Raw genomic sequence first — 72,089 nt, forward strand, 5'->3', positions numbered from 1 at the left:
AGAAAAATACTCAATAATAATTGAATTATTGAAATCATTGAATTTTAATTCTGACTATTACTTCTTTGCTGTTCCCTTGATTCTCTGTGCTGCAGCTTCTCAGAAAAGTATTAGCCTCTGAATGGATCTGTCTTCCACTTCCTTATTTTTTACACTTTAATCTTTTTTATCTTTGATGCTTAATTCTGTGTGATTTTTCTCAGTTTCATACTCCAGTTTATTATTTTTTATACTGCCTACAGTCTATTCTTTCTATGCATTTTTAAAGGCTACATTTTTCTTGTGGAAAATTTTTAATTCATTCACTTTCATATTTCAATTTCAATTTCATTTGTGTTTTTATTTCATCATTTCTTATCTTTTATGGTTATGATTTCTTCATTTATTTCTTTGGCAATAAATTTAAACTACTAGATTTTACAGTCCATGGGCAAACACATGTTAGTTCTCTGTTATAATTGCTTATCTTTCAAACAGTTGGATTTTTTTCCTACTTGCTTTTTCATGTTCATTTTAACTGGGAAGTATTTACTCTTTTGGTTCACTCTTATGTGATTTTACTCACTCTGTGCCCACCTGTTCTTCTATAAGGTTTATGGAGGCACCATGTCCAAGGACAACTACCTTCCTGGCACATTATGCCTTTCTAGCCTCATGGCAGTCATGTCTTGTAGGAGGACTTCTGTGACAGCTGATAATTATTATCTGTGTCTGTGTTATCTTTCCTCCCTGGGCTCAGAGTCAGTAGCCACAGGCAGCTTTCTGAGAAGTGATGCAAGCACAACCCAGTCTCACACCTTGAGGTAAATCTTACGGAGACTCCTTCTCCTTCTAGCGCTCTTCAACCTACTGTTTTCAAACCAACACCACTCTTTCTTGCTTTATGGCACAGGAAACTCAATACTCAGTCTCAAGCACCACATTATGTATTTCCTTTTTTCCTAATAATCAATGATGACATTTCTGAATATATGTGATATATATATACACACATATATATATAATTATCTTAACTAAAATTGATATATTTGAAGTAGGAGCTGTAATCAAAGCATTCATATATTATGCAATTATTCTGTAAAGTCTTGAAACAGATTATTTATAAAAGCTCAATCCCATACCAATTAATAGTTGCATTTACAGCACTTTCATTCACTCTAACATTTTCCTAGAAACAGAAGATAAAGAAAACCCTGAAAGTAATCAACAACAGAGATGACTTTCCAGCCACTCCTGCCATCTTCATTTTGCAAACTGGAGGCAAACATTAATCCTTTTCCCTCATTAAAATGACATGATTTTTCAAAATCCTTTTTCTCAAAGAGAAAACCATAAAGAAGGTCAACTATTTATAATGTGAAACATAAGAATTAGACTAAAATACCTTGGTTATGTACAGATGTCTGTTTTGAACGAATCACTTATAAAAGTACTTCTTCAAACTTCCAGCTTAGAAAGTGTGCATCCAATTAACCATTACCTTCAAGGCTTTTCTGCTTGCATCTCTTGAGGTAGGGGTCAAACAGAGGAGTTAATTGGAAATTTCAGAGTGGAATTTCAGGACAAATTAGAGTATTGCTCTCAGAAATCTGATTCGTTAGAGATACCTTGTAATTTGCCCGAAACTATATTCCGCCAATGGCTTTATGTAGAGTAGCTGTATATTGACTAACAACACACAGTGCTAAGAGATATATTAGTTTAATTACTTTGTTGAATATATTGGTCTCACTTTGGTCGGCCTGTTTAATGATGAATTAAAAGTAGAAAAATATATGGTGTTAAGAAAGATGGCATAATTGTTATTTAACCTTACCTACAGGATAATCTCAACCCCAAGCACAAAGTTAACTATATTCTGACATACAGCTCAGCTACAGGCTACTATTTAAAAAGATAACTTATGGATGCCTTAAGACTATTGTTATCTTGAATAATTTATTACCACTGACTTCCTCTATTCCATCAAATTTCACAAAAAAAATTGTTCTTTTCGAAGAAGGCATTGATATTAGCTCACTTCTGTAGTCTCTGGGATAATCACACAAACAAATAAAAAACAAAAATTGCATTAGCTTGTTAAGAATGTGCTTAGGTTAAATTGGAATAGGACCAATAAAAGATCCTGAAGTCCATTTAATGATTTCTTTGTTCTTTGGCAAACATCCTTATTTTATTGGAAGGGATGCAAAAAAAAAAAAAAAAATCCCTGGGAAAATGTTGCCCAGATGTTATGCTCAGGCAGTGCTGCCTAAGAAAGAAAACCTTACATATCAAACTCTTAGACAGACAGACAGACAGACACACACACACACACACATGTGCACATGTACATACAAATTTATTTTTAAATTCACATGGATATTTCTATCACTGTGGATTCAGTATTCATTGATGGTTCAGTGCAACTTGTAGATCTTCAGGACCATGAAAATGTCCCTCAAATCTTTTGCCCTTTGTCCTCAAAAAAAAAATTTACTATGTCCAAATGCCATGATCTTTGTTGGTTAATGTCTCTACCATTGTTAAAGAGAGAATCCAATTGGGTTTAGAGAGATTGAACCTCTAAGGAGCTAGAGTACCATCATCTTTATTCTGAATTCATGAAATAGATTCTCCTTAACAAAGTACCTTTTCTTGGGATCATCAAAAGTCCTTTTGTTTACCCATGTTTGTTCCAGTGTGTGACCCTGAGGGTATTCAGTAATTACCAAAGTATTCCACTCAACTAGAGTTGGCAGTTGAGGAAATTCTGTAAGTGGGGCAAATATTCTTTCCCCTTAGATGTTGCATTCCTGAGAGCTACCCCTGTTTTTGTGCGCCATGTTAGTTCATTTACTTTGCCATATTGTCTTGCCTTATTCCACAGTTCACTCATATGCTCATTTAGGTTTTGTCTTGTGAAGAATACTGCTGTAATCTTTCCTGTTCATGTCTTCTCTTTTATATGTGCAGGATTTCTTCTGGGTTATCTACCGGAGGTCGGCATTGCTGAAGTAACTTGCATGAAATGTGACACCAATTCTTAATCTCAGCAACCACCTCTACACTGAATGCTAGAATTGTGAGTAGCTTTACTTTGATTTAAAACCTCAGTGAGTTGAATTAAATTTCAAATCACTTACTTAAATTTTGCTGAATTCTAAGTATGTTAAAATTTCCATAGACAGTAATAGAGCAGAGAAAGGAAAGTATGAAGTTCTGGGGAATGGAGCTGATTGTTCCTACAAAGAGGTGATCAGTGTAGGTCCTAGGTAAGATCATACTTGATCTTGTACTTGAAGAAGGTGAGATAGTGACCATGAGGAATAAGTCATGAAGAATCTAGGGGAAGAGAGAATAAGACCGTAAGGTAATATTATGCCTGGATGTTTGGAGAAGAACAGAAAAGTTCATATGGCTACTGTAATATGAATGAAGGGGAAAGAATAGAGATGAAGTCTCCGAGTAACAAGAGAGGGATGCAGGCGGCTCATGTAGAGGCCATTGTGAGGTCTTCGGCTTTTACTCTGTATGAAAGGAGGTGCTATCATATGATGTTGATTAATCAAAGGAATGCTACGAACTGACACATTTTATTTTCTTTTATTTTAAAAATTTTTAACATTTATTTCTTTTTGAGAGAGAGACCCACAGAGCATGAGTGGGGGAGGGTCAGAAAGAGAGGGAGACACAGAATCAGAAGCAGCTTCCAGGCTCTGAGCTGTCAGCATAGAGCCTGATGCGGGGCTCGAACCCACGAACTGTGAGGAACTGTGAGATCGTGACCTGAGCCGAAGTTGGCTGCTTAACCAACTGAGCCACCCAGGGGCCCGATCTCACATGTTTTGAAAGACTGCTCTGGCATCATACTCGCAGAGGAAGTGTGACACAGAGGACGATGCATGTGAATCCAAAGCTAAAAACTGAGTCTTAGAACACATCTTTATAGTTGTTGTGGTGCATACTTCATCTGTCCTTCAAACAGTATTCCAGGCATGAAATGATTTCCCTGAAAGTGTAGCCCAGTCACAAAATTATTTTTTAATACCTGAAAGATGGATATTAAGAGTTAAGACAGGACTGCTATCTGACAGTTGACTGAAGATGTCATTGGTCATGCGAAAGTGAACGTTGAACTGGGGGAAGATCTTGGTCTAATCTTCAAGGCATCTGAATTTATTATTGTAGTGTAAAAGGATGTCTGCTCTGCTTTCAAATCTAGATGAGGTATTTCTTCAAGGTCTGAGGAGGAAACTTTCTTCTAGACTCTTATACTTTCCCTAAAGATTTTTTTTTTTTTTTGCAGAGGTCATTGAGAAAAGTTTTGTCCTTGAAAGGTTAGCTAAGTCAATAGATTTTTATTTGAAGTTGCAAGCACTCTCTAGAATTTCAGCTGGAAGTGCTTATTTCTGCAGTGATATGAGACATTGTTCTTGTAAAAATTTTAATCTATAGAGTAGAAAATCAAAAACAAGTATTGTAGAGTGTATTACTTTCTGTCAAAGGTTACTCAGATACTGTTGAAGAATGAAGTTAGTTCTTTGAACAGTTAATGCTTTTCTCAAGAATCTATTTGATACAAGCAACAATTACAATACATAAACTTTGAAAATCAGTTGAAGAAGCTGAGAAGTGTGACTTTGTTATTTTATGATTTCCTGGAAAGTGAAAAACATGCAAACATTTTTAAGCAGTTTCATGAAACCTCAGAAAACAGGAGATGATATTTTTATTTACAGAGAATCTATGAAGATAAATTACTTTAGCATATGTTAAAAAAGCTGGAAAATTAGTATTATTTCAATAAATATCAACTTGTTTTGATATATAAGATTTAAGATATAAATTTGAGTCTTCTGTCTATGTATCTATCTAATCTATCTATCTATCTATCTATCTATCTATCTATCTACCTATCTATCTATCTATCTACCTATCTATCTACCTATCTATCTACCTATCTATCTATCTATCCATCCATCCATCCATCCATCCATGTATCTTCCTTACATCTAGAATATAAAGTTTTGGGAAAAAGAGGAGAGTTAAGTAAAGAACTTCAGAATTAAAACATATAGAAGTGATCAAGACTTTGAAACTCCAAAAAGGAGTGATAATTAGAAGATGTGCTGACATAAGAAAAACATAAAAGCAGGGAACCTGGTTGCCTCAGTCTGCTAAGCAACTGACTTCTGCTCAGGTAATGATCTCATGATCATGAGTTCAAGCCCCACGTTGGACTCTCAGCTATCAGCAAAGAACCCACTTCAGGTCCTCTGTTTCCCTCTCTCTGCCCTCCTTGGCTCACTTAAAAAAAATAAAATAAAGTAAAATAAGCTCTTGCTCTAGAGAAGACATCATTTGTCAGCTTATGAGGATTATTTTCGTTTAGAGAAAGCAGCAGTGTAAGGCTTGGTTGGTGACAGGATCCCAGAAATCTTCAAAGCCAGGCACTTCCTCCCAACCAGGCAGTGTGCAAATGGCAGAGGCAGAGTGGATACAATGCGGTCCTTCCCAGGGATGGGAATCAGAAGGTAGGACACAAAGAGGCAAGGACGTTAGGTGTCTTCTGGCAGCTGTGCTGGAATTGAGGACAGGGGTGACAATGGCTGATGTCCAGGAGAGCCAGCAGCAGTGAAAACATCCTAACCCTACTCGTGCTGAGCTGCTCAGCCTCTGGTCCCTTGATACCTCTGATGCCAGTGAGGTTGCGGAATCTGCGTTTCCAGGCCTCTTATTCCATGAACTGCTTGCTTCCTACACCTACTTCTAAGGTGCTTTTCTGCATATGTGTCTGGGATGGATTTCTAATGCCTGTAGCCAGCAGCCAAACAAGCTTGTGCTAGTGTTCAGGCTCGCATTCTAGATATAGCGACAGCTTTGATTTATAATTTCCTGATTTTAGTGGCTTTTAGATTTTCACTAAAAAAAAAATTCTGGTGCTATGATAATTTATGCAGCACTTTCTCTCAGGATTTGTCACAGAAGTGGGTGAGAGCAGATTTTTGTGAGTAACTTTGTGTTAGTTTTCACCTTGGTGGGTTTTGGGTGACTCATCCTAAGTGGTTTCTTGCAGTCATTGAGCGCTTTTGTTCATTGTTTAATAGTAACACATAATTTCACTTATGTAACCTGGAAATATTTATTTTGATTTTGTGCATTCAGAAAGCAAAAATCATCTGTGTGTGTGTGTGTGTGTGTGTGTGTGTGTGTGTGTTAAATTTGTTTTGAAAGGATAAAAAGGAAAGAGCCATCTGACAAGAAAGAAGTAATATTTCCATCCTCTTTCCCTTCTTTGACTCTTAAACTCTTAAAGTGGAAACAAGTATCCCCAAACACTAGTGAGACCTGACCTTTCTGTGACTAGTTTAGAATAAGCAGGTGAGCCTCAGGGGGCATATTTGAAAGGAAAGATCCTAAAGGCAATTAAGTACATTTTTCAAACGAGGGGGGAAAAACACCTGTGTGGGGCATATTTTTAGTTGAAGCTCATTTTTTAACCTAAAAATATAGGGGAAAGATTATTGTTGCAGGTTTTCAATAGCAATTGCCTTGAGAATCCTTCTCTTTGAAGCATTTCCCTGAGTTGCGTAGAAAATTTGCAATAACAAAGTGATAATTCTCATTGCATTTTTTTCATACTTAACGTACCCTGTAAGTGAATCTCGACCAGACTAAGCACAGTCCCCCTTTAGCTAAGCCTGTACTTTCGCCTTTGCTTAAACCAGAACGGAGAATTTAAATTAATGGAATGGTGAGATCCGTATGGATAAAAGGAAAGGGTGAAAACGAGGGCATCCTGGATTTCTCAGTTCAAATCCCATCTGATCTCTTCTTTTGCCTTGGTACAAAAGTTGGCCTTCATATGACCAAGTATAAAACTGGCCCAAGTCTAAGTAGAATCTCATTTTCAAAATGAATGTGAAACTAAAGCTCTTGAGCATATGAATTATAAAGATGCCCTTATGACCACAGATTTCATAGATAGAAACAGCGCAAAGCGATTTGGAGTAGAAATAGTTACACATGATGTACTCTGTTCATCCCATGCACAGTCTGCTGGCAACTTCAATGTCAAGATGCTCTTTATACAATGTTGTAAGCACAGCTGTAAATATGTGCTATATATTTTACATCTTGATTTTTATTGCCATTATACATAGTCGAGATGTGAGAATTTCACTGGGGATTTGTGTCAAGTTTAAACAGTCCTTGAAAGATTTTAGTAGACTGGAGACATCCAAATCCATGATACTGAAGTGCTTCATCAAAATCTACATTAAACAAAAGCGCATTACAACATGACATATGATTCAGAAATGCAGTACAAGAAGGTAATAGAGAAAAATACAATCAGTGAGGTAGTTCTGTGGCACTAATTGTCAGAGTGATATCTTAAAAATGGAAATAGTTACCTCCAATAGCTATTCACTTCAGGCAAACAGAAACTCTTTTTTGAGCTCTTAGTTGACAAAAGAATACAAGTCCTGACATTTATTATCACCTTCCATACATTGGTTTATTCTACTTATATGTGTCAAGTTCCCGTTGTGTGCAAAGTGCAGGAATGGGTTGCAGAGATGAATGGAGCATGGACGCTGAAGCAAGGTGCAATTACCTTTTGGGTGAGAAGCCCATGTGACACAGTAGACTGAAAGTCAATTTTATGTTTAAGTGCCCCCTCTGTAGTTCAGATAGTCAATCAAAATATCGCAACTCTTAGTTAACAAATAACTGAGTTTCTAAAAGTTAAGTGATAGCTTTGGATAGAAAAATAAAACCTGAAAAATACTGCACTCTATAATAATTCACTATAAAATTTAAAATTCCCAGACTTGTAAACGATATGTTTCATTCGCTTTATGACACACAGAGGCCAATTCATTTGAATTAACATATGACTAAGTTAGTGTAAAAGTTTCAAAATAGTACTGTTTGTGTTGCCATGAACATAGAAACTTACCATCTTTTGAAAAACTGCTTATAGCTGAAGTTTATACAGAGGACACACAATGTGAGTTATTGTCTATAAACTTGGTCTCAAGGTTCTTTTGTTGATTTTGGTGTACTCTCAATAATTTGAACTTCTAAAGGAAAAATATAATAGGCAAAATAGTTCTGATTTTATGAATACGTATTTTCTCCTTCATTTTATTAATAAAAATACGCTTCCTTTTTTTACCACCCCTGTGAAGCAGGTTAGTATTATTATCTCCATAATTCAAGTGACAAATAGAGAAGTCCAGAGGTTATGGCCAAGGCTGCTGCTATAATCAGCAGCAGATTCACACCACAGAGAAGTATTCCTAAGCAACTTCATTCAAAAGCCGTAGGGCAAAAGTACGGATTCTCTCTTTTACCGTTGCATGAATTTTCCTACTCTGTTCTACTCCTTGCCAAAGCTTTGTAGAAGAGTTGTGCAATTATGCTTTAAAATAGCTCTTTAAACTTAGCAGTGCAAAATTTGAAAGGATAAAAATAACAAAGTATACTATGTGAAGTGGTTGAAGGGCCTTCACTGTGCTGGGTCAATCACAATACATATTTGCAAGCATTCACGTATAATGTTATCAGAGATCTCGGTTGAGAGTTCAATGAATAAAATATGATTCAAACGTTAATGCCTTAGGAAAATGTTTAAATAATCTGGAAAGAAAACTGTCATGAGGATCAAAAAATTTTATTTTGTTCAACTAGGACTACTAAAATTGATATATAAATGTCCTCATAAAGACACACACACACACAGACATACAAATATACGTATGTTTGAAGAACATAATGGAATATGTGAGAAAAATCTGAAATCTCTATAAATAAGTGAAGATATGAAAAAATTTCTGGTGGTAATGGATGTCTAGAATTTCTAAGTGTTCTAAGGAATTGAGACATGATGAGGTGCCTGGGTGGCTCAGTCAGTTAAGCGTCCAACTTTGACTCAGGTCATGATCTCGCGGTCTGTGAGTTCGAGCCCCACATTGCACTCTGTGCTGACAGCTCAGAGCCTGGAGTCTGTTTCAGATTCTGTGTCTCCCGCACTCTCTGCCTCTCCCAAGTTCGTGCTCTGTCTCTCTCTGTCTCTCAATAATAAATAAACGCTAAAAAATTGTTTTAATTAAAAAAAAGAAATTGACATGTTTTTCTTTTCGACAAAAAATAAATTAAATCACATTTTTATTTTTGACAAATGATTATCTTTTATATACTGTTAACAATACAGATTACATTATGTCAGACCTCACATCGGCTCTTCAAAGCTCATTTTTTAATTAAAATTCTTATGATCTAAAGGCCAAGTGAAAATTAGTCAGGTGGAAAATTGAGGTGAGAAACTTTCCCAGAAGTTTTTTTAAAAGACATCTTAGAAACAAACTATGAGAAAAACAATCAATACAAGGACTAGAATTCAGAGGATTAATTTCTAAGAGGAGCCTTTGAATAAAGAAAGGAAATGGAAAGGATAGGATGTGTTTATAGAAATAAATATCAAGCGCAGCATTTCAGAGGTATAGAAAAGCATAGTTTAGTAGACATGTCATAGTTTGTGTTCCCCATAAAACAGTGCTGGAAACCAGATGGACGCGTTGATCCCAGCAAGCAGAAGTACAGGAGAGAGCGAGCTGGGGCAAAGAGACACTGGTGTGCGGTTGAGCAGGTGAGGCCTCTTTTTGATGGGGAGTTTCAGACCTCCACAGACCGTGTTTCAGATTTGTCTTTCCTAAGGACACAAGTTGGGACTTTTATTCACTGACTCCCAGAGTGGCCTTTTGGGGGTTAACTCCTGAAACATGTAGATTGCCTACAAGCGGAATAAGCCCTTTCCCAAAGCAGAAAAGCAGAGATGGTAGGCTCCTGAGGTGAGTCGCTTCAAGGACAGGAAGTGACTGGCTCTGTGGCTCCTGGACCGGAGGGGTGGCTGTGGCCGTAAGGGACCCTAAAGTGTGTCTGATACATTCACACTGCGTCGGCTGGCCTGTAAAACCCAAATGGGAGAAGCAAGAAACAATTCGTGCTAGACACAGTCCAGGGGAATTTAGGAACATCAGTGCCAATCTCCCAGAAAGAAAACAGAAATAGATCACGTAAAAGGAAAAGATGTGAGATCAACATCAGGTTTCTCCACAACACTGAGGGAAGAATAGAATGAGGCACTCTCCCCAAATTGCTGTCAGTAAAGTACTTACACTATCGTTTAAATGCATAAGTGCCAAGTAAAGAGACTTGAGGCATTCAAGATCTCAGAAAACTTATTGTTCATAAAACATAACTGAAAGAGAGAAAAACCTTTATTTTATAAATAGGCAGTGACTTACAAATATAAACATCATATGAGTGTTTGGGAACACTAGAAAAATGTAAAAGATATGTAAAGTTTTTTAAGGTGGAGAGTGAACATAATGATAAATTTTAACATTGATAAGGAAAAAGAGTGGAAAAAGAGGTCAAAAAGCATTAGAAGAATGTGATGGTTGTAAATTTATCTTTAAATTAAAAAATTGCTAATAATGAGAAATTCGTCACATGTGAAAAGAATGTATGTTGCAAACACACATACAAATACACAGTTTAAAAAATACTAATAAAATGTTGTCCACATCCAGATTAAGGGATAAGACACGAGCAGGACCTTAATAATCCTTTAAACTTGATTCATACTTGTCTTCACTTTGAGACGTAATCATAACAATGAATTCTTAATCTTTGCTTGTTTTTAGGGTTCTAACACGTATGTCTTTATGTATTGATCTATTTATCCTGTCTTTCTGTCTCTCTGTCTCTCTCTATCTTCCATCAGTAATTTTGAGGCTTTTTTATAGTTTATGAATTTTATATGACTTGCTTACTTTCTAAAGTTATAGTACATTTTGAGAATCAATCTTGCTTATGCATACAGCTTTAGTTCACTCATTTTTACCGTTGCACAGTCCTGTGTGTTATGATTATACCATAATGTAATCCTTGTTCTATTCTTCCATCCATTCTATGATACTATTAATGGAAATTTAGACAGCTGCTTTCTTTTTTTTTCTTCCCTATTTTGATCAGCCAGATACAGGGCTTCTAGTGCCCACAAGCAAGATTTTTTGTAGGGATTTTACCATAGAGATCTGTTAAATGCATAAGGGAGACCAAACTTGAAAATTCCTTTAGAAGGGAAAACATTTTAAGCCACTCTGAATGAAGCTTACTTCATGAACACAGGAAAAACTTAGGTTATTTCTAATAGATGCCCTTGACAATCACAAAATAAACTAAAATTATCTTTCTTAGAATGATATAATTACTTTTAATCAATCCCTTGCCACCTGGAAAGCTCGATTGTTTTTTATTCTTTTTATTTTATTTTATTTTATTTTATTTTAGAGACAGTGCATGAGCAAGGGAGAAGGGCAGAGAGAGAGAGGGAGAGAGAGAGCAAGCATCTTACGCAGGCTCAGTGTGGAGTCTGATGCAGGGCTTGATCCCACAACCCTGGGATCATGACCTGAGACCAAATCATCAGTCAGATGCGCAAGCAGCTGAGCTCCTCAAGCGCCCTTGGAAAGCCCCGTTATAATAATCAGTCATCACAAAAGTTAAATAACTTCCTCATTTTCACTTTATAGGCTTCCCTGTGGTTTCATGCCTCTGAACTTCATAATCAGTTTTGCATTTGAAGACTGTTTTTCTCTGTAGGGAACACTCTTACTAAATACAATTTTACTGATTAGATTTCAATTTTACTGTTTTTGAAATTTTGACGGGACATATAGGTTCAACTTCTTTACGAGTTCTAAATTGTTTTTCAATGTTATTGTACAAGTTCACTTTCCGAAATCGGTGGTGTATAATGAGACTATTTGTTATGCCACATGCCTGCCCTTCTGTATCTGTTGGCATTTTTGTTTGTTTTGCTCTGTTTTTGATGAAAATAAGTTTGTAATTTTTGATGCTGATAAAGTAATCAGTATTTTCCATTATGGTTTGAACCATTTCCATTTGGTTAAAGAAATCCTTACCATCCAGGAAGAGAAAATACACTTTTATAATATATTCTAATCATCCTCTGTCTGTTTTCTCTTTCCACAGTACTGAATATTTTTACTACTGTCCATAACTCTTGTTCTGTATTTTTCCAGGAAAGGTTTAGCCCTTTCGTATAAATTTTAGAATTATCTCATTGAGTTTTAAAAAAAAAAAAAAACACTATTGAGGTTTTGATTATGATGGCATTCACACGTGGAGAGAACGGACAACTTCACAGCATTGAGCCTTACAATCAACATCATAGTAAATTTCTTCCTTTATTCATATCTGCCTCAATGTCTTTTATTAAAGTTTTATTCCCTTGAAGTAAATAGTCTAACAGTCGCTGTATCTTAGGTAATTGATAAAATAGTTATGTGGTTGCCACTTTTAGGTTATAGTAAAAATTGCTGTTCCTTGTGCAAAACACTGCAATTGACTTGTATATCAATAACCCCAAATGGTGGCATATTTATTTACTACTTCTAAAATTTCCATGTCATCTCCTTTGAGTTTTCTGAATGGGTAATCATCTGATCTGAAAAAATGATGTTTCATTTGTTCATTTTCAATCAGGTTTTTTTCCTGCCCTAGGACTGATGGTATCTACCACAGTGTTGACTAAAAATAGTGATGGTGTATCTAGTTCAAAGTAAATGCTTTTCATGACTTAATATTAAATATTGTATCTGATTTATTCTTTTGTGATGCCCTTCATCAGGACATTCTATTTAAAATGCTAGTGTTGTATTTTAATCACATATAGATATAAATTTTTACTGAAACCCTTTTTTGTCTATTGAGATAATTATATACTTCATCATTTTCTCCTTCTATCTGTTCATGGGAATCAATCCAATTGTGTCAAGTTTACCCTTTTTTTCATTACTGGTTTCATTTGGCTAAAACAGTACTGTGTACTAATGACCCGAATGGTTAAGTATTTGTTTCTCCTATTACTTTTGTTGTCAGCTTTTCATATCAAGGTTTTATTAGCCTCATAAAACAAGATGACAAATTATCCTTATTTTTCTGTTCTCTAGAACAGTCTATGTAAGAATGAGATTATTTATTTTTTCTAAATTTGGTAAAACTTCCTCCTAAAGCCCCTTGGATTTGGTCTTTCACTTGCATAAAGATTTTAAAATATTGGCTGAAATCCACCCCCCCCAGTATTATTGAGATATAATTGACATACAACGCTATATAAAGGATACAGCCTAAGGATTTGACTGCTGCACATTGTGAAATGACCACAATAAGTTTGGTGAACATCCATCATCTCATATAGACAAACAAGAAGATAAAAAAGTTTTTGTTGTGATAAGAACATTTAGCATTTATTCTTCTAACAATTTTCCTATGTACCATATAACAGTATTAACTATGGTGAGCATGATGTACATTACATTCTTATTACTTATTTATCTTATAAGTAGAAATTTGTACCATGTGACCCCTTTCCTCCAATTCCTTCACGCCTAACCCTCATGTCTTGTGACCACAAATCTGATCCCTTTTCTGTGAGTATTTGTTTGCTTTTTTAGATTTCACATATAAGAGGGATCATATAAAAGTTATGTTTCTCTGTCTGACTTATTTCACTTAGCGTAATGCCCTCAAGATTCATCTATACTGTCGCAAATAGCAGGATTTCCTCATTTTTATGGCTGAATAGTATTCCATTGTATATATACTACATTTTTTATGTTTCAAGTTTTTATTTAAATTCTTATTAGTTTATGGTTTATAGTGTAATATTTGTTTCAGGAGTAGAACGCAGTGATTCATCATTTATACACAACACCCAGTGTCCATCACAAGTGAGCTCCCGAATACCCATCACCATTTAACCCATCCCTTCTCCACCTCCCCTCCAGCAACCCTCAGTTTGTTCTCTGTAGTTAGGAGTCTCTTATGGTTTCCCTGCCTCTCTGGTTTCCCCTTTCCTCTATATTCATCTGATTTGTTCCTTAAATTCTCCATATGAATGAAATCATATATTTCTCTTTCCCTGATTGACTTATTTCACTTAGCATGATATACTTTAGCTCCATCCACATTGTTGCAAATGGTAAGATTTCTTTCTTTTGTTATGATTGAGTAATATTCCATTGTGTGTGTGCTTTGTGTATGTACGTGTTTATATATGTATATGTATATCAGTATAGATATAGATATCACATCTTTTTATCCACTCATCAGTCCATGGACATTTGAGCTCTTTTCATAATTTGGCTGCTGTGATAATACGGCTCTAAACATTGGGGTGTGTATGTCCCTTTGAATATTTTTGTATCCTTTGGTTAAATACCTAATGGTGAAATTTTTGGATCCTAGTGTAGTTCTATTTTTAACTTCTTGAACTCCCCTGACAATGAGTGATGTGGAGCACCTTTTGTCTGTTGGCCATCTGTATGTCTTTTTTGGGGAAAATGTCTATTTAGTCTTCTGCCCATTACTTAAAAATTTTTTTTTAATGTTTATTTTTGAGGGAGAGAGAGCATGAGTTGGAGAGGGGCAGACAGAGAGGGAGACACAGAATCCAAAGCAGACTCCAGGCTCTGAGTTGTCAGCACAGAGCCCAGTTCACAACTAAACTCACATACCGGGAGACAAAACCTGAGCCGAGGTCAGGCACCTTAACCGAGTGAGCCACCCAAGTACCCCTCTTCTGCCCATTTCTTTACTGGATTATTTGTATGTTGGGTGTTGAGTTTGATAAGTTCTTTATAGATTTTGGAAACTATACACTATGAATTCTTTATCCATTCATCCATTGGTGGGCACTTGGGTTGTTTCCATATTTTGGTCATTCTAAATGATGCCATCGTGAACATGAGGATGCATACATCTCTTTGACACAGTGTCTGTTTCTTCAGATATGTTCCCAAAAGTGGACTTCCTGCATCGTATGGTACTTCTATTTTTAATTTTCCGAGGAACTTCCATACTGTTTTTCACAGTGGCTGACCCAATTTACGTTCCAAGCAACAGTCCCCAAGGGTTCCCTTTCTTCCACGTCCCTGCTGACACTCGTCATTCCCGGTCTTTTTGACAGTAGTCATTCTAACAGGTATGCCATGATAGCTCATTGAGGTTTTGATTTGTCTTTCCCTGAGGATTAATGATATTGAGCATCTTTTCATATACCTACTGGCAACCTATGTGTCTTCTCTAGGAAAAAAAAATTGTCTGTTTAGATATTCTGCCCATTTTTTTTAATTAGATTTTTTTTGCTATTGAGTTTATGAGCTTTTTGAAATATATTTTGGATATTAGCCCCTTATCAAACATGGGATTTGCAAATATTTTTCCCATTCTGTAGGTTGCTTTTTCATTTTGTCAATGGTTCCCTTTGCTTTGCAGAAGTTTTTTACATTTTCTATACAAAACTAGATTCTTTAGAATCATTTAACATTGAAGGCACTTCTCTCTACATATGTAATTTTTGTCCATATCTATCCATGATTTTTAACCTCACATCATCATCATTATTCAACTAGTATTTGTTTTGTATTATTTGAGGAGTTTTTTTGTTTTTTATTTTTTGTTTTCTGTTTTGGTTTTTTAGTGGTTTTTTTTTTTTTTGCCTATGACTCTTTATTTCATGCATAGTTTCCATCTGGATCCCTTTTCTTTGTGACTGCAGCACATTCTTTTTTTTTTTTTAATTGAGTCACTTATTTTGTTAAATAAAGTTTCACAAGTGAAAGCTTTATATCATCTCTGAACTTTTTAAAGCATTTAAAAGTGCACAGTAAAATATCGCTTTGTGTCGGTCTCAGGCTGTCACTACTGGGGCTATCAGCTTGGGATTCTGCATGTATTGGAGCCAAGTATGGGGTGCCTAGGCTTTCACAGGCTCACCATTTTTTGGTGAATTTGCAATATAAGAGTGAGAATTCAAGCACAGAGAGAAAAAAGCAGAGTCAGTGAAGTGATCAGTGATCTAGGTCACCCAAGGTTTTCTAAAATGGGGACTTCACGGGTAAGGCCATCCGGCTGGCTGTCTAGTCGTGTATCTGCAATGTGTTTGTTCAAGATGGATGCCTTGGAAGTGGGTGTTTCCACAGTCAAAAGCTTAATGTCAGGCACTTACATTACATACATACATACATACACACACACACATATTATATAGTATGTATATATAGTTTTATATATATAGATACATAAAACTATTAAAAGTGTTCATCTGTACCACTACAGGCCAAATGACACTTGTGAAGGGAGTGACCAAGAAATATACTTTAGATCACAGAGTTACAGAAAATTGTGTAGCATCTTCTTTAAATATATTTTAAATGGGGGCACCTTGGTGGCTCAGTCAGTTGAGCATCTGACTTCGGTTCAGGTCATGATCTCAAGGTTCATGGGTTCCAGCCCTGTGTCAGGCTCTGTGCTGACAGCTTGGAGCCTGGAGCCTGCTTGGGATTCTGTGTCTCCTTCCCTGTTTGCCCGCCCAAAAAATAAACATTAAAAATTGTTTATATAAATAAATAAAGTTGTGTTGGCAATAAATGCAATCAGTTTCTTTGCTTGAATGACATTTATTTTCCCTTGAACTTGAGAAGTTGTTTTGCCTGGTGCAGAATTTTCGATTGACAGCTGTGTTTTGCTCAGCACATTCTTCATGGTATCCTGTTGATTTATGGCTTCCAAATGGTGCTGTTATGAATCAACTCTCAGATTAATTTTTTTCTAGGTGATCAGCACTTTTATTTAGTTGTCTTTAAGATTCTCTATTGTTTATGTTTTGCAGGAGTTTTTTTAATGTTTACTTATTTATGAGAGAGAGACAGAACATAAGCAGAGGAGGGTAGATAGAGATGTGGGGGGGACACAGAATCTGAAGTAGGCTCCAGGCCCTACCTGCATGGGCCTCGAACCTATGAAACATGAACTCATGTCCTGAGCCAAAGTCAGATGCCTAACCAACTGAGCCACCCAGGAACCCCTACATTTTGTAGTTTTGAAGGATAAATCTTTGGGTTGTTTTTTGTTCATTTGCCATTGGAGAGATTCCTCGGGGTTTTCTGAATCTGAAGATGGAATTGTTCAATAGTTCTAAAACATTTTTACTCACTTTATTATCAAATACTTTCTCTTCTCTGTCTATATTTTATTAATCTAGACATTCAAGTAGATATATATTACCCTTGTTCATTATATCCTACATATTTTTTACAGTTTTTATTTATTTATTTTGAGAGAGAGAGTGTGGGGGAGAGACAAAGAAAGAGAGGAGAGTGAGTCCCAAGCAGGCTCCATACTGCCACCGGGCTAGATCCCATGATCCATGAGATCATGACCTGAGCTGAAATCAGGAGTCAGACATTTAACAAACTGAGCCTTGTCGATGCTCCTCCTACATATTTCTTAATCTTTTAAAACTTTATCAATTTTTTCTTGTCTTTGGGATATGTTCTGAATACTTTTTTGCATCTGTCTTCCAGCCACTTATAGTTTCTTTAGTGATAACTCATCGGTTTGAAATTCTTTTATTGAATTCTATAGATAGATATAGATACATAGATTTCTCCTAGTAATATTTAGCCCTGTATCAAATCTATCTGGTCATTTTTTATTGGACTTTTGTCTCTTGATCATACTTCCAAACCTTTTATTTATGAAATCTATTGAATATAATTTTCTTACAGTTTAATGATTTCATTATGTAGTCTTTGAAGGCCTAATTCTGTTTGTATTAGTTTTGTCTTTCATATGTGCTGCCCATAAAAAAAAAAAAAAGCCCTATATTCCTCACAATCTGAGGCTGTTTGTGTTCCTCAGGAATGGGTTACAGTTCTGTCTATTCAGAAATTGTTTGCATATATTGAGGTAGGCCCTATCAATCTTGGAACACTTTGAATTAAATTTGCTTATACTTGGAAATCACACATATGGTTCCAATTTGGGCTTTCATTTTCTTGATATCCCAGTTTTTATCACCAAATTCTGAAGGGAATTTTCTTTTTCCTCTTATCTCTCAACACCAAATTAAGTCAAGACTCATTTTTGCGGATGGGATTAGTTCTCATTCATCTGCATGTAGTGTCAGCCTTACATGGAACATTCCTATTAGACTTTTCCCTTAGGCAGTCTATATACTGTCTCTCTTTGGAATGTGGATATGCTTTCAAAATGGAAGCTCATGCATCATTTAACTGGTATCTTCAAAATGAATACTTTGGAATTTCCTTTCATCCCAAGGTCTCTGTTTTCAATTTAATTTTGGCCTTTGTGTCTTGTCTATCTTATATTCTTGCCAGGATAGGTATTTATTTATGAAAGTTTTAAATACATTATCCAATTTATTTTTCTTTAGCTTTTGTCAGAACAATAATCAGTGTACCTAGACTAGACAGCAATGGTGTTAGAAAATATGGTGTAACATTTAAACCAAAATAGAAAAAAATCTCCATAAGTAAACAAATCATTGAAAAGACCCCCCCTCCAAAAAACTCAATATAGATAATAAGAAGCCAAACAGAAAAGCTTGATATTTTGAAGACCCATAAAAGATTGGGGTAGAACTAACTCAGAATATATCATTAATTTCAGTAAATTTAAAGGTCATCATTGAAAAATTAAGACTGAAATATTGCACAAAAAATTACTCGGTCACCTGAACAACAACACACATAATTCATCAAGGAGTTGCCCCAAAAATAAAAGTACTTAAACTGATGCCATGGACAAATTTATTTAAAAAAATAGAAATTAAGGCCCCTATGGGGCACCTGGGTGGCTCAGTCAGTTGAGCATCTGACTTCAGCTCAGGTCATGATCTCATGGTTCGTGAGTTCGAGCCCTGTGTTGGGCTCTGTGCTGACAACTCAGAGCCTGGAGCCTGCTTTGAGTTCTGTGTCTCCTTTCTGTCCCTCCCCTGCCCACACCCTGTCTCTCTTAAATAAAATAAGTAAACATTAACAAAATAAAAAAAAAAAGAATTCAAAGCCAAATAAAGCAAGGTTAGCATATTTTATCTTTTTTGTCTTATATGTAGATTTTATTGAAAAGTAGACAAATATTTAAAGAATTTAAGAAATATATTGAGTTTATACACAGATACTGCATCAAAGTTAATTCCACATAGTCACTGAATATTGAAAATATACAAAAAGAAAGAATAAAATGAGATATGTGTAAACATTAGGTTAACCTACAGTAGATGCTGTTTTTATTTATTTATTTATTTATTTATTTTTTTGTAACTTTATTTTTTATTTTTTATATTTTTAGAATATAACACTATTTTTTTAACATATGCAATTATTTTCCATCATTTACAATACAGTAATTACAATGACACTCCAAATGGATAAGCAAAGTAAAAACTCAGATAATTTTAATACCAGAAAAAATAATTTAATAAAATAGTAATTTAAATGGCTTAAAGAATATATGCCCAACAGACTAAGACAACAGGATATAATAACTGAATGAGCTATTGCTTTCATAAGCTTCTTTAATCAATATTCCTAAACTCTCAATGGCTAAAACAGCAAACATTTATTTTTCCTATTGATACATATCAAGTATGGCTCTGTGGAACTCAGCCCATATCAGCTGAGCTTGTGTACCTGTCCTTGTGTACAGGTCTGCTCTACATGGATCTCCGTTCCAGTATCAGGAACTACACATTAGACTGTTCTTGTGAAGGAATTCATGGTTATAAGACATCAATGCCAAACTGATCTAGCACATTTGAGCCTCCCCTCACATCCCGTCCACTAACATTTATTGATCAAAACAAGTCACATGGCTAAAAAGCCATTGGGTATGAATGCTTTTTTTTTACCCATTCTGCTGTGATGCACTCAACAGTTATTGGCAAAGGTGTAGAAGTATAAATGTGCAATAGGGAAGTAACAAATTGGAAAAAGAATTCAGTGTGCCACAAGAATCTTGAACATATTTGGGATCAAACTTTCTAAAACATATATACATAAGAAATATATATGCTATATGTAATACATAATATACATTATATATCTATATAATACAATTTCATCTGGCTACCATATTCTTTAAATATCAACTTTCAGAAATCAGTGGGACACCTTTTGTGTAACCCAGAAACTTTATGTCAAATGCATAATTAAAGCCAACACAAAAGAGATGTAATGCAACTCAAGACCTCATACTCTGTTTTTACACATATAGGCTTCAAATTACATGAGAACATAGTGATGTTCCTCTCTTTATATACAATAATTACTCATTAAGATATAAGAAATAACAAATCTAGAGAAATCTTTAAGAAATATATATAACATATATAGTGAAGGTTTTAACCATTGTATTGGGAAAATTTTTAAAATGTGAAAGGTAATACCTAAAAATCCTGAATGGAAAGACCTAGGCATTTTGGAGAAAAATCTCCAACTTAATCTATAGCTGTATAACATGTACATTATGGCAGCAATGGCTTCTATTGAATTCATGTTTTCTGTCTGTTGTGGACTGGTTATGGTCATACCGCGCAGATCTTCATTCAAGTGTGCAGGTGAATAAAGCTATTCCTGTCCCAGGATATCATGGTTCTTGTGGCCAAGGAAAAACATGGTGGAAACATGAGATGGTTCTTAACACTTCTCCTTGGAAGTAGCATGTCATTTCTGCTCATAATCATTAATTAAAGCAAGTCACATTGTCAAGAATGCTGTCAGTGTGGTAGGCAAGTATAATTTCTCACAGAGATGAGAACTGAAAGTCATTTATTTAGTTTCCTACTGCTGCTGTAACAGATTACCATAAGTTATTATTTTATAGATTTATTGTCTTATAAATTTAATTTACAGTTCTAAAAGTCAGAAGTCTTAAAATCAGGTTATTGACAGAACTATATGTCCTCTGGAGATTCGAGGGTGGAATCCTTCCCCACATTCTGGAAGCTGCCTGCATTTCTTGGTTAATGGCCTCTTCTGCTATCTTTAAAGTCCACAGCATAGCATCATCAGAGATCTTTTCTCTCTGTCTCTCCTCTGTACTTATCATCACACTTTCCTCTTTCACTCTGACCCTCCTGCTCCTCCCTGTAAGGATGCTTATGATTACATTGTGCCCACCTCGATAATTCAGGACCTTCTCTCCATCTCAAGATCCATAAACTAATCATACTTTCAAAACTCTTTTTGCTATGTAAATTAACACATTCATAGTTTCTTGGGATTAGGACATGAACATCTATGGCAGATCATTATTCATTCTGAAAAACCAAAAAGAGGAGATAGTTTGAAAATCAAACAATTTATACACTGTTCTCTTGGTTACAAAAATCTACTTACCTCGTTTTACATGCTCTTCACCCTTGTCCCAAAGTACATCCAAGAATTTAGTCTAGAATCAGAATCATCACAATTAGTGTCCTGTGTCTGTGTCAGATTTGCATATAACTTGTCTTGATCCAGAGATCAAAGAATTAAAAGAACACATCCAATAAATACAGGATAACTTCACACACACACACACACACACTCAGGAAAGGGAAGAATGTAAGTTACAGATCAGACCCTACTACATAACAATTCTGAAATCTCACTGGGGGAGACAATACTGTGGTTTACTCTTTTCACTGATCCTTGCCTCTGCCTTCTGGATGTTCTCTTTAAATGTCTTTCTTGGTTGCATCTGAAAAAGGCATTACAGAGAAGTCTATCCTTGGGTGCTTAAGTGGATTTTCCATAATCTGGGGGATTTGGGGCATACGGTCAGTCACTGGTGGATTTTTGGTGGCTTATATCTCTCAAAAACTTATCTTTTCCTCCAATCAGCTCCATGTGTTATAGCCATACCCAAAGTTTTTTGGTGAGCATCTCTCTCTAGTCATAATTATGGGTACTTCGAACTTAAAAGGATAATTATTCCTTTGACCTTTTCCTCTGAGCCACTTTAGAACAATTGCTAGTCTTTACTGGGTACCAACTTAAGCAGAGTAAGAAGTTGTAACAGAGGAAATTACCTTAATTCAGTCCTTACCACAGGTTTGATTTTCTATCCTGCTACCTGATAGCCTTTTTTGTTTTGTTTTCACAGTTAAATGAAGATCAGTTGCATTTATTTACCCTACAAGTCCAAGAATGTACACTCATTGAATTTTCTTTTAATTCTATTTGTAAAGGGTTTGCTTTTCTAACCTCATTTTATAGTACTCTGTGAAATGCAACCAGTGGTAACCAGTGGTCCATTTCCTGACCCAACTAAGTACATTCATCTGCCTTCTGAATTGCTACTAAAGTCACTCAGAAAATGCCCCTTTTCTACAATGCCAGATTCCTCAGATGTCTCCAAGATAATTTTGGATATGAATCACACAGATATAGCTTATAGGACAATTTCTAAGGAGAACGCCATGTGAATATAAAGATTCTGGGTTTGTTTTCCAAAAAGCAATCCTAAACTGCAGGCAGTCTGCTGAAACCATTCCGTAGATAAAGACTGTCCTCATGGAGATATAATTAGTCTATTTGCCAAGAGGTCCAATTATTAGCATGCTTCTAGGAGGATTAGCCTGGGTATCTGCCTTCCGTCTCAGAATGTCCTACAGGTAAGGAAAGAAAAATGGGTCATGGTCCATTTGCTTTAGCATAAGTTCATATAAGCAAAAGTAACAACAAAACTGTGAAATCGATACTAGTTTTCTTTAGCTTTACATCACTGTAAGTTAATGAAATGGCTTTTTAAGTCAATTGACCAGTTTGTTAAGGCACTAGAAACTAGGTGTACTTCTTGATTGAGGAAAGTATTGAGTATTAATTTATCTGGTGGGACAAATAATAAGCATAGGTAAAACTATAAGGTAAGATTATGCATATTATAATACTGATTATAAACAGGAAAACTCTAAATAGCCAAAATAAACTACAATGCAAGAACAAATAATTATATTAAAATGTGGCAACTCCATCTCAACATGATAACCTGATGATGATGGACACTCATAAGTAGAAAAATTCAGGTTTGCACCTTGAACCTTCTTTCTAATTGTCTGTATTTATTCTCTGCCCTTTACTGTAAAACATGAAAATTGATGAATCATTCAAGTTGCTTCTTGTGTATGATAAAAGCAACTTTAGGTTTTCTTTCAAATTTTGGACAATAGGTAATAAAATTACCTGTTAATTAAATACATTAAATAAATTAAATAAATAAATATCTGTTAAATAAGTAAATAAATAAAGCCATCTCAAATTTTAATGCAAAGAAATACCCAGAGTTAACATTCCTCAGAACTGTAAGTACACACTCTTTCTAGCACAATTAGTATATATAACTATATATAATATATAGTTAATAAAAATGTACTTTTTTTGAGTTAAAATTTTTTATCTTGGAGTACAAAGTGAGTTACAAATCAAAATTAATATAATCTTTAATGACAGAAATACACTTAGCCTCCAGAATTTGATATAAGCATCACTGCTTCACGATAGCCTATATTTATTTTATTACCTCCCAAACCTCTAAGTCCAGAGTAGACCCTAACTAAGGACCTCCATATTGTTTAATTGGTTTCAAGTTAATGTTAAAATTTAATGATAGCGATTATGATACTTGCTGTAAGATTTAACAGATGGAGGCAGAGATGGGAGGAAAGAAAGAGACCAGGTTATGGAGCCAAGAAAGCCCTTATTGGGATCTGCGATTCCAGGCGAGGTCCCATGACCCCGGGAGTGGGGAGTCGGGGGAGTCGCACCTGATAATCAATGGGCGGGGGGGGGGGGGGGTATGGGTAAGGGGGTTCCGGGTTTGATCTTGGGAGGGCAGATTATCAAATAAGGGCCTTTCAGGGGCTTGGCAGGATGGAATAGGTTGCCTCCTCTGTCAGGGTGATGGGAAGCTGGAGCTTCATGATTGGCTGTTTCCAAATGGGGCAGGACATCCCAGGTCTGCAGGTGAGGGGCAGGGGGGGTCGTCTGTGCACGTGTTCTCCTCCAGCCCCCAGAGAAATGGCCACTCAGTCGCCACCTTAAGTGTAAGTGACTCTTACACTTGCGATGCTTCCTTTTTGTGATAATTTGAGTTGAACAGTACTAGAATTTTGCTTAAATGATATTAAATTTTACCTTTCTACAGTATATTTTGTTCTAACATTTAAAAAGATCATTCACTTTTTTAAAAAGAATGAATAAATAAGTAAATAAATAATAAATAACTTTAAAGCCTTTCCTTCATGTTGACACAACTACATGCAAGGACAGCAAGTAGATATAAATATAATGTTTTATTGCCCGCCAGCTTTTCTCCTTTCATCAATACAAAGGAATCCCATGCACAGAGGTTTCAAATTTCAAATGCAAATACCTTTAGAAACTGTAAATATGAGGAAATTTCCATGCAAATAAAGGTTTTCAGAATATTTTAGTTCACATATAATTACTGTAACCCTTGGATATGATCCATTCTGCTTTTACTTTATTCCTCTCTTCATGTGCTGAGAAGGTGGAAAACTACAAATTGCCTTGCAGCTCTAGGAACAGAGCGCTGCCCCAGTTTACTTTGTTACAGCATCGTCAAAACCTGGAGATAACAGCCTCAGAATTTAAAGAAGCAACATAAAGCTTTGAGTGTATTTAAGATACTTAATTTAGAAACTATTTTAATAATTTTATTTTTAAAAGAATTATCCAAGAGTTGCTCATGGGACGCCCCCGTTTGGGGAGAGTTAGGAGATATTGACTTAACAATGATTTGCAAAATAAGTATGCAGAGTGGCAGAACGTAATTTTGCAGAGCTGAAATTGACGACTCATTTTCAAGTTGGCAGGAAGGCTTACTTCATGAGATTAGCCAAATGTTACTACCACAAATCTATAGTTTACTTTTGCCATATACAATGTTTCTTATCGCCCTCTTGGTGGCATTTCCTTAGCTTTTGTTTCAGCATTAAGGTTATTAAGTTTGCCTTTTTTGTTCTCATTACTGGAATATTTTATAGGTAAATCCACTCTAGGAACCTATTGTACTTTCTGATCAAAGCAGAAAGTGATGCCAGGCTATAATAAGCAATTTAATTTTTAATGAGCTTATTCATGCCCAAGGTCATAACAAAGGTAAAAAAAAAAGTTAAAATAAAACTACAGCAAAACACTAATGATAATGGCCCAAATATGACCAGGGCAAAATAATATTTGGCAGAGAGCACTTTCAAAGTATACCAGTGCTAATTTTAAAAATTTGCTTCAGAATAGTAACTTAGCTCAAGTAAGGGATAGCATATTAAATAGCATAGACATAGATAAAAGTATATGAGTCTTTGCTCCTAAAAGAAGTAAATTAAGCTGTTTATGGAATTTAAATTTCTAAGCTAAAAATGTTAAAATGTCTTCTAGTAAAACAGTTGTCCCTAAAAGGAGATAAAAACTGGACACATTCTTTTACTCTGTTTTCCTGTGTTATATAAAAAAATTAACTTACAGAAGCTATGTGGTGGTAGTACTTTAAATAGTTTCTTTTCTAGATAATCATTAGTAAATACTTGAGATGTTACAGGTAAAATCCCATAAATTAATAAACTTTGAACAAGCTACAAAAATATTTTTCAAATAATAGCATCTATTTTATATTTTAAATTATGATGTTTGAGTCTAAACTTTTTTATTTTTATCTGAATATATTACATGTTAAAGGAAACTAAAATTCTTGGTTAAAACCGCTTGTGAGAAAAACTGAGACCATTCCTGCTTATAGTTATGCTGAACCCTGTTTATGTATTTAATTTCTTCAAGAATGATTTTTATTCTTTCATGTGGTAATAGGGATTGAGCAATGGAAAAACTTTTAGGTACCTTTGGTTCAATAAAGATCTTACATACATTGGCCATACTGTCCACTGCTAAATAATGACAATTAACTAATGAAATAGGGACAATAGGACAAAATTGGGGAAAAATTCAATTAGCTGGTATTTCTTGATTTTTTTACCCATTATGATCCAGTAGTTTTATATGCTAATCTTTTATCTATTCACTATGTAGTAAAATCTAGTGATTTTAGTGGAAACAAAGACTTATTCTTTGTTCACCCATGGGGGGGAATAAGAGTATCACTGTGCTACTCCCTTGTTTTCCAGTCAACTTATATATTTGTGAGAAAAAGAAGGCGGAAGTCCATTGACTTAACAGAATTAGATCACTGCATGAAGTCCGAAAATATTCAGGGAGTGATTCTATTAACTAAGGTTAATAATTTTTTTGATTCTGTGTTAAAATTTAAAAGCTGATAACAGTCCTGTCCTCTTCTTTTATTGAAATGTCATTGGATTAGTCTCAGTTAAATATTATATTGCTGTAATGTCAGTAACACTGAAACAGATACCAAAACCAGTGTTGACAATCCTTAAAGACTCAGTTTCCTGCTCCCTTTACTGTTCATTCAGGTCCCCAAATTTTCCAAACAAAATTGGAACAGTAGAAATGTCTTAAAATATTGAGATATAGAAAATGTTGAAAAACATCTGGAAAATACATATCATCTCTTGAATATATCAATAGATGATAGCATTGTATAAAAATAACCCAGAAAAATATTAGGTGGTGTTCATGACTTTCTACCAAATCACTATTTTGATTTATGAAGTAAAACACTATCAAGACTAACCAACTTGACTTAGCACAGCATCTGGGGCAATTTTATACAATTTTTCAATTTTAGCAATTTTATAAAAAAAAATACAGTTTGTACTTCACATTCTGTTTTTTGTTTGTTTTGCTTTTGTGTTATTTTTCTTCTGCCGCAGGACACATTATTACAGACTTGGAAGCTGAAAACAACACCCATTTATTAGCTCACAAATCTGAATATCTGAACCTAGACACAGGTTTGCTGTGAACTCTACTCAGGGCCTCACAGGCTAAGGTGTCAGAGATACCCTATTTGTGTTCCTTTCTGGAGACTGTGAGGAAGAATTCCCTTCCAGGATCATTCAGGTTGTTGGCAGGTTCTGTCTCCTGGTGGTTGTGGGATCGATGTCCCGGTTACATGGTAGCTAGGACCGTTCTCACAACATGGCCGCCTCTGTATTCAAAGCCAGAAACGGAAATCCTCTCTCCTGCTTCTAATCTCCAGCTTCTTCCTATGTGACCACTTGGAGAAAAGTTTTATTTAAAGGGCTCGTCTGATGAAGTCAGTCATGCCCTAGAAAATCTCCCTTGCTTAAAGTCAACAGAGCCGAATAACATAACCTAATGATGGCAGGAAAATCCATCCTCTCATTCTCCAGGGATCAGGCAGGTTCAGTACCCCAGGGAGCAGAAATGCTGGGGGCTCTTTTAGAATTCTGTGTATTTCAGACTGTATTTTAGTTATTATTTTGTTGGTAATAATCTGAATTATAGAAAAATATATATCATAAAAAGTGGAATCTATTTCAGATATATTAATTAAAACAGCTCCTAAGTTTTCTGTTGGAATGTATAGATGAATGTTTTCCTGTGTAAATATTATACACACACACACACCACACACACACACACACACACACACCACACACACACATGCCCAAGTTTGATTCATGCTTTATATTCTGTTTGTGCGAAGACTAAAAGGCTTTAATACAATTAAGATTTAGAGAGCTTGAACTTACATTAAAGACTCCTAGGTATCTTTTGTCACCACTTACCAGAAATAATTAATGCTTTATCATAACACATGTAGAAATTTATTTTAACAGTTAGAACTGTATGTTCATGCCATATGTTCATTTTCAAAATCTTACAGTATCATTATTTAATGTTTATTAAATGCAATAAAACCTTGTAAGAAGACTCTTGAAATACATACTTTTAAAATGTAAGCCTAGGGGTGCCTGGGTGGCTCACTCTATTGAGCATCTGACTTCAGCTCAAGTCATGATCTCATGGTTCCTGAGTTTGAGCTCCGCATCAGGCTCTCTGCTTTCAGCCTATCAGCACAGAGCCCACTTCTGATCTTCCCTTCCCCTCACTCTGCCCCTCCCCAGCTTGTACTCTCCCAAAAATAAATAAATATTTTTAATAAAAATATAAATCTATAACTTAAAATCACAATATCCATTATATTAATATGTTGAGGTTGATATAAAATGGAATTCCCTACTTGTGTGATTAAGTGTAGTGTGACTGACAAATCAACATTGATATTCTTTCTCTACAAATAATTCAAAGGAGGTTAGAGAGTAGATGAAAATTTAATTATCAAACCCTTGCTCTTATTCATAATTTGAGAAAAACAAAATCCATGCAAAATAGCAGTCTGTTTTATATAATGTGTAATGTGTGTATAAGAAAAGACTAATAATATTCTCTCTCAGGCTTTACTGAATCTTTCTATAATTTCAGTGAGTTTTTTGACTTTATTCCTTAAAGTGTGTGTGTGTGTGTGTGTGTGTGTGTAAAGCAAGACAATATATAGACTCTTGAGTTGAAAATGATTTTAAATATCATGCTGTGCAACCTCATAATTTTGTCTAGTCTAACCATATAATTTCACAAGTCGATAAACACCATCTAGTCCAAACCCCAAGTTTCACAAATGAGAAACTAGAAATAGTCCTGCAGATTCGAATGACTTACAAAACACCATGTCTTCCCCAGACTATAATCCATGCTTCCATCTTCCCTATTTCTGCTCCTGTCCATTTTTCAGACATATTAAATGTATATGAGTATTTCCTAATATCCACAGTTTAATATATATCTATATCACTATGGATATTTATGGCATTCCATATATATTAGATAAGAAATCCCATGAAATAGTATTCTTGGCTCCCATATCATTCTTTATTAGTCCTTTTACCTATCTTTGGTCCTAGGCACACAGACTTCTTCCATGTGTCACACACACACACACACACACACACACACACACACACACACAAATGGACAGATTACAGTAAATAGTCAATAAATTTAGTTACTAATTTGTCATTTTTATTTGAATCCTTTAGTTTGAAACAATTTAGTGGGAAAAGAATCCAAATAAATTACATTCAAAAATATTTCAAGAAATAGACAATAAGGAGTGGGATAATTTAGGTTTTATTTGTTTCATATGCCGTTTAATAATTCTTATGACATCATTCTTTATTCTCTACTAGCATTCTCCTTAGTGGGGAAGGGATATGAATATTTTTATGTTTGTTTTTGATCAGGGCTTTCTGAGCAAAAATTACTAAAAAACCTGAATTAAATGACAAGCCTTAGAAACTAAAGGGTGATTGATTAAACAGAATTCCAGAGTTTTGGATTTTTTCCTGCAGAGTTATTGGTCTGTATTCCAAAGGATTGTAAACCAGTGACTTTTCCTTTCTCTCTCTGGAGAAAATTTTTTTAGAAAGATGAGGAAGAGAGGGTAGCAGGTAAGTGCTAGTTACTATCTAAGACTCCAGAGTCATGATTTTGAGATTTCTTTGGTATGGTACAAACCCCACCAGCATGCCATTTGGTTCTTTTCACATTGCCCTGAAGGAGATGAGCTTTAGGAGTTACTGCTTTTAACTCTGCCTCTCGTTCAGAAACCTTGTGTGTGTTTTCTGGACCAAACAAATATAACATTAAAACTATGTCACGTATGGGGCACCTAGGTGGCTCAGTTGGTTAAGCGTCCAGCTTCAGCTCAGGTCATGATCTCACGGTTCATGAGTTTGAGCCCCGCATCAGGCTCTGTGCTGACAGCTCAGAGCCTGGAGCCTACTTCAGATTCTGTGTCTTCCTGTCCCTCTGACCCTCCCCTGCTCATGCTGTCTCTCTCTGTCTCTCAAAAATAAATAAAAAGACATAAAAAAATTAACAATAGAAAATGAATCCCCTCTGTTTGAGAGGCCCCTATGACACAGATACAATGAAAACCTATTCATACCTGCAAGAACAATTTTTTAATGAGTTAAATAGGCATAATATGAAAGGAATAAATTTTCTATGACCCTGAAAGAACTTTATATCAGCTTTTTTTTTTTTTTGGATTCACTTTCATATTCATGTCAATACTCAAACCCACTTATGGTAGAGTTGTTTTCTTTCGATTTCCCATCTCACAGCCCTGATGCTTTTGTAGGGAAAGCACTCCGAGTGTTGTGCTTTAAGCCTCTGTGCTCCTGTCTCTTGCAGAAGAGCCCCACTCAGTTTGCTCATGTGTACACTTCCTTTTAAGTCAGGGCTTCTAATACGCTACAAGAGCTGTTTTCTTACTCGAATGTAACTCTGCCCTTCTGGGTCTATCATTTAAAGACATGTCTCTGGGTTTCTGGTTTTACTTAAGAAACGAGTAGTCAAGTCTGTGCCTATGCTATGTTACTTATATGTATAGAGTGGACTGAAGAGAGCTTTTTGAACTTCCTCCGATGAATAATTATTCCATTCCTCATATCACATGATTAAATATTTTAATTCCTTGTTTGTTTGTATTAGCCTTTCTTCATACCAAATAAAGATCTTAGTAAGATTATAGATGAAGTCAGGAAAATCATGGGAATATTGAAGTTTTAGCTTCAAAATGTAAGGATATATTCATGTTTTATTGCATCTTAAAGATCAGAGCAGAATAAATTGGATGATATAAAGGCTAACTGTGAAAATGGGAGTAGGTAAAACATACACATAAATCACTCAAATGGCATTTTCCAGTGCATAGTATAAGTACTCTTGATACATGGACAGTTTAAGTATGTACTTGTATATGGTTCCCCTAAACAAAACAAGATTGCTTTGTAAGAGTCGCATAATAATTACATAATATACTGAGATTAATGGATATAACACATGAAAATGCTTTATTAAAATACTAAAAGAACAGTTAAAAGTGAAAACTTCATCATTGGCCTGCCTGCATTTATATTCCAATCCAATCATTTATTAACTATGTTATGTAATGGCAAATTACTTAACTTCTTTAGTTTTTATTCAAGTTGAATGTAAACTTAATTGAAGAAACACCATTGGATTTCACACCACTAGGAAGGACAATAATGCTTTCCATTTCAATTTTAAGACTCACCTTACAATGGTCAGATGCCTTCCAAAGAGGGGGAAATAGTGATTCTCTTAGAAGAAAATCTTTCACAAACAATGAAAATTACTGGTTATGGAAAAGTGTAAGAGGGAGAAAGAATCCTAACACAAGCTAAATATCATTAAATAGCAAAATTAGATAATTGTTAATGAAGTTTACCTGATCCTGAAATTATAGAAAAAATAGATAGTAGAATTATCCTATTACTTTAGCTTTCTCTTTACTTTTATGGGAGTTTCATGTGCTATTTTAGAATGAAAGATTTTAGTAAAATTCAGAAAACCTAAAACTGACAGGAACTAAACTAACGGATATGGCACACATGAGGAAGGAGGTACACTTGACTGATAATCTACAATGCTTTTTCAAGAAAGGGAAAAAAATAACCACTGATTTCTCTTTTTGTCTTAATTTTTTTATTTTATTTTATTTTTTTTTTTTTTGAGAGAGGGAGACAGTGTGAGCAGGGGAGTCTGAGAGAGAGGGAGATACAGAATCCAAAGCAGGCTCCAGGCTCTGAGCTGTCAGCACAGAGCCTGATGGGGAGCTTGAACACACAAACCGTGAGATCATGACCTGAGCCTAAGCCGAATGCTCAACCGACTGAGCCACCCAGGAGCCCCAACTACTTTCTCTTAAAATTGCAATTTTTGTTAGTTTTTTTAAATTCTTATTGTAAAAATTCCTTCGTGTACTATAATTTTATTCCTGCTCCTTATTTTGAGGTGAAAACTATTCTCCATGTAATCATTGATAACCTTCTTTTACTTATTTGTATTTTTAAATTTTATTTATAGTTTATTTTTATTTTTTAGTATTAATATTTTATTTTAGAGAGAGAGAGAGGGGGCACAAGTGGGAGAGAGAGACAGAGGGAGAGAGAGAATCTTCAGCAGACTTCGTGTTCAGTGTGGAGCCCAATGCAAGGATCGATCCTATGACCCTGGGATCATGACCTCAGCTGAAATCAAGAGTGAGTTCAACCAACTGAGCCACCCACGCATCCCTCATCAGTGACCTTTTAACGTCAAAAAATTACAGTTTCCCAATCCTTCATTCACTGGGTGTCCATCGAACACATAATATGGGTAACATAATGCTCAATATGCTGTAGTACTTGTGTTCAGGGTAACGCACTTGCTCCTGCACACTGCTGGAGGACGGAAACAAGCATGTAACCAAATACAATGGCAAATATTCCTTCAAATATCAACAAACGCTTTGAGATGATAAAACAACCATATGATATGTAGTGATCAGGAAGAGTGGACAGCAGGATACAGAAGGTCTGAGAAACATTTCTCTGGGGAGGTGACAATGGAATTATTGAAACGGTGAATGTGAAGATTGATGAGAAGAGAACTTCATGGAAAGGGAATAGCAAGTGTAAAAGGGTATGGGTTTGAGTCAAGTTTATTTGAAAACATAAATGAAAGGCACAGTGATAAGCAGAGTAAGGAGGAGGTAAATGAGACAAACTAGGGGCACGTAGGTGACTCAATCAGTTGAGTGTTGGACTTGGGCTCAGGTCATGATCTTGAGGTTCTTGAGTGCTCTCTCTCTTCTATCAGCACAGGGCCTGCTTCTGATCCTCTGTCCCCCTCATTCTCTATCCCTCCTGCACTTGCTTGCTAGCTCACTCTCTGTCTCTCAAAAATAAAAATAAAAATACAAGGATAGTTGTAATTAATCTCAGAGCATAATTCTCTAGTGGCAGGAACCCCAGCATCTAGAGAAGAAAAAATAGAGTCAGGAGGAGCTGCCTAACTAACAGGTTTGGTACTAGACTGTGTATGTTGGGTAAACTTGGCAATGGTTCCTGCCCACCAGAATCTTTTGGTTATATCCATTTTCTGAAATGGTTCCCTAGTTTTGTAATCTGCTAAGAGCTTGTCTAATTTCTTCCTTCCTTCCTTCCATCTTTTCCTTCCTTCCTTCCTTTATTCTTTTTTCTCTTTTTTTCCCCTCTTTCCTTCCTTCTTTCTTTGCTCCTTCCTTTCTTCCTTTTGCATTTCTTCCTTCCATTTTTCCTTCCTTCTTTTATTTCTTCATTTGTTTCTCTTCTTCTTCTTTTATTCTTCTTCCCTTCCCTTCCCTTCCTTTCTCTTTTTTTATTTAAGTAATCAGGAATTAGTTTCTATTGCTTGCATCCCAGAAGTTGACTGATAAGTCATTATAGAATGCTGTTCATTATTGCTGACATATTATCATTCATTCCTTTCCTGGCACCTAAAATAATTATCTCTGCAATAGTTTCTAGTTTCCCAAATACTATAATGAATTCCACACCTCAGTGTGTTTCCACATGGTCTTATCTGTGTCTCCCTGAAGACATTGCTCTTCCCCAAAGCCTCTATTACCTCTACCAGACAAAGTGAGTCCTATGCTCTATGCTATTTCCGTATTTTATTACCAGGATAGTCTAAGCTGTGTTACATTAAGTAAACATCTCCAAGGTCTAAGTGGCTTGTCTTCTTTCACAAGGCTCACCAGGAGTCCTAGTCATGGCCAAGAGCACTGGTCCACCTTGTGGTAGCCAGGTAACCCAGGCAACCTTGAGCTTGTGGCTTCACAAAAGGCTTCTGTGTTTGTCACTGCAAAGGAATGAAGAAACTGGAGGTTGCACAGGGGTTTTCACAGGTCTAACTTTGAAGCAGTCCACTTCTAGTTGGTCTACATTTAATCAGCTTGGTGGATAGTCATATGGCCTAGGCTACCTGCATCCAGTGGTGAAGGATAGTTTTCATTATGCTCAGGGAGAAATAATATGAGTGGAATATGGTGAATTCATGATAGAGTGTCTGATTCATATATTCCGTTTTCCCTAAGTTTTTATATATCACAAGGTATTATAATTTATTCATTTAAAGTCGGTTTGTGTCTTCACTACACAGTGGTCCTTAAGAGTAGGTACCACTGCTTTATTTTTATCTGAAGTCTCAATATTAACTATAATGCTTGGCTCTCAATAAACCCTCTATAAATGCATATTGAATTTATAGGATTTATTGAATGAAAGATGAAAAATGAAAATTATTTTTTCCATGGTGATTTTCAGCCATCATTCACTGAATAACGCAGCATCAAATTGCTCTGTAGGGACTTCTGTTTCCACCATTATTGTGGATGAAATTCTCTGGTAGGCCTTGCTGAAACAAAATCCGGCATAAAAGATAAATTATACTTCATTTCTGGACTTGCAGGATGTAAGAGAAATCACTACAAATAAAGAGAAAGCTAGAACACATGTGCTAGAGGGAGGGAGGGTGAGAGACAGACAGACAGACAGAATGAGATAGAATAAAAGCACAGGCTTGTACCTGAGCGGTGAGCCATGTGAACACAGGAAGGGCAGGTTTTGTGGACAGGAGCTTATTGTCAGTACTGCTTTTGGGACACTGGGCCTTTCTCCAGATTATTGGGACTAACATATAAACCTGAAGATTTGGCACGGGAGAATTGTGGGTTGAAGTTTGAAGTGCTTGAGGCCCTGGGCATATCAAAATCCATCACTCTGTGCTGGAAAGCATCTTTCCCCCAGGCCTCCCAAGTTTCCGAATAATGCCATCAACCAAGTGTGACTTCTATCTAAGTAACACCAAAGGGCCAATGAATAAACACCCTCACTGAGAATTAGAAGCAACAACAAACGTTGATTTAGGTTATGAATGACTGATGGTTACAGTATGTGAACTCTATTCACATGGATAATGACTTTTTGTCCTCCCTTAAATGTTTAGTGAATTTTTAAAATTATGGGTGGTTTTTAATAAATGGCACAGAACTTTGCCACCTGTGAGAACTCTCATATCTCACATTTTAATTTTTTTCAAATAATTTATGTAAAAATACAATAAATAAACTATTAAATGACAATCTATATTGACATTTTTCAAACTGAGCAAAGAATTATTAGCCTTTTGGTAGGAAAATATTCCCTAATTCATTCCCAGCAAATTTTATTTCTCTATCATACTGTGCAGAAAGGATTTCCCAGAGCTGCCCTGAGCCTCTTGCCCTTACAAAGGCATCTCTGCCTGGATAGCTCTGGCCTGGCTTCCAAGAAGCACAGTTTCAACAGAATTTCTACCATTCTGACTAAGAGGGTCACAACATGCCTCTACAGTTTGTGCATGTAAAATGGTTAACGCTAAATATCTATTTTCTTTCTGGGGGTCTGGAATTTTGATATCTGCTAGCCAGAGAATGCCCACTTCACCAGCCCTGAATAAAAAGATAAAAATCCGTGGGCACTAAATCTGCCATGGGCTTCCCTGGGAGACAGCACTACACACGTGTTATAAAATTCATTGCAGAAGGAATTACTCAGGCCTGTGTAATTCCACAAGGAGAGGACTCGGAAGCGTGCACTTTGTTTCTTCTGCACTTTGCCCCACACGCCCTTTCCATCTGTTGGCTTTGATTCCTTTTGCTGCAGTAAATCATAACCTTGGGTAGGACCATATATCTGCTAAGTTCTGTGGGTCCACTTAGATCATCAACAAAACTGGGAATGGTCGTGGGCATACGTGACACACAGATACAGTGTTTGAGTCTGTTGTGATTACCTAAATGTATAGTTGAGTAAAATTTGACAGAGACTTAGTGGTATTACAATAGTGAAAGGGAAAGTAAGAATCATAATTATGAAGATATACTTTATTCTCTTTCCACCAAGACAACCACAGTTGAGTTGGTCATTAAGTGAATTGTATTATTCATGTTAACCAGTGTCTTGAAAGGTTCTTTTTTTAGGGTCCTACTCATCTGAATGGTTTCCACAGAAAGAGCATTATTAGATGGTATGCCACATTAGAGGCAGGTTCTGTTCTTATTGTTGATTGCTATGAATAGATTTTTATGGAAATAATATCTTATGGTCATTTCTAATCTTCTATTCATGTCAACTAATGAGCCTTAAATTGAATAGAACTACAACATTTGCAATATACATTGCTGCATTTTGATCTCTATTTTTTGTAGAAGCATTTTAATCTGTATTTTTTGTAGAAACATATTAAGATAATTTTCTTTTATGTTCACTTACTCAACAAGCAAGAGGCCACAACTTACCAGGAAAAGAATGACAGACAGACTTTAAAAAGATATCAAATTCTGTAAAAAACAAACAAAAAAACACAATAAAAGATTTATTTCTAAAGACAATTTGAAGGACATTGCACAAATAAGTACATTTGATATTAACTAGTTTGATTTTTGGTAGAATGCTTTTCACATATTTACCATAAATCACTTTGAACATTTACTAAGTGCAAAAAAAAAGCTTTAAATTTTAACTTCTTGTTTAAGTTTCTCTAAAAATCAAAATCTGTAATATATTTATTGTGTAATTTTTCTGTAGGTATTAAATAACTCAATTTTTTCTTCACATATATTAGTCATACATTTGACCATACATACAACTTCTGTATTTTGCAAATTTCTATTTCAATAAAAAAGTATATGCTATAGTATTCCAATTTTCAGTTTTAGAAAAAGTATTATCTATCTTAGAATCAGACATCTTATAAAACTATGTAACTTTATCTTAATATTTCCTAGTATCATTTAATTTTGACAATCAGCCTGTGAATTAGAGTTTCTTTATTTCAGGAATAAGAAAAGTAATAAGCCTCAACAATATTTTTGGAATTTTTACTATGCAATATTGTTAGGTTATAAATGTGTAGGTGGATATAGTATAAAACATTTCTGCTCATTACAGCAGAAATTCACAGGATTGCTGAATAAATCATTTCAAGAGGGGATAAAATATAAGTTTAGTAATCAATGGATCAGTATCCCTTGGAATAGGCCTACCTTATCACAAATCTGCTATCAACACTTTGCTTCCACTATAAAAATAACTTCAATGTAGGTACCTTCACCTGATTCCTGTCATGGGTTCCTAGTGTCTTCAAAATCATGTACATTTATGTTTCTCACTAATGTATGTGCAAATAAAGAATTCAGATTGTCAAGGCACCAGTATTAATTTTTTAATAAAGACCTTAAAAAGCAGAAAAAACTCAATAGGATAATCTTGTTTTTGAATTTTGTGTGAATTAAGTTGGATATTGCTTTATTTTATACCTTTAACCTAGGTAATACTCTAAATATTACATAAAGATAATACTCTTGATAAATTGTTAGAAAACACATTTCAAAAGCTAGACTTTTCACTTTCCAATAATCAATTATCAATATTATATTTCTAGAAAATACTTAAACTTACAGAAAGTAGTAATAAAGCTGATATTGATATCATTTGAAGTAAAGATCATTTTCTTTTATCTAGAAAATGTAAGAGAAATAAACTTAATAATGAAAATAATGCAGGTAATGATATGAAAGCTAAAATATCTAAATGTATTTCATTCAGATTTCTCAATATTTTTGAAGTATTTTGAGACCAAAGATCTTTTTATATTTTTTATTTTTTATTATATGCTATGTGACAAAAGATGCATAAAATATATCATCTTACAATCAAGAAATAACTAACTTTCATTAATTATGGACTGATTTAAGAAATTTTAGGCCTGCCTTCTAAATGAGTTATATCTATGTCTACCAGTATGGAGAAATGTCTCTGAGATATAGTTATTTGGTTAAAATAATAGGTTGTAAAATAGTATATATAAAACAATTTCATTTTAAGGGTAAAAAGGAAGCAAATAAAAAAAAATCCTACACTAATTTTTTCGTGTGTGTGATAGGGTGTGCATTTGATAAGGCGGAAAAGAAGACCTTAAACAAAGCCAAATAAAACAAAGTTTATTTTTAATTATTCATTTTTAAAGTGTTTTCTCTCTATAACTTTATTTTTTTAATGTTTTATTTATTTTTGATACAGAGAGAGACAGAGCATAGAGGGGGAGGAGCAGAGAGAGAAGGAGACACAGAACTGGAAGTAGGCTCCAGGCTCTGAGCTAGCTGTCAGCACAGAGCCCAACGCGGGGCTCGAACCCACGAACGTGAGATCTGACCTGAGCCGAAGTTGGAAGCTTAATCGACTGAGCCACCCAGGCGCCCCTCTCTATAACTTTATAATGAAGTACAAATATATTTTCATTGAAAAGGGGCAAATACAAAGATTAAAATTTGAAAAATTTTTTTACTAGCTCCTTTGACAGCTTTTGTGCTTCTCAGTTATTAGTTGGGAATTAGAATTCCAGGAACCCTGCATGGATCAGTTGGTTGAGCCTCTGACTCTTGATTTTGGCTCAGGTCATGATCCTGGGGTCATGGGATCGAGCCCTGCGTCAGGTTCCATGCTGAGCGGGGAGCCTGCTTAAGGTTCCCTCTCTGTCACTCTTCTCTCCCCTGCTTACCTGCTCTCTCTCTCTCCAAAATAAAAATAAATGAATAAATGAATAATTTTTAAAATGAAGAAATTAGGATTCCAGTTGATTTTATCGATTCACACACGTGCCTTATTTCTCTTTCTCCTTGATATCTTTCAGTCTGCAGGTCATCCATTCTTGTAGTACATTTGAACCACAAGTCAGTCCTTCTCTCTGGATCCTGGGATATATTTTCCTCAGAATTCACATGAATCTTATAGACTATCGTCTAGCTCAGCATTTCCCAAGTCTGTACATTGTAAATCCATTAGTTATGGCTATATCTCCAAGACATTCATTCTCAGGCTGGCAGAGACTTTGAAATAGCATGATTTTTCCTTAGTCTCATATCGCCATCTATAAAGGCATCTAGTATCTTAAGAAAGTGTGTCTTTGGACATTAGGGCAAAATAAAATTCCATCCCTGAAATCTATTTGTAATTTAATGAGCACATAATGCTCCCTAGATTGTGTTCTCTGCCAATATGCCCCGGACAGAAAGGAGAGATCATTTGCACCTGTGACTTTCCTGCTGTTTTCGGTTTCTGGTATCATTCCCAACTCATCATGCTTAAGGATTGAATTGGGCCTTGATCCTGTTCCAGTTGACCAGCAGTATTAGTGAAACCGTGCTTTTGGCTTACCTCCAAAGAGATAGTTAGTCCAAGATACATCTTTGGTTCAAAGCTCTGGAACAGTCTTATCCCACAAATATAAGGCTATTTAAACTGGGACTTGCCTATTTTAATCCCTGAAGATTTAAGTTTAAATTAAGTTGTAAGTAAGCATTAAAAATGACAATTCTAGTTCTGGTTCTGGATAACAAGATGTTACCACACTTTATGCAGCCTCTCTTGCTGACTGTAACTGACATGCCTGGACAGAATTCATGAAAAAACCACCAGAGGACTAGTCATGGAGATTGGGATCAGCAGTGAGAATTCCAAAGTCATCCATATCAGATATGGGTGAGACTCAAGGCACAATTCATCCTGAGTCAAATTCCTCTTCAACTGTGAAAACACAAACAAGTTATGTGTTTCCAAAGAATGGCAGGGCAGGCCAAAAATGGGCGGACCTAGGGTAGGCGGGCAGAGGATAGAAAGTAAATCTTCATTACAAAAGGGAGAAATCATAAACAGCTCATGTTCCAAAACCTAATAGAACAAACAACAGTCAACTTTCAGGCTCTAGAACAATTCTCTCGGGTGGATGCTCTGCCTTCAAGGACCAGTGGGGTGGCCAGGTCATCCCAGTGACTGACTATAAGGTCCAAGACACAGGGACCAGGGTGCGGTGTCATCCCACATCCAGATTCACAAATGAGCATCTTCTCGCCATGTCTTCACATGCCAGCAACAAGGGACCTCTCCGAGGTAAACGCATGAATTCCATTCATGAAACTTCCACCCAAATGACCTGCTTACTTCCCAAAGGTTCTATCTTTCAATGACATCACTTTGTGGATATGAATTTCGGGGGGGCAAACAGTCTGCATCACAGGTTCTAAGAAAGAATTGATTCCTTGCTTTTCCAGATTTTAAGTGATGGCCCACACTCTTTGATTCATAAGTACTTTCCATATTAATAACCCTCAATCACATAACCTAACCTCTGCTTTTCTCCTTCTGTGCCTCTGTCCCTTCCTCTTATAAAGACTCCTGGGACTACATAGGGCTCACCTGAATAGTCCATGATAATTTTCTCAAGCCAATGTTCTTAATTTAAAGCTATCTTAAGAAAAAAAATAAATAAAGTAAATAAAGCTATCTACAAAATATTTTTACCTTTCACATTAACATAGACACAGTACCTGGAGATTACAAAGCGGCATCGTTGGAAGGCTGTTTTGTTACTTACCATTGTAGTCAAAACAAAATCATTAATGATCATGTAGAGATGAAAGGTAAAAATTACCAGGTATTAATGATTTTTGTTCTGTTGCATCAGGATTTCCTATTTTTCGTTGGCCTTTTAAAATTTCATTGAAATAATACCAGATGTGGGTTCGGCTTCCAGCTTTGTCCAGCAAAGCCTAGGGAGGCACAAAGGATTACTCAGGACTCCGTGCAAGTCAAGAGAGGTGAGAGGGAGGCTAGCGGAAGTCTCCCAGAGCTGCTCTCAAGCTCCCTATGTATTGGACATACATTTAGGGTAACATTGTGCAATATGTCAGTGGGCTATGTGCCAGTAAGAATGTTTAGAAAACATGCAAGGAAACGAGCTATGAGAGGGTAAAATATTCCATGTGATAACGTGGTCTAAAGAACTTATGAGTGTAGGTAGGACCTAACTCCTGGATATATATTAGCTAAATCAGCGGAGAAAGTGCCCCCTAGACAGACAGGATCCAGATAAGTGAAGCGTGGTCTGCTGTGTTCAGCAAGGCCAGAAAGCAGTTTTCTGCTTTGCAATTCATTCTCTATAATCTCCTAACACAGGACATAGCTACTTAATTTCCTACAATCAATTACGGAAGTGTTCTCACTCATCTTTCTTCTTTTTGAGCCCTGACAATTATTTTTTTCTTTAAAATATGTTTTTTAACGTTTATTTATTTTTGAGAGAGAGACAGAGTACAAGTAGAGGAGGAAGAGAGAGAGGGAAACGCAGAATCCGAAGCAGGCTCCAGACACTGAGCTGTCAGCACAGAGCTTGACTCAGGCCTCAAACCCACCAACCAGGAGATCATGATCTGAGCCAGTCAAAGGCTTAGCTAACTGAGCCACCCAGGCGCCCCTCTGATAGTTAAGTCTATCTTTGGGTCATTTAATTCTCTTCAGGTCTCTATAATTTCTGAAATGTCTATTTAAAAGATTTTCAGGGGTGTCTGGGTGGCTCAGTCAGTAAAGCGTTCAACTTTCAGTTTCTGCTCAGGTCATCATCTCAGAGTTCTTGAGTTTGGGCTCCGTGTTGGGCTCTATGGTGACAGTGCAGAACCTGCTTGGGACCCTGTCTCTCCCTCTCTATCCCTCCTCTGCCCATGATCTCTCTCTCTCCTCTCTCTCTCTCTCAAAATAATTCAAGTTTTTGTGTATATTCTATTTGTTTCAGAAACTTACACTGTTCATTCTCCCTTTGCATTTAATTCTAGGAGAAATATTTGGCTTCATTTTTCTTTTCCCTAATTTTTCTCTTTCTCTGCATTAATCTAACAACTTTTTTTGTTTCTTTCAGAGAAAATATTTTTATTTTCTGTTACCTTTAGCCTCTCCTTTTTTCGCCCCACCATATGGATGCAATTTCTTCTCACTTTCCTCTGAGGGTGGCTATTTAATTATATTTTAATGTCTTTTTTTTCTCCCATAAGTTTGTCTTTAATGATGTTGCTCTTTTCCTTTAGTGTTTTGGGTTAGTTTCATGGTGTCAAGTGCACTCAATTTCCTATTGACATTTTATTTATTGGTAAAGGTTACTGTTCACTTGTCCATAGGTAGGATGGACGCTGCAGATTTTGTCCCCAGGTACCGCTTCTGCCTGAGAACAAAACACTTTTGCCACTAACTGTTCAGAATATGGAGGGGCTCCAAGCTGCCCAGTCCATTCTGAATGTGCTCCTGCGTCTGTAATTCCAACAATTACCCTCCATTCCCTCCAGTTGCTGGGGCAGCCACACCCACCTCCATCCAGCATTCCTTGTATTTTGAGACCTATGACTGGTTTCTTCTCTGCTGTTCTCTGTTGCTCTGATCCCATTTCTTATCTGTGAGGCCATCTGTGACGAATGCCTCAACTATTCTGGTGTTCTGATAGCACTCTCATGTTTTCCAATGAGAGCTGTTATGAAGTTTTTAAATGTATTTTCTACTGTTTCATGCATTTCTTACAGTTTCATTTTCACTTTTCTTTATTCAATCTGCAGACACCTTCCCATACTTCAAGGATCCATTTACGTGTCGATCCTCTAATGGGTTTTATTTACTCCAGCTTAGAAAGGGAACTCTTTAATGCTTCTCCCTCGGATGGTGAGTGACATGAGAGGATCCAGTTGCTTTCTCTGTTATAATCACAAGGATTATAGAGCACTGAGCACATGGTAGTTACAGTGTTTCTTTCTTCAATTAAAAATGGTGTCTTCTTGAAACTGTACTTTTGTTGTTGTTAAAGGCAGGAGAGTGGCTAGGGGACAGGGTTTTCCAGCACCAGTAAGAACAGGGAAATAGGTACAGTTGTCACAGGGAGTGTAAAGTCAACAGGCATCTATTCATACAAAACACAGAAGAAGATATAGGTAAATCTTGTCCCATACATTTAATATTGATAAGGGAAGTGTAAAAATTAAAGAAAAGGGAAGATTTTTTTTCAGTAAATAATTTGAATTATTGACTAGTAATTTACAAAAAAGAGATATTAAAATCTTAACATTAAGTTGTATTTCAAAATAAATTTCAGATGAAAATATCAATGTGAAAACAAAAAATAGAAGATAAAACTGATTAATATTTATCCAACATCTGTTAAAAGATGATATTCTACACTTCAAAGCTATAAATCACAAGGGAGAGGGTAATTGGAATTAACCAGATGAAAATTTGAAACACCTTTATGAGAAAAAAATAGGAAACAAAAAATGGGGAAAACTTGGGAGTATTTTGGCTGAATTAAGTTAAAATAATTAATTAATAGTTTAGTGTCATTTAAATTTTTCAACAGCAAGAAACTGAATTAAAAATCCAAGACTATCTTTAGCTTTCATTCTGTTTCTTTTTAAAAAAAAAAAAAAACTCTTTGAGTACCTCAAGAGCATTACTAAAGTGAGCTAATTTAATCAAATTCCATATAAATCAGAGATTTTGAATTAATTTTTTAAAGGAAGAATGAATGAATTATTAAAATTTGGAAAACAATGGGAATTGGGAAATATTTTGAGACAAAAATGACACTTAACACTTGCATTGAAGAGAGGTTCAAATGACCTAACCTTACAGGATTTGGGGAGGCGAAACATTCCAAATTTTCTGTCCTAAAGTGATAAAATCTTGTTGCAAGATAAAAATGATTTCTCACATCTTTGTAAATGATATAAAAACCATTTCAAATTCTGGCTTTCAGGGAACCAGCAGGGAATAAGATTTTTAATGGGACTGTTGAGGTTCAGAGAAGTGAGTGGTGGGGTATTCAGTTCATGTTCTCATACAGGAATCATTGTGCCCATGACTATAAAAGAAGTTTTGATGTCGAGACTCAATTTCAAAGGTGAATATACCTTATTTTATGAATGAACATTTTTTAAGTGAGATACTGGCACCCATAGCTATGAAGAGTAATTTTTTCCCTTTAAAAAAATGAGTTTTCAGTTGGGTTCAGTGGTGTGTGATCACAGTCTGAGTATTAATGCCAGGAAGCTACCGAAGGGAGCTTATGAAATGTAATTCTTTGCAGATTCAGGAACAAAAGTTTTGTGCTACCAAAAGTTGTACAAAGGATAGTGGTAGGGGGTGCAGGAGGGAGGGATAATGTTGTGTGATTTCTCAGGAACCCTTCTGAAGGGCCCAATAATTATATAAACCATTTCTATGCATGCTCCCGTTAAACACTTTTTTCCTGAGTAAAAGAACCCACTGTAGGAATGCACATTTTCTTTGCTTTCTCTACCTTATTATTCTTTGTGACAGAACTTGACACAAAGCATCAGAAGGTTTACTTTTGTACATACGATTGAATATGGTTATTTCTAAATTTAAATCATCAATTCATTTACAAATTAAACACTTCACAATATCCATGGCCTTCATATTGACAATGTTATAACTATATCAAGGCCGATTGCACTGAAGTAAGTAATGAAATTAATTAGTTACAAAAATCATGTTAGGTGTTGCAACATGCTAGTATTGTTCCAGACATATTATTCTGATAGGAAAAAAAAAGTTGTTGCAGAAATAAAGAAAGAAATTAAAGACTGTGAAGCTGTTTGCAGTGTGGCAGTCCTAGGCAAATGAATGAAATTAAAGATTTTTTGAGAAAGTCATTTAAATTGATCTTTCTTGATTTCACTTTTTGTTTTTTTTCCAACCAGCTCCTTTCAGCTAGCTCCTGGCTCTGGTTGCACGCCATTAGGGTCTGTCTCTGGACTTCCCCCGTCCTCACATCTGCAATAACTACAACAGATTTTTCTCATTCCTTCAAGACCTTGCTAGGTGATTGGTTGACAGTTGCTGAGAAAACCACACCGAGTTGTCGATAACACCTTCAGATCTTCCATCTTTCCAGAAAGATTGGCCTCAAATTAGGATCATTTCAGTTTCTCAGATGCAGGGCTGAGTTTTATTACTTTTTGCTGTTATTACTGTTTTATTGTTGTTTGCAGGTGGGGGGAGGAGAGGATAAACTAAGGAGAAAATATAAACCCTTAATCCTGCATCTTATAGGCAGAGGTTTTCCAAGGGTGATTATAAAAGACCAAGATCAAGGATACTGGAACTAACTGGTTTTCCAGCACAGTATTTAACAATTTCCAGTTGAATGTCATTAGACTAGCATGGCTTCTGTTATTGACTACTGTCCGTATCAAAGCCGCTGGGTCTGTCTGCAGGATGGGCTGCCCGTGAAGGTTATGTCGGTGTGCAGCACGTCACACTGGCTTTTTTCTCTCACATGTGAAACCTGGACTTGATTTCTCTAATTTAAAATTTTTCTTATTTTAAATTTTACAAGACAAAAAAAAAAAAAACAATTGAGGATGAGGTTTGGGGCTATTGTTTTTTAAGGTTACTGTCTATATGAATGAAGCTATTAGGAAAAGTGACTCTCTCTGGCTCATTTGCAGTGGAGTGTCGATGTGTAGGTAACCTAAAACAATCAATGCAAATAATACTTACCTGAATGTTTACTGCCTCCGCCCAGTTTACACCCAACCATTTGTTGAATATATACATCTGCTGTGACACTTACATAGGGCTAGGGGCAGCAAGACACTGTGGGCCCAAAGTCTAAGGAGACCCTCACACTCAGGTGGCCACCAAGCACCCACAGGGTCCTGAGAGTGAGCCCTTCCTTCAGTGTTCAGCAGTGGGTGCCTGGGTCTGAAGAAGAAGGAAGGGCGAGCAAGCTTACTTATAGCAGTCATTACAAATCCATGGTCTGGCCAAACAAATGTATTATACAAACGTAGCCAGATGTATCATACTTTAACAAACAGTTCTCAGCTACTATGTAAAAAAATAAGTTCCGTTTTTTAGAAGACTGGAGACTGGAGACCTGGTGATCTGAGCCGTGTTTCTAAACCATATCAGTGATTGAATCTCTGGGTTTTTGTTTGTCTGTCTGTTTACTTTTTACAAAGACTTTGAAAGACTCAAGCATTCGTCAAGTATCTACTCACTTAGCAGCCTCCATTACAGTCTAATCTACCATCATCTCTCTTAGGGCTACTGTTACGGTTCAATTTGTATTCATCTTAGAGGAAACGTCATTCTCCTGGGTGCCTCATGGGACGCTGCATGGTCCTCTCTTACTGTAAAGGGATAGACCCATTTGTCATTTGGGACTTTACTGTAGATGAGAAGTCAGCAGCCCCTTGGATGATACTGGTACTAGAAGCACTGGTGAGGGGACATTATCAGTGGGAACCAGGGTAGAAGAAATGAGAATTGAATCCTATCAGGACATGTTTTTCTTAGAAATTAGCAACAACAACTAAAGTGACTGAAGACTTGGATTCTTCAAGTGGGCGTTATCATAGAGACATATGAGTATTAACATTTCATGACCTCATAAGAACCCACATGCTAGTAAGTTCTGAATTCATGAGTTACATTTTAAAAAATTATCCAAAGTAAACTTCATCTCATTGTTTACCTTTTGACATTAAGTGCTATGTCCTTAAAATAATGTAGCTAGTTAATAAGTTGTGTGCATTTAATTAGTGAGAAGTTTCAACATTTAAAAACTATGTTGGAAAAGCAAACATTTAAAAAAGGGTATAGGCTCTTAATTTGTATGAAAACTGGCAAGAACAGTCTCTTCTTATTTCTTAAACAAAGACTTACAAGGTTCTCGTCTTCTTCCAATCCACTGAAAAAATTTGATGACTAAGTAAAAACTTAACTTTTAATAAAATAATTGACTGCACCTAAAATTATCTTGAAAAATTCAAGCAATCATTAGTGATTAATATTGGAGCATCTCTATTATATTACCTGCTGGAGACTATGTGCTATAATTTGAGACATATTCTACTAAATTTCCTTCACTATAAAAATTCATCATTTTTTCCTCTGGTTGAGGATTTTTTTTTTTTAGTTTTTACTTTGGAGTAAAATATGATTTGATTTTTAAATTATAAGTTACTTTTTCCTACCAGTTAGAACTATTTCTAAAATTATATAATATACTTGATATGTACATAAGGATGTCTAATGATTCATCACTTAAATTAAACATTAGAAATTAACTGATGATAATTGTGTTTCCTTGTGTTCTCACCATTTCCTTTTCTCATCAATGGAAGTAATCACTACTTTGAAATTTTTATTATGCCATTCTAACCCTCCTTTTAAATGAGTTTTTCAAAAAATTAATACCTAGAAGTTGAATAGCTGAATCAGAGGTTTACATACATTCTACTTTGCAAAAGAGTTCCAAGTAGTTTTCTAAAGAGGTGGATCAAATTTTACTTCTATTAATAGTGCCTACTGGTTCAAATTGATTGACACTGTCACTGTCATTTGGAATTATGACACTTCTTAATTTTGCCAATCTGGTGAGTGTAAAATTGCGCCTCATATGGTCATTATTTCATTTCCCTGATTACCTATAAGGCACAACGTCTTATCATAGACTAATTGGCCATTTCCTTTTGTGCAAAATGCCATTTCATATCTTCTTCCAAAGTCTTTCTGATTTTTTTTCTTTCTCTGATGGATTATAGGACTTATACATATTAGACATAAACACTTTCTTGCCTGTATGTGCTTAAATATCTTCTTATATTTTTAGTGTCTTCACTTAGGATGCCCTGTGATAAATAAAATGGCTTAACTTCAGTGTAGTCACACATTCAATATTTTTTATATATGTTGGGGTTTTGTCTTTTAAATATATTCTCTTCTTTAAAATATTTTTAAATGTTTATTTTTGAGAGAGAGATAGAGGACAATCAGGGGAGGCAGGGAGGGAGGGAGACACAGAATCCAAAGCAGGTTCCAGGCTCTGAGCTGTTAGCATAGAGCTTGATGCTGGGCTGATACCCACAAACTGTGAAATCATGATCTGAGGCCAAATCAGATGCTGAACCCACTGAGCCACCCAGTCACCCCTAAATAAATTATCTTTTAAACCAGATCCATGAACACTATTATTTTTTCTCTTGATTTTTAGATGCTCAGTCCATTAGGAGGTTTTTTAATATATATTTGTTGTGAAATAGGAAATCACTTTTTAAAATATTAATGTAAAATAGCTGTTTTCCCCATGATATGCAGTTTCTCGTCATTTAGTCATTCTCCTTATGGTTCTTTTGTTTATATCTCTACCAATTTTTTATTGGCTTAATTTTCTATAACTTTAAGAACCTTTATTATCTGGTAAGGTGATAATTGCTGTCTTACAGCTCTACAGGAGAGGTTTGGCTAGACCTTTATATTTCCATATTAATTTAAAATTACCCAGCCAAGTTCCTCAAAAAATCCTGTTGAGAATTTGATTGAAACTAAAGCTATTGGGGATGAATGTGAGCTTAAGGTGTTGCTTTTTTCTTGCTGCAAACATAATATAGATTGCTCTCTGGTGAAGTTTGGAGTAATGGTGGGATAGTCCAGAACCAATAGCCAAGGAAGAATTCTTGAAGATGTCTTTGGTGCAAAAAAGTGATTTTATTAAAGCCTGGGGACAAGAGTCATGGACAGGAAGAGCTGCACTGGGGTTGTGACAGGTAGCTGATTATGTACCCTCAGGTTGAGAGTGGACTAGGGATAGAATAAGTCTCCAAAGTATTTTGGAAGCAAGGTTTCCAGGACCTTGAAAGGTTAGGTCTTGTTAGGAAAATTCCATTTATTACCGTTTAGTAAAACCTCAGTTGTGAGACCCTTCATATGTAGATCAGGGGGCTATAAGCTTGGGAATGTGATTGCCAGCATATATCTTGGGTGTTGAGATAAAGAAAGTTTCCAAAGGAATTTTTATATGTTAAAGTAGACTTACAGGATTCTGCAGGATCAGGATAATGTTAAGCAGAGACTTGCCTTTTGCCCCAAGCAAGTCAACATCTAGGCAGCTGAGCTCCTAGATGACGGTCACTCTGCCTGTTTCGAAGACTTGTCAATGGGCTGTAGACAGTAAAGTGACTTAATTTTTATTTTGCCTTAGTTTCCCACATCAGCATGGCAAGCACAGAAACCCATTTCCTTTGTTCTTGGGCAGGAGGTGTGTCCGAGGACTATCACACAGATCCCACCTGGTTGGGTGGTGCAGGTGGCCCGTACTTGGCCCTCAGCTTGTCCCGTGCTCCCCATCACTCACCATTTAATTTCATCTTCTACTTAATTTTTATTATATTCTCTCTCAAAGACTTCACAGTTTTGTTAGACTAAATATAAATGCACACAAACATTTCCTAGGTGTTTTGATATATTGTACCTGATTTTAATTAAGTGGCAAATGTTTCTTAATTCATTATGATATTTTATTGACCTGATTTTTTTTAATCAATTTCAAATCATACTGGATTTTATCCTTATATCTTTGTTATCGATTACTACTAGCATGCTTCCACTATTGCCAGAAAACATTGTATGTATGATTCTACTTATTTGAAATGTGTTGAGATTTGACTTACGATCCAATCCAATGTTAACTTTTATAAATGCTTTATGAGTACTTTAAGAAAATATCCATGAACATTGTGATTGTTAATTTTATGTGTCAGCTTGATGGGCCTTGGAGTGCTAAGATTAAATATTATTTCTGAATGTGTCTGAGTAGATTAGCATTTGAGTTGGCATATTCAGGGAAGTAACCGCCTCCCCCACTGTGAGTGGGGTCCTCTAATCCCTTGAAGACCTGACTGGAACAGGAGGCAGAGGAAAAAGGAATTTGATTCTTTGCTTTCTGCCTGTTTGAGTCGGGGCATTTCATTTCATCTTCTCTGGTCCTCAGACGAGGATATACACATCAGCTCTCCTGGTTCTGAGGCCTTGGGAAACAGAACTAAACTGACTGAAGAATACCCTGGTTTGCTGGGGTTTCCAGTTTCTTTAAAGACAGGAAATGATTCCTCATAACTAATTATGAAACTGATTCTGTTTCTCTGGAGAACTCAGTCTAACACATTTACTAGTTATGTATATTGAAGTTAATGTACTAAAAGTACATAGCTTTAGGGTTTTCAAATTCTCCTCATAAATGGAACTATTCACTATTAGAATGTATTTACTATTACTGATCTATTTTATCCATGACAGTACTTTCGTACTTATAGTGCTATTATCTATTATGAAAATGTTAACTTTCTTTGTCAGATATTTCTCTCTGATTTTTAACTTTTAGTATTCTAGTGAAATTGCTTTAATGTCTACCCTTTTTTCTTTTTTTTAATTAAGACCTTTGTTGGGGGCAGTTCTAGTTTCATGGAAATATTGCAGGAATGATAGAAGGGGAACTTTGCTTCCATACCTGCATGGCCTCCATCACTGCCAACCTCCCTGACAGGAGCGGTGTACCTTTGTTACAAATGAAGGACCTGACTGACACATCAAATTACCTGAAGTCTATGGTTTACATTACAATTCATCGCTGATTGTATGAGTTTGGACAAATGTTTAATGACGTATATCAACCATCATGGTATCATAGAGAGTATTTTCTCTGCCCCACAAATCCTCCTTTCTTCACCTAGTCATCTCTCCCCTGACCTCCCCTTCTCCTGCCCCTGGGAATCTCTCATCTGTTCACGGTCTCCATAGCTGGCCTTTTCAGAATGTCATTTAGTTATAATCATTCAGTATGTAGCATTTTAACAACAGTGCCTTTCGCTTAGTATCATGCATCTAAAGTTCCTCCATGTCTCAATGCGGATGATAGCTCATTTCTTTTTAGTGCTAAATAATATTCCACTGCCTTGACATACCATAATTTATTTATCCATTCACCTACTGAAGGACATCTTGGTTTCTTCCAAGATTGGATAATTATGAAAAAAGCTGCATTAATATCTATGCACAAGTTTTCATGTGGACATGAGTTTTCAGCTCCTTTGGGTAAATTTCAAGGAGTGCAAGTACTGAATCATATAGTAAGAGAATGTTCTATGTTTAAAAATTGTGAAACTCTCCTCTCTTCCAAAGTCTTTGCACGATTTTGTATTCTCAGCTACAGTGAATGAGGGTTCTTATTGCTCCATAGCTGCACAGCATTTATTGTTGTATTATTCTGGATTCTGGCCCCTCTGATAGGTGTGTGGTATTATCTCATAGTGATTTTAATTTACATTTCCATAATAATAACATATGACATGGAATATATTTTTGTGTGCTTATTTGCCATCTGTGTATCTTCTTAGGTGAGGGGTCTGTTAAGGTGTTTGAACCCCTTATAAAGTTTGAGTCTTCAGTATATTTTAGATAACAGGTCTTTATCAGATGTGTCTTTTGTAATCATTTTCTTCCAGCCTGTGCTTGGTCTTCTCTATCTTGTCAAGAGTGTCTTTCACAGAGCAAAAGTTTTTAATTTAAATTATGTTGGGCCAATCAATTGTTTGTATTATGGATTGTGTCTTTGCTATATCTTAGAAGTCACTGCCAGACTCAGAGTCATTGATATTTTGTCCTATGTTAGGTTCTAGGAATTTTATATTTTCATGTTTTACATTTAGGTCTGTGACCCATTCTGAATTAGTTTGTGTAAATGGTATATGGTTTCTGTTTAGATTCATGTTTTTGCATGTGGTTGTCCAATTGTTTTAGCCCCAGTTATTGAAAAGACTGCCTTTGTTCCATTGTATTGCCTCTCTTTTTCATCAAAGATTGGTCAACTATATTTATGTGGGTGTATTTCTGAACTCTTTTTTACATTCCATTGATTTATGTATCTATTTTTTGCAAACATCATGCTCTCTTGATTTCGGTAGCCTTATAGTAAGTCTTGAAGTAAGGTAGTGTCAGTCCTCTAACTTTGTTTTTCTCCTTCAACATTGGGCTGCTTATTCTGCATTTTTTACCTCTCCATATAAACTTTAGAAACAGTTTGTCAGTATCCACAAAATAACTTGCTGAGAATTACTTGGGATTGCATTGAATCTGTATATGAAATGGGAGAACTGACATCTTGGTTATATTGAGTCTTCCTATCCACGTACATGCACTATCTCTCCATTTATTTAGTTGTTATTTGATTTTCTTCAATAGATTTTTGCAATTTACCTCATATTGATCAGATATATATCTATATCTATATATATCTATATCTATCTATCTACATGTAATTAGATTTATACCTAAGTATTTCATTTTTTAGGGTGCTAATATAAATGATATTATGTTTTTAATTTCCAATCCCACTACAGTAATTGCTAGTATGTAGGAAAATGATTTACTTCTGTACATTAATCGAATATCTTGCTATAATCACTTACTAGCTTCAGGAATTGTTTTGTCCTTTCTTTTGGATTTTTTTCCATGGATTATTATATCTGTGAGGAAAGGCAGTTTTATTTCCTCTTTCTCAATATTTTTACCTCTTCTTTCATTTTCCTGTCTTACTGCATTAGGCAAAACCTCCAGTACAATGTTAATGAGAGGAAACATCTTTGCCTTACATCTGATCTTGGTGGAAAAGTTTTGATTTCCTTACAAGAAAATATTATGTCATGAAATTATACTTTAAATGTGTTTCTTGAAAACATAGCTTGATTTGACAATCTATTTTAATGAACAATTTAATTTTGTTTATACATATTGTAATTACTGATATATCTGAATTACCTTAATTATTTATGTTCCACGTTTTCCATGTTCACATTTTTCTCCTTCCCAAAATTTTAATTAATTTTATTTAATTTATCCTAGTATCTGTTTGAACAAAACCATCTGTTTATTTTAGTGAATGCAAATGGAATGTTCATGCATACTTCATTTAATCAATTACACTATTAATAAATCCACCCACATAGTTCAAAATAAAAGAAACTTAGAATACTTGAAATTTGTTAACTACCCATTACACTCTTATAGGCTACTATTGTTCAATATTTAAGTTCCTCAGTATGATTTATTCCCCAAATTTAGATATGAATACTATTGTGGCATATAGTCAATACTTGTTTGGAATAACCCAAATGTTTGTAAATGCCTTTGCACATTTTTCTTTGTTTCAATCCATTGTATCTTTAAGATTCATGTTTTTCTTTCTTGAAATTATCCATCAGAAATTCATTTAATAAGTTTCTCTTTGTCTGAATTGTCTTCCTTCTACTTCCTTTCTTAATTTATATTTTAGCTGTATATAGAATTCTAGATTAACAAATATTTCCCCTTATCAGCATGAAAATATTTTTGCAGTATCTCCCTAATTCCAAAGCTATTGTTTGTGATTTAACTATCAAGGTATTTGTCTTTCCTCTGTGAGGTAATCTGGTATTTTTCTTTATGTTTCTAAGGTCTTTCTTAATAGTTCAGCAGTTTTACTTTGATGTTTCTCGATGTGAGTTTGTGTGACTTGTGCCATCTGGGATTCATTGTGCTTCATAAATCTGAAGATCCATATATGTCATTAGTTCTGGAATATTCTTATTGCTATTTTTTAAAAATTATTTCCCCCCCAGTTTTTAAAATTTCTTTTGGATCTGCAGTTGGATGCATAGTAAATCCTTTCATTCTGATTTGCTCATATTTTCCATTTTCATTGCTGTCTGTAGGTTAGTTTGTATAAAGACCACTTCTAGAATTTTCTCAGCCCAGGATTTTATGGGATGAGCAGCAAGATTATAGTGTGATTAAAAGTAGGTCTATGTTTTCAAATGTAATTTTGTGGGTCCTCAGCCAGACTCTAATCTAAAAAATTCTTGGTGATTTATTAATTCCCTTATGCCAAAATGGGATTATCTTATTTTAGACCTTCCTTTACCTAAATTTGAGAGCTCTGGATTTATTCAGGAATCTCATATTTGTATAATTAGGACTACATTTAGGGATATGCAACAGAAAAAGTCAATACTGAAGTAGTTTCCACAATGAAAAGATAGATTAGTTTTCTTTAAAGTAAAAAAATAACTAGAAGTAGTTAGTGTAGTGTAAGATAAATATGATGATTCAATAATTGTCATGAACCCAATTTCCTTCCATATTATACTCTGTCAGCTTTAATTAGTGAGCAGTAGAGAGGCAGAGAGAGAGGGAGACACAGAATTGGAAGCAGGCTCCAGGTTCCAAGCTGTCAGCACAGATCCTAATGTGGGGCTCAAACCCATGAACCATGAAATCATGACCTAAGCCAAAGTTGAACCCTTAACCAACTGAGCCACCCAGGTGCCCCATATTCTGTCAGCTTTAAGATAAGACATTTATAACGAAGACTACCTAATTACAAATGAATGCTGTGTCCCTAATTCCCTGCTCCTCACAGAGAGAAGTGAAAACAGGAAGAATATGTATACCTAAGAGGAGGGTCCCATAAAGAGATTTAACAGGTTACCCACTCGGCAATTACACCTGTACGTCACTGGCAGAATATACGTTTTCATCATTACTTGTCTTTGGCAAGATGGATGGAAATTTAGTTGTTAGCTGTGCATATTGCCACCATAATTAAACCAGGGTTTGACAATGAAGGTGAATGGGAAACGTATATTAGATAGGCAGCAGACATTCTCTGCTACATGGAACCAATCTCCTTTTTCTTGTTCACTGCAACCATTGACCTTAAGACTACAAATCAAGAGTACTGCCGAAGCACACAGAGATGGACCCTCCACGGACCATTAGGGCAGCAACTTGACCTTAGAACTAGCGACAAGCGGTCCCATGATGTTTTGAAAACTTATTTACGTGTAAGCTCAGCTATGCACTTCAAAACTGTTTGCAGTATTTTATCAAGTGCTTTGTCACAAGACATTATTTCAGAACACAGCCGTCGTCCACGTAATGTAAATGATCTACTTCTAAAACCCCAACATTCTGTGTGAAAATATTTAAGGGAATAATTACCTATTCCCCATGATTTTAAATGGGAAAAAATTATAATGCATTGTACCTCAACCAAAACCCCCAACCAATTTCCTAACGCATTACTAAATGCAATAAAATGCTTACTTATAAGTAACAAAATATTGTGCTTGGATATAAAACTGCTTAAAACTTTCCTTCCTGATCATCAACCAATTAATGTGGTTGTTAAATTCGTTTTGTATCCCGTAAAATGTACAGTTTGCATGTCACATCGTAAACATTCTGTTTACGATATGGAAAGGCCAATAACACATAACAATAAATAAGTTTGCTGGAAAAACTGCGCACAAAAATTTACAATAAAACGGCAATATCCGGAAATAAACTATAACTCACCATTTGCGTTGGAGATGTAAGACTTGATGAAAGCTGAGAATTTAGGTGTGGAGGAGGGTTGGGCAGTCATTATTTTCCTCTGGTAACAGAAACTGGTGGTGCAGAAAGTTAGGTGAGGGAGTAGCGTATTCAGGTAAGCTAGCCAACTCAAAAGTACCAACACAGAGACTCCGTTGTTCTAGTTCTGGATGAACACAATCCAAATGGAACTTTGCACTTCAAATTATAAAATTAAAGTTGTTTCTATTACACCATAAGACATAACAGTCTTTTAATTTAAAGGAAAGATTCCTATTCTATTGCCATAACATTCTAGAAAAAAAAAGTATATTACGGCATTGACATAACTGATCTCCCCATGTACTTCTCTCAGTGCCAACAACACCTGAGATTCACGTCCTCTGGCTTACTGTTAGTGTGATTTTCAAAATATCTACATGTAATTCCAACATTCTACTAACTGTTCCTGGAAAGTAATTCAGGATTCATTCCCTAATTTGTTTAAAATGTGCTATTGTGTTTTTAGGATACAAATATCTATCCATTCTTATAAATATATCTTGGTTCAAAAAGTTGTCTTGGGAGATGTGTTTATATTCCGATATTTGCTTAATGAAAACCAAAAGATCCCCAAAGATGTAGTAACCACATTCCTCCCACGTCTTCCCTCTTGCAACTAAGCATCCCAGGATAAAGCACACCGAAGGAGAACAGGAAGACTGTGGAAAGTGGACTTGAGGAGGGGAGCAAGAAGTTCCCTGAGCCCTTTACCAGAAGGGGCATGGAAGTTGTTGTATGCCCACCTCCTCTTCCCGCAACAGGGAGGTGTTAGACCTCCACGTATGTGGGGTCGGTGCTGGACCCATTAGGAAGCTGACCATTTGGCTCTCACATTACACCGCAATAGAGGAGCTGCCTACTTAAAAAAAAAAAAAGGCATAAACTGTATTCAGAGTCCTATCGTATAAAATGTCCAGGATACAACTGAAAACCACCTGTTATAACAGGTCACAGGAAAATCACAATGTGAGTGAGAAAAGATCATCAAATGACACCATCACAGAGATGAATCGGATGTTGGGGTTTCTGACAAGACATCGAAGAAGCAATCATAAACTGATTTTAAACGTAATCATGAGCTATCTTGAGACAAATGAACAAATAGACCATTCCAGGAACGAAATAGAGACTATAGAAAGAAAGAACCAAGGAGAAATTACAGAACTAAAAAATAAAATAACTGAAATAATCTCATTGGACAGGTTTGCTACCAGAGTGGAGATGATAGAGAATATAATCAGTGAACCTGAAGACAGACCAACAGGATTCACTTCACCTAAAATAAAAGAAAGAAAACAGACTGAAAAAGTGATCTTATGAGACAGTAACAAGAGAGCTAACATCAGGGTTCCAGGGGACAGGAAGTGGGGGGCTAACAAGTATGTGAAGAAATAATGGCTGAGACTTTCCCAAATTTTATGAAAAAAGATAAACCTACAGAGCCAAGAGTTTCTCTCAGAAGGGTAATCCTGATGACACCCAACCAAAACACAATATAATTAAATTTCTGAAAACTGAAAACAAAACAAAATAAAACCCTTTGAAAATAACCAGTGAGTAACAAGAGATTATTCACAGGGGGATACCAATCGAATGCAAGCGATTTGTCATCTAAAACCGTGGACAAAACAAGTGCTGAAAGAGAAGAATTATCGACCACATTCAGTAAAAGTGTATTTCAGGAATATGAAGGGAGAAATAAAGGCATTCGCAAATGTAGGAAAATGAAGAGAATTTGTAATACAGGCCTACCCTTCCAGAGTGGCTAAAGGAAATTCCCCAAACAGAAAGGAAATTATAACAGATGAAGGCTTGGGATTTTAGAAAGCAACAAATGCCACAATGAGTACAATAGAGGCAAAAGTATAATAGACGATCCTTTTTCTCATGAGCTTTTAAATCACATGAAGATTGAGGCAGAAATTATAATTCAATGCAGAACTCAATGTAGGTAAAAGAAATAGTTGAGACAAGTACATTTTTAAAAGGAGGGAAGTGAAAAGTATCTAAAAAGTGTAGGTTTTCTACATGTCATTAGGTGTAGCAAAATGTCAATTTGTATACTTGGGAAGTGGTATTTGTGTATTGTAATAGCTAAGAAAACCACTAAGATAATTATTCAAAGCAACAGACTGAAAACTACAGTGAACAAATCAAAATGAAACCTTGAACAATGTTCGAGTAACCCACAGGAAGACAAGCAAAACAGAAACTAAGGAATAAGGAAGAAGAGAAACAATCAGAAAATAAATAATAAAATGACAGACTTAAGTCCTAACATATTACTAGTTATCTTAAATGTGGATGATCTAGGGGCGCCTGAGTGGCTCAATCGATTAAGTATCCGACTTTAGTTCAGGTCATGATTCACTGTTCATGGGCTCAAGTCCTGCACTGGGCTCTCTGCTGTCAGCACAGAGCCTGCTTCAGATCCTCTGTCCCTCCTCCAGCTCTCTCTCTCTCTCTCTCTCTTTCTCTCAAAAGTAAACATTTAAAAAATGTAGCTGATATAAATACATTAATTAAAAGAAAGACGTCTGCAATGTGTTTAAAAAAATGGCCTACCTCTATGCTATCAGGTTAATAAACTCAGTATAAAATGCAACGGCATCAGTAAATTAGAAGTAGCAGGATGCCATGTCACCATGAAACAAAGCATAACAAATCACACCAAGAGTGGTTTTCATAATATCACTTACAGTAGACTCCAGAGAAAGGTACCAGAAATATCCTACATACTGATACAAGGATCAGTACTTTAGAAAGTGAGACCTGTCATAAATGTGTGTGCTCCAAACATCAGAACCTCAAAATATATGAAGCAAAAACTGATAGAAATGCACTGAGAATAGAGCCATATCACTGTTACAGTTGAGAAGCGCATCACCTCACTGTCAGAGCCATTAGAGGGAAAGTAGCAAGAATAAACTGAAGCAACCCATATGCTCTGATCCACATAGACAGTCTACCAAAAAAATGCAGAGTTCACAAAATTTTTAAAAAGGTTTATAGACCATTTATCAAGATAGACTACACTTAAGCCATAACACAAATAGCAACAGATTTAAAAGAACATAAACCATGCAGGATATATTCTTTGACCATATGGCATTAAGCTAGAAATCAACAACATAAACAGAAGAGGAAGCTTTTCAAACACTTGGGAATTAAGGAACACACTTCTAAATTATCCTTGGGTTCAAGAGGAAGCTCAAAGGAAATTTGTAAAAATACATAGAACCGAATGAAAATGGAAATACAACATGTCAGAAATAAGTGTGATACAACATAGTACTAGACATCTAGACAGCAAAACAAAGCAAGGAAAGTAAAAGGAATAAAGAATAGAAAGGAAGAAATAAAACCGTACATCTGCTGATGACTTACCTTTACAAACTTTCCTAAAACCAAAAAGTGAGTTGGCCAGCATTAAAAGTACAGGATGGACACACAACAATCAATCACAATTCTAGATAAGAACATGTGGAAACTAAAATTTAAAGCATAGTATCATCGACAATTATTCCACAGAAAATGAAATATTCAGATTTATTAAATAAATCTAGCAAAACATGCTAGAGTAGTCCAAACCATTTTGAAAAACGAGCAGAGTGGAGGAGTCAGTCCACTGATGGGCAGGCTTCCTATCTTGATGCAGTAATCAAATCTATGTGGTATTGCTATGGGTATAGACTTACAGATCAAAGGACAAAAATAAAATGCAGATTTCAACCCACACAAATATGTTCAACTGAATTTTAACAAAGGTACAAAAGCAATTTAACGAAGGAAAAGTAGCCACCCCAAAACATGGTGTTGGAGTGCATGGCAACGCGCAATTTAAATAATACAACTTAACCTAAATCTTATATTTTATGTGAAAATTAACTCAAAATGAATCACAGACATAAAGGTAAAACGTAAACCTATAAAACTATTTTCATAAAGTAGGAAATACCTTATAAAGCAGCTTTTAAATAAGTGTCAAGATCTTATGGTAAGAATGAACTTGGGAAAATTTAGGGACAGGCTAGCATGCCTAGGTCAGATAAGCCTGAGGAGGGGCTGAGGGGGGAAAGTGATTGATCACTTTTAAAACAAAGAGTGGAGTCTGATTATGCATTTTCCTGGAGACCAGAGGACACTTTTCTTTTATTCCAGGTGGACTGAAAAAGCCATTCATGTGTTTTCCCAGCGTGTAGCAAAATCTCTGCGTTGATGTCAGTGTGGTACATTTAAAGGTGAGTAAACACTTGCCTTCAGTAGGCTCAGTAGTGGGGTAGAGAGCACAGAGCCACCCAAGCTGAGGATGCTGAGTGAAATAGGAAAACAAATGGCTCCCTGGAGACACGATCAGAATTATGCAGAAGAAGTGAAGGGCCTCTCTGATATATGGGCACTACGTAGTGAAAATTTTCACTACTCACGGACGTATACCGCCCTCTCCCTTCCTGCAGACTGTTGATTGAAATGGGAATTTTTATCATGCCAGACAGGGAGTTTCATATAATAATAAAGTTTCCTTTAAGAAATACAGATGGAGGTCTTTCCTTTATATTTGAGTTCGTGGGGAGAGATTCAGACTCATAATATTTCTTTTACTTTTTTAATGTTTTTATTTATTTATTTATTTTTGAGAGACAGAGAGAGACAGTGCGAGCAGGGGAGGGTCAGAGAGAGAGGGAGACACAGAATCCAAAGCAAGCTCCAGGCTCTGAGCTGTCAGCACAGGGCCTGACGCGGGGTGTGAGATCATGACCTGAGCTGAATCCAGACGCTTAACTGACTGAGCCACCCAGGCACCCCATAACAACATTCCTAATCATATCGAGTCTACTTACTGTATGCTACTAAACATTAAATATTTTTTCCTTTTTTAAAAAATTATAAACCTGTCTAGCTGCCAAGGAAAGGAAGGCATCCCATAGGCCCCAGTGAAAGCTAAGTTCAGTGAACTTGCTCTGAATCCCTGACAACATAACATTTCATTTTAACTGTGATGTGAAGGAACAGGGGATGAAGCCCATGGTCCATACAAGGTTGGAAGGACCATGAGAAGCTGGTTTGTAAAAAAAGCTAGAATACTGGAGGAACACATGAATATTTAATTGTTGAGCTAGGAAACACAATATTTGCAAAAATACAAAAATAATTTTGTACTTGAAATTTGTTTTTGGTGGTGGAAGATAAATGTATTTCCAGTGTTCTGTGAGATTTTAAACTGAATTCAAATTATTTACAGTGAGAGAACCCACATAATAAATATTTTAAATTAATTTTTACAAGAGACAAAGATAAATAAAGAAAAGAAGGATACATGTGTTCAATTTGTATATTTTCAGTTCAGGCTTAAGAGCATCTTCAAACTCAAACATAAGCTTAAAATCAGAAATCACAAAACATGAGGAAATACAAAAATAAATGAGGGCTCTCTGAAAAAGAAGAAAATCATAAATGCAGACTCTATAAATGACATAGATTAGATTTTTGGGTACCTGACATTCTAACTGGCATTTGGATTGATGTGGCAGGAACACGCTGGACACAGGAGCACATTGGATCTAAAATGTACTCAGAGTGGGCGCCTGGGTAGATCAGTCGGTTAAGCGTCCAACTTCGGGTCAGGTCATGATCTTGCGGTCTGTGAGTTCAAGCCCTGCGTCAGGCTCTGTGCTGACAGCTCTGAGCCTGGGGCCTGCTTTGGATTCTGTGTCTCCCTCTCTCTCTGCCTCTCCCCTACTTGCACTCTGTCTCTCTCAAAAATAAATAAATATTTTTAAAAATTACAAATAAATTAAATGTACCTAGAGAAGCAGCTTCAGAGCCGCTGCACAGGGTGGGTAATATGCCAGCCCCACAGCCTTCCGGTGGTGAAGTGGAGTAAACAGTTGTGGAGAACGGAGAGGTTAAAAGGGAAAACAAAAAAAGTGATACTAGTAGTAACACAGAAAGGCCGTACTCTACGGGACTGAGGATCGACATTTTCTAGGGTAAGAATCCAGGCTCACGCACCTGTCATAAGCTCTGGTGGAAAGTGACACGCCAGCTCACCATTCCTATGACTCCATGCAGATCCGAGACCCTGGGCTTGACATGTATTGGTTTTTTGCTGAAGTCAAACATGGTCTTATTTCTTATTCTTCTTTGTTTTGCCATTTCCCCTCCATTTTGGGTGTTTTGGTAACAATCTATTTTGTAATTTTGTCTCCCAATTTTGCATATATATCTCTTAGATTAACAAAATCAATTCTGGATCAATATATCTGTGCAAACTTCAGTGATACTTGAGAATTTAAAGTCAATAAATTTTAGTTACATATTCCCACTATTCATTAAAAATATATTAACACTCACTGCTATTGTTATTTTGCTTGACACATGCCCATGATGAAAACAAGCTCTAATTTGTAATTAGTTTTAGCTGTTCTAATAAACCAAAACACAACAGCAACAATAACAAAAATCTTGAAATTTTAGAGCATGGTTCCATCATTGTTCTCTATCACCAGGGTATCATAGTACCATATTAACTCTTTGTGAAGACTTTTAATAACTTGCTACAAATAATTTATAACAGATTGCTATAACTGATTTCTACCTTAAGATAGATCAGTTCCTTAATATATTTTAAAAACCATTAAGTTATGATAAGCCATACTATAGAAAATACATGTTTTTCTCATTATAACGAAAATGTTAGTCATGGACTGGAAGTCTTGAATATTCTGCTAAGTGTGATGACCTCATTTTAGTGATAAATTGTTGAGATTAGCTCTCTAATTCATTACAGTCCATTCTTTCAAAAAAGGTAATAGATATTTCAGTGAATTAGAGAATTAATCTAACATTCTGCCAAACAAGTTAACCTGATAGTTTGAGCTTTCCTAAGTATAATGTAATTTTAAACTAAGAAAGATCATATCCCATGAGCAACAAATTGAGATGCTCTATGTAACTTAATTTTGAATGGTAATTACATTAATGAAATAAGATTTTAAAAGCATTTCAAATCCATACATTCCTGTAAAGAATTGTTTAATCAACCCCCTAACTCAGAAGCTAGTTTAATTTTCTACATTTCATAAACTACTTGTCTTTAATAAATGCTTATCAGTGACAAAGTGATCACCTTCCTAATCTGCTTTTTGAAAGCTTCTTTTTTGTGTGTGCACCATTGGGGCAAAAGTGCACAGGTGTATATATCTTCCTAGTGGAGTGTATCTTGTAAATAATCAGGAGAACTTGCTAAAGTTGATTTAGAGAATGCAAATGACAGAGACAGAGTCAACTATTGAGATTATATTTATTAAATTCAACATGGCCTGATCGGTTCTGCTTAGAACAAAGGCACCACACAGTCTCTGAGTCAAAGAAGACAGAATAGATATATATTCAGCCTATAAAATCCAACACAGACATAAACACATATTAAAAAGACTATGGATTGTATGTGTGAAGAAACTATCTTTTTTTGAAGTGGGGTTGCATGGGCCAGGTGAGTGAACGTATGTGTGTCTGAGTGTGCCTGTGTAGGGGAGGGTGTGTGTTGGGGGGTGTTAGAACTGAAGAGCGAATGATTAAAAATTGCTAAGTTTTGTGCAGTTTTCACATTATACTAATGCCTCTACTAAAACTTCATTAGTTGACATTATGCTGCAACACTAGTTCTCTACCCATGAGAACAGCCCTAACCACAAAATCCCACCTTGCATTCGGGGACAGGCTTATTTTAGTGCCTGTGCAGTTTGGGCTTCTAAGCACCTTCCCTGTGCTGGATAAATCCACCCATTTGTACAAGAAACGCACCCCCTAGTGGATGCCGTCTTTCCTCTTCTACAGCAGTGCTTGGCCCATTGCATCTAAATCCAACAGTCCCTCCTGTTTCCCTACCTAACACAATCATGCCCTTGTCCTTACTTTGAGCTTGGGATTTGCAAGATAACTCACAAATGGAAGCTGAGGGTAATTTCTCTAGCACTGAGTAAGAACCATCACAGGGAGTCCTGTGTGGGAAGAATTATTGGGAATGATTTATACCATAGTCTAAAAAGAAGATCTAAAATCATGACTAGAGAAACTAGATCTGAAAGCCAACACAATAATATATAAAATAATTATAATATTTGTTAATTGCTTACTTTATTCTAGGCAGTGTTTTTTGTTTACATTATTAACTCATTTAACCTTATAATAACCTTATTAAGAATCATCATTGCCACTCCTCCCCATTTTCAGATGCCGCAGGTAGGCAATACATCTTGCCCCAAACATGCCATTAAGATGCAGCAGATCTGGCATTTATGCAGGGGCAGGATATTTAGAGCCTGTCTAATGGCAGCAGCATTAGATGTTGGGACACACTACCTTTTAAGAAGTCTTATTAATAAAATAATGTGCATGAAAAAGTGGAGAAATGGTATCTGGCGAGCTACAGGAATTTGTGGATATTTTTATTTGCCTGATGTCCTTGCATCTCTGGAACAAAAGAAACTTTGACGATCATCACATATCTTCCTGGGGTGGAAACAGTTGAAAAAATCCTGAGCTGTGACAGCAAACAGCACTGCAGAAGTCACTGTGGAGACACTCTATATGAGCTCAAAATACATTCAGTTTGGCTCACAACTAAAATCCTTACCAACCTGAGTAGGAAATTAGGCTCAGCAGTAGTTCAAGGCTGAACTTGACAGTTTTCCCGGTAACCACTGGGCATATAGTATGTAGGCAGAGGCTGTACTGTTTTCATGAAGGTTCTCCTGCATATCTCTCGAACACCATTCCACCTCAAAACTTGCTCACTCCATTGACATTGATTTTGGAAAAGCATTAATGTTGCTATCTATCTCTCCTTCTTTGGAAGTGGTTCCTTCCACAGTAGCAAACAGGTAAATGTGTCATTAGCTGTGTCTCCCACCAACGAAACATATTCAGTAGATTGGAGCCATTTATCTTCAGGTGTCCACTTTGGAAAGTTTCACCAACAGCTTAATACGTGCATTGCGCTGGCAGTTAGGTCCTTACACCTCACGACAGAACCACTAGAGAGCAAATCACCCAAGTATGTCAAATACAGAGACAAGAACAGCCAAAAATTCATTGAAGTATCCCAAAGTGGGGTGCAGAAAGGACTCCTTAGTAACCTGCTTCCCGTACTAAGTTTGGTGATGTGATTGTATATATAACTATGATCATCACATGCACAGGTTTTCTTACAAAGCGCCATTCTTGCTTGACAGCAATGAATTGCACCTAAAGAAATGGCTATTGATGGAATATCTCTTAATTCCTTAAGATGTGTGGCATAGTGCTGGTATGGGAAACTTTGTAAATTAAAGGAGATAGCATTAATATGCATGAACATCCCTTTCCCAAAATCCTGGGATAGATTTTTCCTGTTTAGTATTTATTCTTTGGAAACACTGATTAGGAAGTGACAGTTCCTATCAGAACCAAGAGGTCTCTGTTACAAGGATGTCAGACAAGATATCTGGCCCAAAGGTCAATTCTAAAGAGAAAACAGGAGCAGCTAGCTGTATTACACTGGTTCAGAACAAGCAATTAGGCAAATAAGGTATTGGAGCAGAAAGAATATGGAAACAACGGTTGTCTAAAATTACCCAGGACGCTAGTATTTTGTTAGTTCACTTTTAAGGACTACAAGTATATGTTACTTGTGAATATCGTACATATCTTTTTAGTAGCAGCGTCATTGAGATATATTTTATATTTATATCTTAAATGTATTTTAAAGTATGTAATTCAGTAGCTTTTAGTATGTTCACAGAATAGTGCATGGGTCATCATCTAATTTTAGAATAGTTCATCATCTCAAAAAGAGACCCCATACATATTGATGGTCATTCCACACTCTCTCCTTTCCCCAGTCCCCAACACTATAATCTAGTCTCTGTCACTGTGGATTTGCATATTGTGAATACTTCATATGAATGGAATCATATAATATGTGGGATTTTGTGATTGGTTTCTTTCATTTACTTGTTTTGTCCAATATTTATTTATTTTGTGAGAGAGAGAGGGAAAGAGAGAGCTCACCCATGCGTGCACAAGCAAGGGAGGGGCAGAGAGAAAGAGAGAGAAAGTCCCAAGAAGGCTCTGCACTGTCAGCATGGAGCCCCACCAAGGGCTCCCTCCCAGGAACCGTGAGATCATGACCTGAGCCAAAATCAAGAGTCGGGATGGTTAACCAGCTGAGCCACCCAGGCATCTGTGGCTTCTTCCATTCAGAATATGTTTTCAGGATTCATCCATGTTATCACCTGTATCAATACTTGATGACTTTTTTATCACCTGTTGTGTGCATATACCACGTCTTATTTTTCCTTTCATCAACTGATGGACACCTACCTCCTTGCTCTTCTACATGGCGATGCTACTGTGAACATTTGTACACATTCTTTTGAGGGACATATGTTTTTGTTCTTCTTTAGTAAATATCCAGGGGTCAGATTACTGGATCATATACAAGCTGTATGTTTTAACTCTTTGAGGAATTGCCAAACTGTTTCCCACAGTAGCTGCGTTTTACAGTCCCCCCCCTCCCTCCGGCAATGTATGAAGGCTCCAATATCTCTACATTCTCATTAATGCTTGTTTTTGTCTGTCTTTTTAAAATGTAACTACCCTCCTGGATGGGAAGTGATATTTTATTGTGTCTTTGATTTGTATTTCCTAAGGACTAACCATATTGAGCAAATTCTCATTGTGCTTAATTGGCCATTTGTATATCTTCTCTGGAGAAATGTCCCTTTAAATCTTCTGCACATTTTAAAATTGCATTATATGTCTTTCTCTGTTGAATTTTAAGAGTTCTTTATATATTCTAGATATAAGTTCCTTATCAGATGTATGGTATACAAATATTTCCTCTCATTTTGTGAATTGTCTTTTCATGTCCTCAGTTGTATCCTTTGAATCGGTTATGTATTTATCTATTATTTTTTCTTTTGTATGATACAATTTTGTCATGGCTAAGAAACAAAGGACTAACCTAAGGTCACAAAGATTCCAATAGTTTCCTTTAAAATGTGTATCCTTTTGTCTTTTACATTTAGATGTAGGATACATTCTTGTATAAAAATGGGGAGCAGAATTCTTCATGCCTAATCTGGAAACAGAGAAAGAAAATGGACCACATGTCAAGAGTATAAGCAGAGTCTGCTCTCTCTCAGACTGGCAATGGGCAAAGTTGAAAGAGTGAAAAATGAGCACATACGCCCCATGTGACTACTGTTATCTGGCTAACAATGCACAAAGCCAAAGAAGCAAGGACTTCTCTCCATTTAGCTCAGTTTAAGTTCATCATGATCCTCACTTTAAAAAAAAATTTTAGTGTTTGTTTATTTTCTTGAGGCAGATAAAGACAGAGCTCAGGCAGGGGAGAGGCAGAGAAGGAGGGAGACACAGAACTCAAAGCAGGCTGCAGGTTCTGAGCTGTCAACACAGAGCCCAAAGGGGACTTGAACTCACAGGCCATGAGATCATGACCTGAGCTAAAGTCAGATGCTCAACTCAATGAGCCACCCAGATGCCCCCTGATCCTCATTTCTTATTCCATCAATTAATACTCAAATCTGAACACCTTAGGGCAGGTACAGTAGATTCCCTCTTTTAGCACTCATTCTAATCTTGTCTGCTTTACTATAGGTCTGAAAAGCTCAAACATGAGATTCTGTAGTGCCTTATATTCCCTGAACATATATATCTACATTAGTCTTAGATATCGAAGTCAACCACCTCATGTGCATAGGTGGCTTGAGGTATAGAGTGACCAGTGTCACAGAGGCACTCAGTCATTCAAGGCAATCATGGCAGATATTTCTAGCTTTAGGTGTTTGGATCATGGACAGTGATCCCAGCAATTGATTCCCAAACATCATTGGTAGTATATTTCTCCTGTTTTGTCACAGCTCTGTTTCCTAGACATATGGAACCCAGTGGTCATGCTCTGGTTGTTTAATAAACTTTTTCTTTTCAACCTAACTCAAGCAGATTCTATTATTTACAGCTAAGACTTAATATCCTCCCCATTGCCAAACCAACCCAACTCATAGTCTAGGTTAGCAATCTATCCTTTAGGAGTGCATCATTCCATAATGCTCCGTAAATTCCTTGGTCCTGACCTTATTTTTATTCCATCTCCTCCTGAACCCCTTTTTTCTGCCTTTGAGAAAATTTTAAACAAATTTTCCCATATCCTTAATTTCAGAACCTAAGTGTTTGTATTCCCAGTACACAAATGGAACCAATGTTTCATATCCCAAATCACTAATTTAAGTATAATGTTTTCTGTCCTAGCTCATCTAGCCAACTACTCCCACCTAATATGTTTAACCATCCTGATTCTTTTGTTCCCCTCTATTATTTTTACTCTTCTGTCTTCATTTCTTTTGCTTTCTGAATTCAATTATAAAGTCTATTATATGATTTTTTTTCTTATGGCTTATTTTTCTTCTGGACAGCCTAGCCCAGCTGGAGAAATGTATCTAATTTGGCAAGTTGGTACCACTAAGGATTCAAGACCATTCACCATAACTAGAATCTCCATATGGGATAATGTCCAGTATTTATTTTATAAAATGATACTATATTATCTGCAACAAATATCGCATACATTACCCACTTATCCAAAATCAAACACTCCTTCTGTTCTGATCACTCTCAGCAGACGATCTCCAGCTACTTGTTCACAGGGAATGCAGAAATCTTCTAAAATCTATCAAAACATTTTGCCCTACCCTTGCAAATCTACCAGGGTTTGATTCCATCAAGTCACACTGTCTTTTACATTCTTATAAATCTTGTATTCCTACTTGGAAATTACTTGTTCAAACATATTTCAGGAAGGAAGGAAGAAAAGAAAGTCAGAGGAAGGTCCTTAACTATTTCTCTTTGCATATGTTAGAAAATGTTCCTAATAGAATTTTCCAGGTTCTTAATGTGCAGTTCAAGGAGAGAACACAAGTAATTCAACATTTCTGAAAGGATTACAGAACTTTTAGTTTCTATTAATTTTCATTTCTAGGTATTTCATTTGGTCTTGAATAAGAGTGTCTCTTTTTGCTAAAATTCACTAGGTACTAGCTAGATCTTTATGAGATCAGTCCGGCAGTCTGCCTAAGAAGGTGGAAAAATACATTGAATCCAGATTTCTCAACAGCCCACCCACAATGCAGCATGGGCCACGCAGGTGGGTGAACAGGAGTATTGGAATGCAAAGGAGCCCTCTCCATTCTCAGCTCTGGGAGTCGACATTCCCAGTTTAGGTACTATGTCTCAGTCTACTTCTTGCTTCTTCATAGACTACCTCCTCTCTTTTAAATTATGGGTTTTCAAAAGGATCTAAATCCCTTGAAAGAGGTAGAACTTAGAACCTTCTTGGTTATGTATTGATTTTATGCCTCTTCATCTACTCTGGAGAATATTGGCTCTTCCAAGATTTATAAATACTTAGAACTTTTATATAGATCAACACTTGGAAGTTTAGAAGATGTCTTCTACTGATAGGACACCACTTTGGCAAACATTTTCCCAAGATACTAAAAAATAGTTCTAACAGATACATCTTGTAATAGGCTCTCACAGGGAAAACCTTACCTTAACAGGGCAGAAGAAAATGGTTTACATTGAATTTCTGCTATTTTTATATTTAGTTCTTAGAAAGCAGATTTTCCAAAAACTAAATTAGGTTACCAAGAATACCTAATTGATTCAAATCCAGAAAAAAATATTTATTACATATTTTTAAAGAGAGCTGTCCAGAAAACTAAAAAAAAAGCCAAATTCGATTTATTGGCCTTATTCTGGATTTTTGCCATTCTTGAGCAATGAGACCATTTTATTTATGGTGGCCATAGGAATAATAATGTACTATTAGATGCTTGACTAGGGTGACCAACTTGTCTTGGTTTGTTTAAGATATTCCCAGCTTTTTATGTTTATTTATTTATTTTTTTATATTTTTGAGACACAGACAGAGTAAGCACATGAGGAGGGGTAGAGACAGAAAGAGGGAGAATGTCAAGCAGGCTCCGCATTATCAGCACAGAGCCTGATGTGGGACTCAAACTCACCAACAGTGAGATTATGACCTAAGCTAAAATCAAGAGTCAGATGCTTAACTGACTGAACCACCCAGGCTCCCCAAGATATCCCTAGTTTTTGGGTTTTTTTTAACATTTAATTATTTTTGAGACACAGAGAGAGACAAAGTGTGAGTGAGGGAGAGGCACAGAGAGAAGGAGACACAGAATCAGAAGAAGGCTCCAGCCTCTGAGCAAGCTAACAGAACAGAGCCCAATGTGGGGCTCAAATCCACAAACTGTAAGATCATGACCTGAGCTGATCTTGGACACTCAATCGACTGAGCCACCCAGGCACCACTACTCCCTCCCCCTCAGTTTTAAAAACAGAAGTCCAGGGGCACCTGTGTGGCTCAGTTGGTTAAGTTTCTGACTCTTGATTTTGTCTCAGGTCATGATCTCACAGTTTGTGGGACTGAGCCCATGTAGGGCTCTGTGCTGATAGTCCTAGACTGCTTAGGATTTTCCTTCTCCCTATCTCTTTCTGCCTCTCTCTCTCTCCTCCTCTCTCTCAAGATAAGTAAAAAATTTGGAAAAAATAATAAAAATAAAAATAAAAGTCCTGTGTCCTGAAAACACCTTCAGTTTTGGACTGTTTAAACAGGATGATTAGCTACCCTATGCTGAACACTATTTATTCCTAAATACCTTGGTTCTATTTTTTTTCAGTTATGCTGAAAAATAAGCTGAATATCTTTCAACACCATTTTTTCATTCCAGATATTCCTAGTTCACTTAAGTCCTATAAGGTCCTAGTTAAGGTGCTTCTATGCTCAATGAGCCTCAATATTACCACCCACTGAAAACCAGTTGGAAGAATATGTGAACAATTGATTTGAAGAATATATTAGAGGCTAGCCCTCACCCTGCTGAATTGCTGCACTGCTCACCTAGTTTTCCTACAAGCATATTCACCCAAGTATCCCTTCAAAAGAAGTATTACCTATGTTTACTACCTCTGTCCACCCAAGAGGTATTTGAGAGGAAACTGTAATGAACCATTGCAGCCCATAGCTAAAGATGCCTAAATTCCAATGTAGATAACTACCACTATCACTACCACTATCATAATCTTTGGAAGCAGACCTAGAGATGAGTGTTTCAGCTCAGTAACAGGGACCCTCCTCAAGCATATCTTCAGTAAACAAAGAAGCTGATCAATAAGGGAGTAGAGATAAGTCTAAAGATAAGACATTTAAAGCCATGGAAATAAGTGTCCTAGCATGGAAAAGTGTTTTTACATATCTCATGTATTTTCACCCATAAATCCATGATTTATTTTAATTTATTTTTCATTTCTGCCTTGACTCTACAGCTTTTTAGGGCAACTGAATAAACATCTCCCTTCCAAATTTTGAATCTACTCAGATCTTGACTCTCCCTTCTAGCATGCCATCTCTTTGAGTCTGTCCTTGGCAACAAAACAGAAAATCCCATATTTCTGCTTTGTAGGCAGTCTTGACCAAACAAGCCTTGGAAACCAACAAGTCACCTGCTTTTCAAAGAAATTAGAGCCAACAATTATTCATTAGCAACATTTTCAAGTATCTGCAAGCAATATTTTATATATCCCTATGTATTTAGACACTCAACAACAAGAAAGAGAGTAATTTTCATGGCAAATGGGTTTTGAAATAATTTTATGTCAGACATCACAATGGGTATAGGTTTTTGTTTCCATACCCTTGTCTTGTTTCTGTATAGATGGATTCTACAAAACAAACACAATGTCTGTGCTGTGCTACAAATTTAAGATCATTCATTTATTAATATAACACTTGTGAAAATTGGGCATGGAGCTAATTTCATCATCAAAGAGTAAAATTTGGGGTGTCAGGGTGGCTTAGTCAGTTAAACATCCAACTCTTGATTTCAGCTCAGGTCATGATCTCACGTTTTGTGAGTCCAAGCCCCACATTGAGTTCTGAGCTAACAGTGCAGAACCAGCTTGGGATTCTCTCCCTCTCCTTTTCTCTTGGTTCCTCCCTTGCTCATGCTCTTTCTTTCTTGTCTTTCTCAAAATAAATAAATATGCTTTAAAAAAAATCATTTATTTATTGTTGAGAGGCACAGAGAGACAGAGGATGAGCAGTGGTGAGGCAGAGAGAGGGAGACACAGAATCTGAAACAGGCTCCAGTCTCTGAGCTGTCAGCACAGAGCCCAACATGGGCCTTGAACTCACGAACTGCCAGATCATGACTTGAGCTGAAGTCAGATGCTTAATCAACTTAGCCATGTAGGTGCCCCCAAATATGCTTTAAAAAAAAAAAAGAATTAAAATTATTCTGAGTAAAAGCATATCTGTGGCTTTAATATTCTCCAACTCAAATAGGAAACATAATAGAACAATCACATTTTTAATGAAAATTATTCCAGTTATTAGAATTAAGAAGACATGTGTGTAGGTGTATGTGGGCATATTTTTCATGCCAAAGTTGAAAGATGTATGATTGCCCAGAGAAGGAAAATCTCTGGGCAATATGGCTTTCTTCCTGAAACTTATAAACGTATTCACCTTCAGGAAGTGAACAGAAAATAATGAGAATTAATGTTGCACTTAATAAGATCAGTAATATTGCCAGACATTGTTATCAGGACTTTATATATTAATTTATTTCACCCTTTCAACAACACTATGAAATCTATATACTATTATTATTCCTCATTTAAAGATGAGAACAGACAGACAGAGATTAAACACGTACTCAGGCACACAAACGGCATACGTTGGAGAAGCCAGGCTCCGGCCCAGGGGTGCTGGCTCCGGGATCTTCACACTCAATCAGTGTGATGTGTGCATTGCCTTCCATTGCTCAGAAAGGGGTGCGCTACCTGTGTTTTGAGGGTCTGAGAGAAGTAACTGCCAGGTGTCCGGATGCATAACAAAAGGAACTGAACTACACTCTGAGTTAGTGATAAGGCGGATGAGTAGGCAAACCTTGGCCCTGCATATGGATCTGGCTTGCCTCCTGGGAAGCGACAGAATGGGGACAGAGAAAATGAACATGAGGCCAGTGCTATGGCGGCCGCTCCTAGATTCCCAGTCTATCCAGGGTCAGTCGTGTCCCTGGTAGTCTTTCTGGCGCGTGTAGGAGAAAATGCA

The sequence above is a fragment of the Suricata suricatta genome, chromosome 1 (genome assembly GCF_006229205.1).
Source record: "Suricata suricatta isolate VVHF042 chromosome 1, meerkat_22Aug2017_6uvM2_HiC, whole genome shotgun sequence".
Lineage (NCBI taxonomy): Eukaryota > Metazoa > Chordata > Mammalia > Carnivora > Herpestidae > Suricata > Suricata suricatta.